We start from the raw sequence: 72,089 nt of genomic DNA, 5'->3' as shown, positions 1-72,089 counted from the left end.
TACACATTGCATGTTTAGATACTTCACAAAAAATTACACACATTTCGTGTGACTTTTTTTTTTTTTAACAAAGTAGGTTTGTCTTTCAAGTCATCTATCACATAAGATTTGTCTTTCAAGTCATTTATCACGTATTTTCTCACGCAAATCTATTTTGTCTTTTAAGTCATCTATTACAAATTTTTCACATAATTCTCTTTGTTCGTGTGCTTTAACTTTATGTCATTATGTGTGTAACGATGTTCAAAGTTACTTAGCACACATGACTCATGACTCGTTTTTAAAGAAATAAGTTATGTTCGATAATTGTTGTTAGCTAAATTAAAATAACCATTCTAAAAATAGCTAACCTAGAACATGTTTAGATGGGCCATGACCACCCGTCGTCAATGGTTGTCTCTACCATCTACCGACCACCACTGACATGATCGTTGTTGCCAATGCTATTATCATGTTCGTCACGACCGCCTCCATTGTTGTCAATGTGGCGACCGCCACACACCAGCTCCTTTGCCTATCATCGACACTATAATACTTTTTTTCTAAAACAACTCGTTTTAACGTAAAACCAACCTATTATTGTTCATTTTACGAGACTTACTAAATAGTATACAATTGGTATGAAGTCCAACTAAGTACTAAAGTTCCTAACAATTCTACATAGTATATAATGGTTAAGTGCACTAATAAATTTACATACTATAAATTAGCAACCTTACTATGCATCATCATATTTGCATGCTTTGAGGTTTTTTTTCAAAAAAGTTGTTTTTATTTACTTTTTAACCCAAAGCTTTTTCATCTTTTATAGTTTTAACCTCATAAAATTTGTTTTTTTTATTTTTAACCCAAAACTTTTCATTATTTGCAATTTTACCTCACAACTGTTTCACTTTCAACTTGAATTGGCCCCATCACCACGTGTCACTATAAATTTTGCGAGTTGACATGACGCAATGTGCGTGTGTAGTTCAACGTGTTTACATTTCACTTTACGTTTTCGTTCATTTTTTTGCAAGTTAACACAACGCAACGTGCATGTGTGGTTCAATGTTTTTATGTCTATTTTTTCCCATTTGACATGTTCGTCACAACGCACGGGTCCTACATCGACTTGGTTATTCTTTTCTATATTTTACGTTTCGGTTTAATTTTTTCGTATTAGCACGCCGCAACTTCAGTATTGATGGCCACTAGCGGTGCTATGACATTGGTGCTATTTGGCATGGTTCTACGCCTCCGCCGCGATGCGGGGGAGCTTAATTCTCGTTGATTCTAAGAACTATCATGTGTTTCTTATCATGTTTATACTTCTACCGTTCCCCTCAATATATATACACACACATGTATTGTGGGTTAGGATAAAATGAAAACTTATACGAGTTATGAGAACTTAGAGAACTCAGCCTTATAAAAGGTTTTTTTTCAAATTTTTTTTAGCAAAAATCCTAAAAAAAATCAACTTTTTCAAAAAAAAATTAATTTACGGGAGTCGTAAATGCTGTAAATGTGATGTCATACTTATGTCATCATCTTTTTACAGCTACTGTAAGAGGCCGAAAAACACTACTTCGATTTTTTTACGGCAACCTTTCTAAACATTTTAATTTAGGGGTGTGAAAAAAATGGGGGCGAAACTCGCACGGGAAGGCCGAGTTCTCTAAGTTCTCACAACTCAGAAGTGGTTTTCCCTTAATCTTGATCCCATGTATTGTTTTTCTAACAATTATAAAAACGATTATATGAAGACAATAGATAGTGAATAATTGTTTTTCAAATTTATTTGCAACTGTATATACACGTACACACACAAGATGATAAACACATATAAAGTCCACCTGAAAAGTAGGAAATATTAACCCGTAATCCAAAAATCTTAATCCTAAGTCTCCACGAACTCCTATCCTAGACCATGTCATCAGAAATGTGCAACTCTAGCAAATCTTGCCTAATCTGCTCCTCCCAAGTCAGTTGGGCCTTTCTATACTCCTCCTACCCTCCACACAAAGGGCATCCATTACTCTAACCGGTGCCGTCACCGGCCTCCTCTTCACGTGTCCAAACCATCTCAATCTCCCCTCTTTAATCTTACTCGATATACTAGCCACCCCTAGCCTTTTCCTAAAAAAACTCATTTCTCATACGCTCTAGCTTTGTGTGCCCACACATCCACTGTAACATCCTCATTTCTGCCACCTTCATCTTATGTGTCTGTATCTTTTTGATAACCTAACAATCTATTTCATATAACATAGCAGGTCTAACTAAAACCTTATAAAATTTTCCTTTTTTTGATTTGTTATGAAAGAATAAGTTGGTTAAAAATCTTATTCCTACACGTGTAAACATGTTACACACGAACCTGTGATGATTTTATAACGTGTGTACAAAATCAGAAATATAGATCATTATGTGAGTTCTTCACAAATTTCCTTTTTTGTTGTGAAAGAAGGAAAATATTCTTGAAAATGCGGGATTTGTTAAAATTAGGGTTGTAAACAAATTGAATAAGTAGGGACAAGGTCTTGTTCGTGTTTATTGCTAAGGAAATTATATATTTATGAACGGTTTATGAACATTTACCAAACGAGAGTTTTATTCGTGTTCGTTAATTAAGGAAATGAATATGTACACGAACGGTTCATAAGCACAAATAAAATTGGCGGAGGCTAGAGCTGGACAGAGGAGGGAGCAAGGTTAGAACTTGAAGCCCTAATCATGTAATGGAGGTCAATAGTATTCGTCGATGTGAATAATGAGAATGGAAGGTGAAGGGGTATGGTCCCAAAAAGCCACGCAGATCTTCTTCCAAGTCGCGCGCAGAACCATACTCCTAAGTCAGCAAGATCTTTAATCTTAACCTCGCGCGGGTTACTTCTCCAAAGACGGACCTCGCGCGAGGTCTGAACAAGAAACAACAGTTAAGATCAACACTTAACATTTTGATAAGAGCCTTCAGTACCTCTAACCCTGCGCAAGCTAGTTCCGTGCTCAGCAAGGGTTGCATAAGGGTTGTAGCGCAAGACCAAGTTTAGAAGGTACAAAAGATACAAGTGGCAGATAAAAGGAGCCAATCCACATCCTCCAGGCTCTACCTGTCACACCCCGATTTTACCACGTATTACCGGTGGGCCCGGTGGGGAGTACGTGACGTAGTTGACATCATCATAGTCAAACCACACAATTTAAATGCACAGCGGAAGCAAAAATATATTATAATCCGATATGAAGTAATATCCAAGTATTACAATACGGAAAGTAAAAGATCCACAGGCGGATCGCAAATAAAACAAAACATTGTTCAACAGACTTCAGGCATCTAAGCTTGCGAGACTTCTATATGATGCTAGGAGAAACCAGCCTATTACGCGTAGTACCTGCACTTAGTCTTTTTGGGAAAATACGTCAGTTTTCACTGGTAAATACAATTTAACTGACTCATTTTGAAAAGGTTTTTTTAAAAATTGATTTGAATGCCCGTGGCACAAAACATTTTATAACTTGGGATAATTATTTGCTTAATAATCTTGTAAAAGAATTACATGCTCGTTATGCGTTCAGTAGCCCGGGTCGTGCCGGGTTAAAGCTCAATAGACACACCACTTAATATAATTCGCCACGAGACTCCTCCCGTGCCGACGATTATACACAATAAAATGCACTACGGGTGTACGCCTACACCCGTGTGCTAAGGTCGTGGCCATTCATGGAATGATGCCAAGGATATCCGGGACATGGTCATTAAACCCCCAAAGGCGTTAAACAAACAAAACAGCATTTTTAAACGAGTTAATTTGACAGCACTTAACCATCAACTGGTTAAGGTCAATTCCCCGACCAAGCGGTATTTTATATACCGTACCCCAAGCCCGTATAGGGAAAATAAGTTAAACGTATTTACCTGAGCTAAATATAAATTTAATCCCAGCCGTATACCACCAAGCAAGTACAGATAGCTTTTACTGGGCTCCTAAATCTGGAACGAAGGTTTTTTTTTTAATCTATTAGATTTCTAACGGGTCTTTAATTTGGCCTAAGCCTAGACCGGTTAGTTCTTAAATGAAGATTACGGTTTAAACGCACGATAAGGCGAAGACCATTTTAGAATGTGGTTTTGACCCAACAAGCTTGCATACTTGTTTAATATGGGTAACTTAATCACATTCTGGATTTTGAGACTGAAATGATATGGTTTGACCCGTTTCGGCTAAAATGGGTAAACTAGTTACCTACGCCGATTCGAACGCATAAAGTGCGTAACGAGTAACCATAAGAGTCATATATAAGTTTCCTAAGTTAATATGCCTTAAACATGTTGTGATATCAGAATGATACCTTCCATTATGCCCCAAATGGTTTTAAACCCAATTTATGCCTCATAAGGGCATTTTGGTCATTTTAAAGGGTGTAAGAGGGTTTAAATAATAATCTGAGTTACAGGTCTGATTAAATCAGTAAATATACTTAATTTACTAAGTTATAATAGTAGGGTATTAAACCTATGTGAAAATTTATCAATATTAATCATTCTAGACACCGCAGGGGCGTTTTGGTAATTTCACATATGCTTAAAAGGTCAAAACTGGAATTCTGATCTTAAGATATTCTCCTACTGTTTAAAATATAAAATTTTACTGAATACATCAGCAGGTTTCAACCTCATATGCTTAAACAGGTTCTAGCACATACGTATGCGTTAAAAACGCTTAAAAAAGCTATTTGGAGCCATTTCCAGGTTTTATATAGAAAGCTGATATTTTTAAAATTCCAGAAGGCTCAAAATAATTTATTTAACATATTAGATCAGTAGAAAAAGGTTTGGGGTCAATCGGATTTATAAAACTCATTTTATAGCTTAAAAGGGCAAAACCGGCATTAGCCGAATTAAGCTTAGAACACTAAGTTATGCTCAGCCTAAAATTGAATAAAAATCTTTAAAAATCCCAAAATATTATTTTAATACAGTAGGTATAAAGTTTTATACAAAAATTTGGGTTTAGATAGGCTATATGCAATTTACGCTATTTAATTACTAAAGAAGCTTCTAATTACGCTATTGAGCATAACTCCTAATCTGGACCTCAAACTGATGTCAGATTTCATGGACAAGTTTATAGTTCAGTAGTGAAGGTTTCTATCCTCTCACATTTTCAAAAATATTGTTTTAAGGTCAAAAGGGCATAACGGTCAACAATTCGGCATATAACGGAAACTTGCAAATGAATAGGATAACTAAGGATTCAGGTTGTATAACCTCAGAGGGTTACACTAACCCATAACATGATCCTAAAGAAATCCTAAGGCATATCTAAATAAGTCTAATTCGGGTCAGAACTGAAAGTCAAAGCAAAAGTCAACTTTCACGACTTTCGGCTCCGAACCGGGCCTATACTTAGAATTGTCGGGTTGAATCATGCTTAGACATGTTCAACTAATATTTACCAAGTTATTAATGTGGCAAAACTGATTTTATGACTTCTAATTTAATAGTTATGCATTTTATTTAAAACTAACCCGTTTGACTTTAATTTGACCCGACAATTAAACTATGTAAACGTGGTAATTAGGAGGCGCCCTTTTGAGGGTTAATCACCTACCTAATTACGGTCACGTAGCCATGTTTGTTCCGAACCATGGCTCAACCGATTAAAAGTCAAAGCGTTTATCGAAACGTTTGACTTTTCGGCTATAACCGCTAGAAATTTAAACTAGGCACGAAAGGGTACTTACAAGAGGTCCTATGAACTGAAGGAGGTTCTCAAAAAGAGTTCAAGACCCTCAAAAATTAGAGATCATAGCAGATTTGAAGGAAATGGTGCAAATGAGAGCCAAATTCAATGGGTATATATAGGTTTTTGAGGACCGTTAGGATCGTTTCTTGATAAACGTGATCACATCTGGACCGTACACCTTTACCCCTTGTTTTAACAATCTATGGGCTGCCCAAGGACTGAAGAAAACCATTTGCAATTGATTAAAACAGCTGTAACAGCTGGTAACAGCTGGAAATCAAGTTTCTAAAATGGCAGTTTTGGTCCCTGCATGCTTCTAGCCCCTTTCTGATGCGTTTGAGGCCCGTTAAACCATTTTTAAGGCTATAAAATGATGCCTAAGCATAGGGAATATGAAACATGCTCAAAAATATGCCGGATGTCGGTTCGTTTGGTCGTACGGTCACATTGTTCGGCTAATTACGACGGAACACGGACGGACGCGAAAAACGATTCAAACGACGCGACGAATGGAATTTTATCATGGCGATCACTAAAATAAAATATTTTAGTGCTTACATAAATTTGTGGGTGTCCGGGGATATTCAGAATGCGAGATATGCGCAAAAGTGCAAACTTGTGCACTTTTGACACTTTTAGTCCCTGCATGACATAAAAGTTTATTTTTGCGCACCAAACACCTCTAATCCTATACCTGAACTATATAAAGGATAAATAGGGTATGTTTAACTTATGAACATATTCCGGAAGGTCTGTTACCATACGATTCGACCTCCTTTTGCAGTTTGACGCAATTAGTCCCTTAATTGCGCAAAGTAGCGCGAAATGCCGTTTAATGACATCTAAGCCTTCCATGGCCCATATTAATCATTCCCAAGAATATACTTAAATGTTACTATGTTCTCGTTCGCTTAAATGGTCACCGAATGGCGTAGATTCAAAAGTTGACGCTTTAGGCCCCTCTATTGCGCAACTTGCGCATTTCATCATTTATTAGCATTGAAGCCTCATTTAATCCATATTAGACATCCCTGATAGTATTATTAAATATCACGATGCTTCGGGTTCGCTAAAAGGCCATTCAGATGTATAATTAAACATATTGACGCTTTTAGTCCCGCTAACTTGCAAAGTTGCGCGTAACTTTACTTATAGGCATAAAAACCCTTGTTGGCCATTACTTGGCATTCCCGAGAGTATAATTAAATATCATGAAGCTCCCGGTTTGTTAAAAGGTCACTCAGAGGTAAGAATTAACATGTTGACTCTTTTAACCCTTCATTGCGCAAACTTTCAATTAATTACGCAAACGGCCACACTTTATCATCAAGTGGCACATTTGTGAACATCCCCATCGTGAGAGGTTATTTAGAAACTTATTTTAGGTATGCTAACACTTCCAGTCCTTTCAAAATCAAAGTTTTCGATTTTTCGAAAAATTAGTCCCTAAATTTCACTGTTCGACTTTATTAGGGTTTATTACACGTGTCAATACATCATTGGACGTGATTTTTACGAGGTGTTACACTACTTAATCATGCTCCACGATCGTCTGACATACAGGAGACAAAAAGTACCTAAGGACGCCTGCGTGGCACCAATCAAAGGGCAGAGACACCTGCCCCACGATCTCCACTTGCCTGCTGATGGCAGAAGGACAGCAAGGCCGGCAACAGCAACACGTGGCTCCAATCAAGGTGCGCCAGCGCCGAAGAACTTCTAGAAGCCACTAATGGCCGACACCGATGAGACAAAGAGCATATCCGCTATGTTGTCGTCCTCTGGCCCAAGGCCCATCGGCCCATATCCTCTTACACCTCTCCGGCTATAAATAGAGACCTCACTTCACAGGTTAAACATTCCATTCCCTCTACTCTCACTCTTAATACTTAATTGCCTTCCCCAAAGCAGTCGCTTATTCTCACGCCGGAGCCCGATTAAGAGGGAAACCCCCATATTCCCCTCTTAACGAGTAACGGTGTTCTGTTTTGCAGGATTAGTCGCTCAAGACGAAGCTCAGAGAGTCATTAGAAGATTAACCTCTATGACAGAAACATAAACCCAACTGATTAGTCCTATAATTAGTTCCGTGTTACTTCATTGGCGCCCACCGATTTTTCTACAATCACTTTCATCTTCTTTTTTCTGAGTTTTTCGTCGTTCTTTCTTCCTTCGATTATGGCTGGTCAAGGAATCATGCCTGAGTTTGGTTTCGGAGCAAACTCTAATGCAGTGTTGGGTGAGGGTAATCAAAACGTCCAACCCCAACACATTGAAGAGATTGGGGAAATCGAAGTAACCAACACTGGGTGACCGCGCGGGAGCATCACCCGCATCACTCAGACAGTGACCCCAGGAAACAATGGCGAGGGACCTTCAAACCCGGCTCCACCTCAGAACATTTCGGCGCTATTAGGGCTACCAGAGGGCGAAACTCCAGCCTCGTGGTACGCCAAAAATATTGCCACCATTAACGCGGCTTATCAATCTCTGATCGCACAGCAAGCAGTCTTAATGGCAGAACCATCTTTGGTTACTCCCCAGGGACAGAGTCACGGGGCGCGCCAAGTACCCCCACAACAAAACATCCAAGGCAGAGCTAATAGACCTCCCCCTACCAGACGGCTAAGCATGCATGACACGCGCGATACGCGGGGAGAGAAAGAAAGCTACTATGACTACCCATCACACCTTCAAAGAGGTCCAGTTCATAGCCGGCTCACGCCGCGCAACATGAACAATGAATGGGAAGATACTGACCCAAATGATCCAACTTGGGAGGACGATGAGGGTTCGTCAGTCTTCAATCGCTTGTAGAAAAACCATGAATACTATAAACCAAGACAGCACGTCGGGTACACTGAAGAAACGGAAAGAGACTTTCGCCTCACCTATCGACCAGCTGAAGCTGCAGAACATTCAAAGTTCATTCCAATAATTGCGCTGGCACCACTTTCAAGAGAGAAGTTACCCCCGACAGTTGGAAAGTTTAACGGATTGACTGATCCCGATGATCACGTCAGAACTTTCACAAGCGTAGGTTGCATGGGAGGATGGAATATGCCTATGTGGTGCCATCTGTTTATTCAAACTCTTACAGGGGCTGCTCGCGCCTGGTTCGACAGCCTTCCTCCGGGAAAGATCAAGTCATGGGTAGATTTCAAGACGCAATTCTTGAGCTACTTCAGTCAACAGAGACGTTACCAGCGTGACACAGCAGAGGTAGAAGACATCTGGCGCAGAGATAACGAGGGTTTGGAAGATTTCATCACTCGCTTTAACAAGGAGTGTTTGGAAATCGGTGGTGTAAGCGAACAACTCATGCGCTGCCATTTCAAGAAAGCCATTCGCTGTGATAGCCTCATCAGAACTATCACTGGGAAAGATGGAATGCCCAAAGAATGGGATAAACTCATGGAAGCCGCAAATAGTCGCGCAAACTGATGAGTCACTCGCCGGAAACAAGAATTATTATTCTGAAGACCGATTTTCCAAAGGAAATTCACGCGATCACAACAAACGCAACAAGTACAAAGGTAATGATTGGAAATCCGGAAGATCAAGGGGCCATGAAGAAAGGTCGCGCTATAGAGAAGATGCGCGCGACACAATTGATAGAATTGGCTATCGAAAAGCAGTCAGGGATGATAACCGAGAAAAGCACTGGACTCCGCTCATAAAAACACCCAAAGAGGTGTTGATGACGGAGAATCATGATTTCAAGGCTCCAAGGCCTATGACAAACAAGAAGGGGCAGGACCCCAACCTGTATTGCGACTTCCACAAAGATACAGGGCACCTGACAGATGATTGCTACAGTCTACGTCAAGAGATTGAGAAAGCGCTAAAAAGCGGGAAGCTAAGCCACGTGGTGAAAAACGTGCGAAAAGAAACTTGACAGATTCAACGCCATGATGAGGGAAATCACAAGAAAGTCCGACGCCTAGAAACCCATATGGTCAACGGACCAAGACACAACGCAAAAGAGAAAGGCAAGCGCCCTTACAAACCTTCATGGCAAGAGCAACAAGTCATTTTCCCGGTAGTGCGCGGCGGCCCTCGCGCCACTCGACCCGTCGTCATTACCGGTATTATCGGCCATTATGAAACGGAGTATGTCTTCATTAACCCAGGAAGTACAGCTGATATCATCTATGACAAAACGAGACTTGAGCCAGTTGATTATCCATTGTCTGGATTTTGCAACGAAATGGTTTTCCCGCTAGGCCAAATCAGCTTCCCCGTCACGCTCTCTGACGGGAAGCATTCAAGAACAACAAATGTAAACTTCATGGTGATGCCTATCAAATCGAGGCATGACGTGTTGATTGGGAGAGAAACCCAGGGCGAGCTAAACATGGTAACTTCCACTCCCCACTCAGCGATAGGGTTTCCAACCAAGACGGGAGTGGCGATCATCTATGCCAAAAAAGAGGTGATGTCAACGGAAGAGATGCGCCCAGCAAAAGCGGCGAAGGTTTCAAAAACCGAGCCAGAAAAATGGGTGTTAAACCGCAAGTACCCAGAGCAAACGGTAACGATAGGCCACGCCATTTCACCAGATATTAGAACGCATCTGAAGCAACTACTATTCAAGAATATGGATATCTTCGCCTGGACCCCGGCAGACATGACCGGTGTCCCGCGCGATATTACCGAGCATTGCTTAAACACCTACCCCTCTGTTGAGCCAAAGGTCCAAAGAAGGCGCAGCTTAGGGGCAGACAAAACCAAAGCAATGAATGAGCAAGTATGCGAACTACTCAAAGCTGGGATCTTGCGAGAAGTACGTTATCAAAGTTGGGTCGCGAACCCAGTAATGGTAGAAAAGTCTAGCGGAGGATGGCGAATGTGCGTTGTTTATACTGATCTCAACAAGGCATGTCCTAAAGATTGCTATTCTTTGCCTGAGATTGACAAAAAGATAGACTCCCTCGCGCCATACAGATGGAAATGCTTCCTGGATTGCTACAAGGGGTACCATCAGGTTCAAATGAAGCTTGAAGACGAAGACAAGACAGCTTTCAGGACCGATCTCAGGATCTTCTGTTATACAAAGATGCCATTCGGTCTCAAAAACGATGGCGCCACGTACCAGCGCCTGATGGACAAGACCTTCGCTGGGAATATTGGGAAGCATATTGAAGTTTACATCGACGACCTGGTAGTAAAAAGTCCTGAAGAGGACCAAATGTTGAAGGATATCGAGAAAACTTTCAACTCATTGAGAAGCGTGAACACGGAATTGAATCCAGCCAAATGTTCCTTTGGTATGGAGGAAGGGAAATTCTTGGGCTTCATAGTCACAAATGGCGGATTTAAAGTGAATCCAGAAAAGGTCCAAGCAATAGAGCGGACGCCATCACCAAGAACAATCAAAGAGATGCAAAGGTTAGCCGGCCACTTAGCCGCGCTTAACCGCTTCCTGTCAAATCATGCCGCGAAGTCATACCCTTTCATCAGCACTCATTGCAACTGTGTGAAGAAACAAGAGTTCAGGTGGACGCCTGAAGCAGAGAATGCTTTTCAACAAATGAAGGAGTGTTTGATCGAACTCCCAACCCTGACTGCACCGTTCGAAAAGGAACCGCTCATCTTGTACTTGTCATCTTCAGACAAGGCAGTGGGTTCGGTATTGCTCGTAGAAAGGAATGGAGTCCAGACTCCAATCTACTATGTCAGTAGAATGCTCACAGATCCAGAAACGAGATATTCAACGATGGAGAAACTGGTACTGGCGCTGCTACATGCCTCCAGACGGCTGCGTCGATACTTCACCGGTCACGTCATCACCGTACTCACCAATTTCCATATTGGGACGATATTACAGAAATCGGAGACATCCGGGCGATTAGCAAAATGGGCGATCGAACTGGAGGGCCACAACATCCTCGCGCCCAGCCATTAAGGGTCAAGTCCTTGCAGACTTTATCACAGAAGTCCCAGCGGAAAAGATCAAAGATTGCGAGATCGTCGAAACTCCCGTGAAAGATACATCTGATGGGTTATGGTTGCTATACACTGATGGAGCCTCAAACGAGGACGGCGCAGGAGCAGGATTGCGCCTGGTGAGCCCCGAAAAACATGAATTTACATACGCCATCAGGTTGGATTTTAAGAATACCAACAACGAAGCAGAGTACGAGGCATTTCTGGCAGGCTTACGTCTCGCCATAAAAATGGGAGCTAAAAATCTGCAAGTGCACGTTGATTCACTTTTGATCGCCAGTCAAGTCAACGGAATCTATGATGCAAAAGGCGACGTTATGGCCTTATATTTGGATCAGGCAAAAGAACTGCTTCAGAAATTCAAGTCACACACGGTAGTACACATCAATCGTTCCGAAAACAAACAGGCAGACGCCTTAAGCAAGCTTGCCTCAACTTCCTTTCAACATCTCGCAAAAGAAGTAAGGATCGAAGTACTCAAGAACCCATCAGTCCTGCTGCGCCAGGTAAATGTCATCGAAATAGGGCAACCATCATGGATGACCCCTATTATCCAGTATCTGCGGGAAGGGACACTCCCGGAGAACAAAGCAGAGGCAAGAAAGATTCAAAACAAGGCCCTGCATTATGAGATGAATGATGGTATTCTATACCGAAAGTCCTTCTTGGGGCCCTTATTGCGATGCGTGGACCGCCAAGACGCCAACTACTTAATCAGAGAAATCCATGAGGGGATCTGTGGCATCCATGCAGGACCACGCATGGTTGTCGCGAAAATTATGAACGCTAGACATTATTGGCCAGGGATGCATGTCGACGCCCTGAAGGAGCTGCGCAAATGCGACTCTTGTCAACGGCACTCTCCAAAGACCCTGCGCCCGAAAAATGATCTTATCCCAGTATCCACTGCTTGGCCTTTTCAGCAGTGGGGGATTGATATGGTGGGACCTTTCCCAGACGCGCCGGGAGCCGTGAAGTTTATAATTATGGCCGTCGATTATTTCACCAAGTGGGTGGAGGCCAAAGCCCTCGCTTCAACATCGCAATGATGGTGCGTAAGTTTATCTGGGAGCACATCATCTGCAGATTTGGTTTTCCACTCAAAATCGTCACAGACAACGGTACCAATTTCGCCTCCGAGGATCTTCAAAACTGGATGAAAGAAATGAAGATCGAGCATACCTTCTCATCCGTTGCGCATCCTCAAGGAAACGGTCAAGTGGAAAGCGTTAACAAAAGTATCGTCGAGGGGATAAAAGCCCGACTGGGCACAAAAAGAAGAGGCTGGGTAGATGAGCTCCCGAGCATCCTATGGGCTCATCGAACCATGCCGAAGACAAGCACCGGCGAAACTCCTTTCAGCCTAGTATACGGCTCGGAAGCAGTTATCCCGGCGGAAGTTGGACTCCCCTCGCCGCGTTTGACAGCAGTCAACACGGTTGATAACGAAGCAGAGCGCCATCTTGATTTGGATCTCCTGGAAGAAAGACACGATATTGCGCGTATCAAAGAAGCGAAATACAAGACACAACTGGAAAGGTACTACAACGCGAGAGTCCGCATTTGTACCTTCACTCCAGGAGAGTACGTTTTCCGAGATAACGAAGCTTCGATTGCCGAACGCCCAGGAAAACTAGCACCCAAATGGGAAGGCCCATACTTGGTTCACGAAGTGCTAGGAAAGGGGGCATACAAATTGCGAACATTGGACGGACACATCGTCCCACGCACATGGAATGTGCAACAATTGCGCAAGTGCTATATATAACTACTCTAGGCCATGCGCCATTTCTATCATATTGGCCACGCGCCTACTTAAATTCCTATGTTGGCTAAACTTATGTTATGCATCCGCAATGTATGATTGGCCTAAGCGCCTGTTTCCCAATTAATGAAAGCATACGACATGTTTTCTTTTTATCATATTGCTTCTCGAGTTACAAATGCATGTTCAACTTTTGATTAGCACGAAAACACTTCAGTGAATTACGAGCTCTTGAGTTTATGCCTACAAGGTCCTCCGCGAACATAGCGCGAGACCGAACAATTACATTCACGCAAGAGCTACACTTACATTTATTCGCGCTAACTTAACCAAAGTTTCTAACAACAGTGCAATAATTGTAACAAGACAGAATAAACATAAAACATCATATTAAAATAAGCGCAAACGCGCAACGGTTACATAAAACCTATCATTTGATCTAAGTGAAGCGCGACCGCGCAACACGCCATATTCGAAAAGCTAAACAAAAAATTACAAGGCACAAAGCCTTCAACACCATCTATTCAAAGACACCACCATCATCATCATCGCCATGCTTATCGCCTTCACCATCATCACCCGCAGTCTCTTCTTCATCAGACAATTCAACGGTCTCTGGTGGGTCAAGAATAGTCTTTAGCCGCTGACACCAATCATCATGTGTAACACCTCGTAAAATCGTACCCAATAAAATAAAGACACGTGTCATGAGACAAACATGTCAGGAACCCGGATCAAATAAAAAGATGTATGGTAGGATTTTAAAGAGGGCGTCATGTTATTAAAAATACCTCTGAACGACCCAAGGGCGACATGTTATTAAAACACCTCTGAGCGACCCAAATTTATAAATCCCAAGATCCTTAAATCGTTTGATAAACATCTTATATATTAACCGGTTGTTTTCTAAATAAATAAAATTCCATCCTTTATATGGAAATTGGGTTATTAGGAATGTTACTACTAAAATTCTGATTTAAATCCTAGTCTAATGGGAGTTGGAAGTAGTTAATGAAACTTGTTCAACTATTATGAGAATCTAAGACTTGTTCTTTGTAATTCCGTCAACTTTAAACTCTCACATGGATCCAAAAGCATGTATGTAACATCCCATAATTTATAAGGTTAGATACTTTAATATTTAAAAGTTTATGATTAGTTATGATTATTTTGTAAATAACTTAAAGGAAGTTTACTAAAATGTAGAGGGTTATTAATGAAACAATAAACCAACATGGAGGGTTAAGAATGTAAAATTTTATATTAAATCATTTAGTAAAATTAAAATCCCAGAATGTTCTGGGGGTGTTGGTCACGACCAGAGAAGGGAAAAAGGGGGAAACCCTAATTGCATGATTCAACCTCAAAATTCAGCAAGATTGTGAAGGATTAGAGCCATAAATCGCATGCTAGTGTCTAAATACTCTCTAATCCAAGTGTTTTGAACATAAGGTAAGATAAAATCTCACAATTTGATGTTTGTTGATGAACTAGGGTTTATACCAATTCGTGAATTAGTATGAAATTAGATTGTATGTGAGTTAGAATCATCATGTAGAAGGTATATTGTGCATGAATTCGATTTACTAAAGAGTTTGGGGGAAAAACCCACTTGTTCTAGCATGATAGTGAATAGATTGTTGATTAGTGAGTAATTCTTCAAATAAAATTGTATGAATGATAGAGTGTTGGTAGATTATATTGTGTAGAATGAATATTTGAACATGAGTGATTGATTATGTGAAAGGTGATGTATTCTAGTGAATTTATGCATAAGATACATGTACATAAGGCTTGATAAGTAGTACACACGTTAGGTGTTTGATGAAATGCCTCAATGATAATCTAAGTAGTCTAAATAAATCATTGTGAATGGATTTGTATGATGAAATTAAAGTATTGTCAATCGTTATATGAGTAGCATTGATACTTGAAAGTGTGATTAAGAATGTAAGAGCTATGATCTAAATAAGAACGAATTCATGTAGGATCGAAAGAAGAAGGAGCTAGTTCCGGATCACAAACAAAGGCACAAGATCGAGGTAAGTTCGTTACTTACATTTTAGTTATGAGTTTAATCAATCGCCTCCTTTGATTATTTGATATACAATTTAATGTGCTCGTTTCAAACAAGAATGTGAAAGTGAGAATCCGTAGCGAACCATAGTGATTGGCTCGGTTCGGGTTCGAATGGAAGGGAATTAAATGGAAGTTTTCTCCTTAATCCGTACTAAACGGGTTATTGGGGACTTATGAGAGATAGTATGCTTATTCAACTAGAATGATTTGAAATATAATAAGAATGATTGGTAAGATATCTTGTAAACCGTGAACATGTATTATAAGCGAATGAAAATGTTAAGTGCACTACGCTAATGTATATGTTTTATTGAATGGTTGTAGGTAAAGCACAAGTTTAATCGTCATTGCGTCACTCGGATATGAACACACCTTGATCACCCGTGATGCGCTTCCGCCTCTTTTGTAGTAATTTCAAATGTTAATAGTTTTGTAATGTCTAGTTGTGTTGAAGTCTTTAATCTTTAACTAGTCGTTTGCAAGTATTTAGTACTTAGAACTCAATGTTTGAAATGGTGGTTGAAAATGTTATGTTCTTTTGGTGTTTTAGGGAAAGTGTCGTAGTTTGAGTATTTTGATAAAGTATAAACAGGGAATTTGTCCAAGTTACGAATGGGTCATGCCCAAATTTTAAATTTTTGGGTGATTTAAATATGTGTCGTTTTTGTAACTTGCAAGTACCAAATTAGAGGGTGTTTCAAGTTGGTATCAGAGCCTAGGTTTGAGGGATTCGAACACAATGTAGTGCCCGAACTCAAACCGAAAGCTCAAAAGAATGGGTGTGTTCGCTCCGAGACGCAAATAGAGGTAAGAACTTTTAAGAAAGTTTTATAGTAATTAATGTTATAAGTTATAAGTGTTAGAATGAGTTTTGAATATAGCAATAGTAGTAAATGGTGCATTGGAATATTTAGGGGTTAGTAAAATTGAAACCGTGCACGAAAACGGTTCGGAATGGTCAAAATATGAAGTTTGGGGTAATTTTCGTTGGGCACTACCGTAGCTTACGGTGGCCACCGTAAGCTACGGTAGGTACTGGGCAAAAATAGTGCTGTCGTAAGACAGTAGGGGAGGACCGTAAAGCATAATTCAGCACCGTAAGCTACGGCGCTCACCGTAGCTTACGGTGACTATCAAAGTTGCTGAATTTTTTTATGTTGTTTGTTTGAGCACGGGGTTTGTTTTAATTAGTTCCTAAGGCCCCGTAATCCTTTACTAAGGTCATTATGCATCAAGAAGGTTGAAAGAAAATGTCTAATAAGAAAGAAGGTATGATTTAGGATGAAATGGTCTAGCAATACAACATTATCATCAAGAATGATAACGTGTAAAGTATGAATAGTAAATAGAATGAAATATGTGATAGAATGAATATGTATGAGTCAAGAGGGATGCATAAAAAGAGAATTCTAATATATAGAATGAATGTTTTATGTAGATGACGGACACAAGTAATGTAGATGATGCTGAAATAGCCCGTCAAGAGGCATTCAATAATAAGATGATAGAAGCGGCAGAAAAAGTGATGAATGCCAACCTTCCCAAGTTAGCTCAAGAAGTTGAGAGCCGAGTCTTGGGGGTTGTTGATGAGATGATGACTAGTAAGATTGAGGAGTTAAAAGAAATGCTTGAAGGGTCCAGGGCTAAAAGCAAGGAACGAAGGTGTACATATAAGGATTTTATGGCATGTAATCCCTTTTCATACAATGGGGAGGTGGATCCGGTGAAGTGTCAAAGATGGATAGCAAACATTGAAGCCGTATTTGTACGTAGTCGATGTGAGAAAGAAGATCAAGTAATGTTTGCTACGGGTCAACTTCAGCAACAGGCCAAAGATTGGTGGGATACCCAAAGTAAGGAGATAGGGGAAGTGAGACTCCAAACTTTAACATGGCAGGAATTCAAAGAGTTGTTCCTAAAATATCATTGCCCGCAATCGGCAATTGATAGAATACAAGATGAGTTCTTGCATCTTCGTCAACAGAATGAGTCCATTGATGAAATTACCAACATATTCTTCGATAAGTTAATGTTCTGTGATGATTTCGTCAAGTCAGAAAGGATGAAGATAAACCGGTATTATGGAATGTTGAAGGCCGAATATAGGGAGTTCATTACCCCTTCGAAGTGTGAAACTCTAAGTGAACTTATCAATTTAGCCCGGGATAGGGAGATAGAACTGAAGCGGCAAGTGGAAAGAGGTGAGAAAAGAGTTGCTGAAAAGCCGTTAACTACGAACCCATCTAAGAAGCCTAAACAGCATGACACAAGAACTAAAGGAGGATCTAAGGGTAGTATTCCCCCATGCAAAACTTGTGGAAAGATTCACACTGGAGAATGTCTAATGGGAAAGAAGGGGTGTTACAATTGTGGTCAGGAGGGACATCCTTACTTTAAGTGCCCTAGTCCCGTGAGGACGTGTTTCAACTGTTTCACTCCCGGTCATGTAAAAGCTGATTGTCCAAAGCTTAAACAACAAGGGCAGAAGGATGAAAAGAAGAATGAAAATCAGAAGGCTCGGGGAAGAATGTTTCAGATTACCACTGAGGAAGCCAAGGCCTCACCGAATGTCGTGTCAGGTATTTTCTTAATCAACCAAATACCCGTGAATGTGTTATTCGATTCTGGTGCTAGCAAATCTTTCGTGTCAGACGAACTTATGTGTTATCCCTCTTTTAGAAAGGAACGAATGTCTGTACCCTTAGAAGTAGAAGTAGCGGATAGTAAAAGTTATTTGTTATGTGAAATTTGTAAGAATTGTAAGATAACCATAGAAAACGAAGAATTTGAAATAGATCTCATTCCTATGACTTTGGGGGAATTCAAGGTGGTAGTAGGGATGGATTGGTTATCCCGCTATCACGCGGAAATTCGATGCGAGGCGAAAGTTATTCATGTATTCTCACCTAGTGGGGCTCGAATAAGCATTTGTGGGGAAAGAAAGTTAGAGACAAAACTGTGCACGATTGTCGAGGCGGTGAAGCACGCAAGGAATGAGGGTAAGGTTTACTTGGTTTATGTAGTGGATACAAGACAGAAGGTGCCTGAAATTGGAGAAGTAGAAGTGGTGAATGAATATGCGGATGTGTTTCCGGATGAATTACCAGGATTCCCACCTGAGCGAGAGGTGGAATTCCGAATCGAATTAAACCCGGGTGCCAAGCCAGTGGCTAAAGCTCCTTATAGATTAGCTCCCACTGAGATGCGAGAGCTAATGACACAGATACAGGAATTACTCGATAAGGGTTTCGTACGCCCGAGTGTGTCGCCTTGGGGAGCCCCGGTACTCTTTGTGAAAAAGAAAGACGGCACGATGCGCATGTGTATAGATTATCGAGATTTGAACAAGTTGACCGTGAAGAATAAATACCCTTTACCTCGAATAGATGATCTTTTTGACCAACTGCAAGGAGCAAGTTGGTTTTCAAAGATCGATTTGCGTTCGGGGTATCACCAACTTCGGGTACGGGAAGAAGATGTTGCGAAAACTGCGTTCAGGACCCGATACGGGCATTACGAGTTTTTAGTAATGCCATTCGGACTGACTAACGCCCCGGCCGCTTTCATGGATCTAATGAATAGAGTATGTCGGCCCATGTTAGATAAGTCTGTTATAGTGTTTATAGATGATATCCTTGTGTACTCTCGTAGTAGAGCCGAACATGCAAATCATTTGCGTGAAGTGTTAGAGATTCTTCGGAAAGAGAAGTTATATGCTAAATTTTCCAAATGTGCCTTCTGGCTTAGAGAGGTGCAATTTCTTGGCCACGTCATTAATAAAGATGGTGTCTTGGTAGACCCAACTAAAGTCGAGGCTGTTGTGAACTGGGTTCCTCCTAAGAACCCGAGTGAAGTGAGAAGTTTTCTGGGTTTGGCTGGGTATTACCGAAGGTTTATACAGGATTTTTCCAAAATATCGTTACCTTTAACCAGACTAACCAAAAAGAATGAGAAGTTTGTGTGGGGAGTTGAGCAAGAAAAGGCATTCCAAACCTTGAAGAGTAAGCTGTCTGACGCCCCAATTCTAACCCTACCCGAGGGTTCAGAAGATTTGGTAGTATACACTGATGCTTCACATCAGGGCTTGGGGGCTGTTTTAATGCAACGGGGTAAAGTGATAGCATATGCTTCAAGGCAGCTTAAACCACATGAAAGTAACTACCCAACACACGATTTAGAGTTGGCTGCAGTAGTATTTGCGTTGAAACTGTGGCGACATTATTTGTACGGAACTAAATGTACCATATATTCGGATCACAAAAGTCTCAAGTATTTCTTCGAACAAAAAGAATTGAATATGAGACAACGAAGGTGGTTAGAATTAATTAAGGATTATGATTGTGAAATCCTTTATCATCCGGGGAAAGCCAACGTTGTAGCAGATGCGTTAAGCCGAAGGAATACCCATCACCCATACAAGTTAAGTCAATGAAAATGACTGTCACCCCTAAACTTTTGGAGTTGATCAAGGAAGCATAAATAAAATCCTTAAATGGTGATCCAAAGAAGGAAAGAATGAAAGGCCTAATTGGAGAATTAAAGATGAATGCCGACGGCGTCATGACCAGGTATGACCGAATCTGGGTACCATGGTTATCCGAGGTGAAATCATTGTTGCTAGAGGAGGCTCACAAATCCCGCTATACGGTACACCCGGGGGCTACAAAAATGTATCAAGATTTAAAGAAAGGGTATTGGTGGCCTGGAATGAAACGAGACATTGTTAAGTACGTGGCTAAGTGCTTGACATGTTCCCAAGTGAAGGCGGAGCACCAAAAACCGTATGGTAAATTACAGTCATTAGAAATACCAGTTTGGAAGTGGGAAGATATAACCATGGACCTTATTACAAAGCTACCCAGAACGAAACGAGGTCACGATGCTATTTGGGTTATTGTCGACCGACTTACAAAGAGTGCTCACTTTCTACCAATACGAGAATCTATTTCATCCGAAAAATTGGCGGAAATTTATATGAATGAAATAATTGCTCGTCACGGAGTACCCGTGTCCATTGTGTCGGATCGTGACACAAGATTCACGTCTCGTTTTTGGCGAAAATTTCATGAAGATGTGGGCACAAACTTGCGACTAAGTACCGCGTACCATCCGCAGACGGATGGACAGTCGGAAAGAACTATACAAACGTTGCTTGATATGTTGAGGGCTTGTGTCATAGACCTTGGGGGTAATTGGGATAACCATTTACCGTTGGTGGAGTTCGCGTACAACAATAGTTATCAAAGTAGTATCAAAATGGCGCCATATGAAATGTTGTACGGTAGAAAGTGTAGAACACCTGTATGTTGGGGAGAAATCGGGCAACGGGAACTTGCGCCTAAAGATGTTGTGGCAATAACGAATGAAAAGATTGATCAAGTCCGGGCTCGTTTGAAGGCGGCGCAAGACAGGCAAAAATCCTATGCAGATAAAAGAAGGCGCCCTGTAGAATTTCAAGAAGGTGATCGTGTATTTTTAAAGGTTTCGCCGTGGAAGGGAATAATACGGTTCCGCAAACGAGGAAAGTTGGGCCCTCGATACATCGGACCGTTCAGAATAGTGGCCCGTATTGGTAAAGTGGCATATCGGCTAGAATTACCTCCAGCTCTGGATGGAATCCATAACACGTTTCACGTGTCTCAACTAAGAAAGTGCCTCGCGGATGATACAGCGCATGTGTCACTTGATGACATTGAATTGGATGATAAAATGAGTTATATTGAAAAGCCGGTAACTATCAAAGATTCCAAAATAAAGCATTTACGAAACAAGGCCATTCGACAAGTTTTAGTGCAATGGCAGCATCGGAAGGGATCGGATCTAACCTGGGAATCTGAAGATGAAATGCGAAAGCACTACCCGTCTCTTTTTGGTACGTATTAAGGTTTCGGGGACGAAACCTCTTTTAAGGGGGGTAGATTTGTAACATCCCATAATTTATAAGGTTAGATACTTTAATATTTAAAAGTTTATGATTAGTTATGATTATTTTGTAAATAACTTAAAGGAAGTTTACTAAAATGTAGAGGGGTATTAATGAAACAATAAACCAACATGGAGGGTTAAGAATGTAAAATTTTATATTAAATCATTTAGTAAAATTAAAATCCCAGAATGTTCTGGGGGTGTTGGTCGCGACCAGAGAAGGGAAAAAGGGGGAAACCCTAATTGCATGATTCAACCTCAAAATTCAGCAAGATTGTGAAGGATTAGAGCCATAAATCGCATGCTAGTGTCTAAATACTCTCTAATCCAAGTGTTTTGAACATAAGGTAAGATAAAATCTCACAATTTGATGTTTGTTGATGAACTAGGGTTTATACCAATTCGTGAATTAGTATGAAATTAGATTGTATGTGAGTTAGAATCATCATGTAGAAGGTATATTGTGCATGAATTCGATTTACTAAAGAGTTTGGGGGAAAAACCCACTTGTTCTAGCATGATAGTGAATAGATTGTTGATTAGTGAGTAAATCTTCAAATAAAATTGTATGAATGATAGAGTGTTGGTAGATTATATTGTGTAGAATGAATATTTGAACATGAGTGATTGATTATGTGAAAGGTGATGTATTCTAGTGAATTTATGCATAAGATACATGTACATAAGGCTTGATAAGTAGTACGCACGTTAGGTGTTTGATGAAATGCCTCAATGATAATCTAAGTAGTCTAAATAAATCATTGTGAATGGATTTGTATGATGAAATTAAAGTATTGTCAATTGTTATATGAGTAGCATTGATACTTGAAAGTGTGATTAAGAATGTAAGAGCTATGATCTAAATAAGAACGAATTCATGTAGGATCGAAAGAAGAAGGAGCTAGTTCCGGATCACAAACAAAGGCACAAGATCGAGGTAAGTTCGTTACTTACATTTTAGTTATGAGTTTAATCAATCGCCTCCTTTGATTATTTGATATACAATTTAATGTGCTCGTTTCAAACAAGAATGTGAAAGTGAGAATCCGTAGCGAACCATAGTGATTGGCTCGGTTCGGGTTCGAATGGAAGGGAATTAAATGGAAGTTTTCTCCTTAATCCGTACTAAACGGGTTATTGGGGACTTATGAGAGATAGTATGCTTATTCAACTAGAATGATTTGAAATATAATAAGAATGATTGGTAAGATATCTTGTAAACCGTGAACATGTATTATAAGCGAATGAAAATGTTAAGTGCACTACGCTAATGTATATGTTTTATTGAATGGTTGTAGGTAAAGCACAAGTTTAATCGTCGTTGCGTCACTCGGATATGAACACACCTTGATCACCCGTGATGCGCTTCCGCCTCTTTTGTAGTAATTTCAAATGTTAATAGTTTTGTAATGTCTAGTTGTGTTGAAGTCTTTAATCTTTAACTAGTCGTTTGCAAGTATTTAGTACTTAGAACTCAATGTTTGAAATGGTGGTTGAAAATGTTATGTTCTTTTGGTGTTTTAGGGAAAGTGTCGTAGTTTGAGTATTTTGATAAAGTATAAACAGGGAATTTGTCCAAGTTACGAATGGGTCATGCCCAAATTTTAAATTTTTGGGTGATTTAAATATGTGTCGTTTTTGTAACTTGCAAGTACCAAATTAGAGGGTGTTTCAAGTTGGTATCATAGCCTAGGTTTGAGGGATTCGAACACAATGTAGTGCCCGAACTCAAACCGAAAGCCCAAAAGAATGGGTGTGTTCGCTCCGAGACGCAAATAGAGGTAAGAACTTTTAAGAAAGTTTTATAGTAATTAATGTTATAAGTTATAAGTGTTAGAATGAGTTTTGAATATAGCAATAGTAGTAAATGGTGCATTGGAATATTTAGGGGTTAGTAAAATTGAAACCGTGCACGAAAACGGTTCGGAATGGTCAAAATATGAAGTTTGGGGTAATTTTCGTTGGGCACTACCGTAGCTTACGTTGGCCACCGTAAGCTACGGTAGGTACTGGGCAAAAATAGTGCTGCCGTAAGACAGTAGGGGAGGACCGTAAAGCATAATTCAGCACCGTAAGCTACGGCGCTCACCGTAGCTTACGGTGACTATCAAAGTTGCTGAATTTTTTTATGTTGTTTGTTTGAGCACGGGGTTTGTTTTAATTAGTTCCTAAGGCCCCGTAATCCTTTACTAAGGTCATTATGCATCAAGAAGGTTGAAAGAAAATGTCTAATAAGAAAGAAGGTATGATTTAGGATGAAATGGTCTAGCAATACAACATTATCATCAAGAATGATAACGTGTAAAGTATGAATAGTAAATAGAATGAAATATGTGATAGAATGAATATGTATGAGTCAAGAGGGATGCATAAAAAGAGAATTCTAATATATAGAATGAATGTTTTATGTAGATGACGGACACAAGTAATGTAGATGATGCTGAAATAGCCCGTCAAGAGGCATTCAATAATAAGATGATAGAAGCGGCAGAAAAAGTGATGAATGCCAACCTTCCCAAGTTAGCTCAAGAAGTTGAGAGCCGAGTCTTGGGGGTTGTTGATGAGATGATGACTAGTAAGATTGAGGAGTTAAAAGAAATGCTTGAAGGGTCCAGGGCTAAAAGCAAGGAACGAAGGTGTACATATAAGGATTTTATGGCATGTAATCCCTTTTCATACAATGGGGAGGTGGATCCGGTGAAGTGTCAAAGATGGATAGCAAACATTGAAGCCGTATTTGTACGTAGTCGATGTGAGAAAGAAGATCAAGTAATGTTTGCTACGGGTCAACTTCAGCAACAGGCCAAAGATTGGTGGGATACCCAAAGTAAGGAGATAGGGGAAGTGAGACTCCAAACTTTAACATGGCAGGAATTCAAAGAGTTGTTCCTAAAATATCATTGCCCGCAATCGGCAATTGATAGAATACAAGATGAGTTCTTGCATCTTCGTCAACAGAATGAGTCCATTGATGAAATTACCAACATATTCTTCGATAAGTTAAAGTTCTGTGATGATTTCGTCAAGTCAGAAAGGATGAAGATAAACCGGTATTATGGAATGTTGAAGGCCGAATATAGGGAGTTCATTACCCCTTCGAAGTGTGAAACTCTAAGTGAACTTATCAATTTAGCCCGGGATAGGGAGATAGAACTGAAGCGGCAAGTGGAAAGAGGTGAGAAAAGAGTTGCTGAAAAGCCGTCAACTACGAACCCATCTAAGAAGCCTAAACAGCATGACACAAGAACTAAAGGAGGATCTAAGGGTAGTATTCCCCCATGCAAAACTTGTGGAAAGCTTCACACTGGAGAATGTCTAATGGGAAAGAAGGGGTGTTACAATTGTGGTCAGGAGGGACATCCTTACTTTAAGTGCCCTAGTCCCGTGAGGACGTGTTTCAACTGTTTCACTCCCGGTCATGTAAAAGCTGATTGTCCAAAGCTTAAACAACAAGGGCAGAAGGATGAAAAGAAGAATGAAAATCAGAAGGCTCGGGGAAGAATGTTTCAGATTACCACTGAGGAAGCCAAGGCCTCACCGAATGTCGTGTCAGGTATTTTCTTAATCAACCAAATACCCGTGAATGTGTTATTCGATTCTGGTGCTAGCAAATCTTTCGTGTCAGACGAACTTATGTGTTATCCCTCTTTTAGAAAGGAACGAATGTCTGTACCCTTAGAAGTAGAAGTAGCGGATAGTAAAAGTTATTTGTTATGTGAAATTTGTAAGAATTGTAAGATAACCATAGAAAACGAAGAATTTGAAATAGATCTCATTCCTATGACTTTGGGGGAATTCAAGGTGGTAGTAGGGATGGATTGGTTATCCCGCTATCACGCGGAAATTCGATGCGAGGCGAAAGTTATTCATGTATTCTCACCTAGTGGGGCTCGAATAAGCATTTGTGGGGAAAGAAAGTTAGAGACAAAACTGTGCACGATTGTCGAGGCGGTGAAGCACGCAAGGAATGAGGGTAAGGTTTACTTGGTTTATGTAGTGGATACAAGACAGAAGGTGCCTGAAATTGGAGAAGTAGAAGTGGTGAATGAATATGCGGATGTGTTTCCGGATGAATTACCAGGATTGCCACCTGAGCGAGAGGTGGAATTCCGAATCGAATTAAACCCGGGTGCCAAGCCAGTGGCTAAAGCTCCTTATAGATTAGCTCCCACTGAGATGCGAGAGCTAATGACACAGATACAGGAATTACTCGATAAGGGTTTCGTACGCCCGAGTGTGTCGCCTTGGGGAGCCCCGGTACTCTTTGTGAAAAAGAAAGACGGCACGATGCGCATGTGTATAGATTATCGAGATTTGAACAAGTTGACCGTGAAGAATAAATACCCTTTACCTCGAATAGATGATCTTTTTGACCAACTGCAAGGAGCAAGTTGGTTTTCAAAGATCGATTTGCGTTCGGGGTATCACCAACTTCGGGTACGGGAAGAAGATGTTGCGAAAACTGCGTTCAGGACCCGATACGGGCATTACGAGTTTTTAGTAATGCCATTTGGACTGACTAACGCCCCGGCCGCTTTCATGGATCTAATGAATAGAGTATGTCGGCCCATGTTAGATAAGTCTGTTATAGTGTTTATAGATGATATCCTTGTGTACTCTCGTAGTAGAGCCGAACATGCAAATCATTTGCGTGAAGTGTTAGAGATTCTTCGGAAAGAGAAGTTATATGCTAAGTTTTCCAAATGTGCCTTCTGGCTTAGAGAGGTGCAATTTCTTGGCCACGTTATTACTAAAGATGGTGTCTTGGTAGACCCAACTAAAGTCGAGGCTGTTGTGAACTGGGTTCCTCCTAAGAACCCGAGTGAAGTGAGAAGTTTTCTGGGTTTGGCTGGGTATTACCGAAGGTTTATACAGGATTTTTCCAAAATATCGTTACCTTTAACCAGACTAACCAAAAAGAATGAGAAGTTTGTGTGGGGAGTTGAGCAAGAAAAGGCATTCCAAACCTTGAAGAGTAAGCTGTCTGACGCCCCAATTCTAACCCTACCCGAGGGTTCAGAAGATTTGGTAGTATACACTGATGCACATCAGGGCTTGGGGGCTGTTTTAATGCAACGGGGTAAAGTGATAGCATATGCTTCAAGGCAGCTTAAACCACATGAAAGTAACTACCCAAGACACGATTTAGAGTTGGCTGCAGTAGTATTTGCGTTGAAACTGTGGCGACATTATTTGTACGGAACTAAATGTACCATATATTCGGATCACAAAAGTCTCAAGTATTTCTTCGAACAAAAAGAATTGAATATGAGACAACGAAGGTGGTTAGAATTAATTAAGGATTATGATTGTGAAATCCTTTATCATCCGGGGAAAGCCAACGTTGTAGCAGATGCGTTAAGCCGGAAGGAATACCCATCACCCATACAAGTTAAGTCAATGAAAATGATTGTCACCCCTTTTAAACTTTTGGAGTTGATCAAGGAAGCACAAATAAAATCCTTAAATGGTGATCCAAAGAAGGAAAGAATGAAAGGCCTAATTGGAGAATTAAAGATGAATGCCGACGGCGTCATGACCAGGTATGACCGAATCTGGGTACCATGGTTATCCGAGGTGAAATCATTGTTGCTAGAGGAGGCTCACAAATCCCGCTATACGGTACACCCGGGGGCTACAAAAATGTATCAAGATTTAAAGAAAGGGTATTGGTGGCCTGGAATGAAACGAGACATTGTTAAGTACGTGGCTAAGTGCTTGACATGTTCCCAAGTGAAGGCGGAGCACCAAAAACCGTATGGTAAATTACAGTCATTAGAAATACCAGTTTGGAAGTGGGAAGATATAACCATGGACCTTATTACAAAGCTACCCAGAACGAAACGAGGTCACGATGCTATTTGGGTTATTGTCGACCGACTTACAAAGAGTGCTCACTTTCTACCAATACGAGAATCTATTTCATCCGAAAAATTGGCGGAAATTTATATGAATGAAATAATTGCTCGTCACGGAGTACCCGTGTCCATTGTGTCGGATCGTGACACAAGATTCACGTCTCGTTTTTGGCGAAAATTTCATGAAGATGTGGGCACAAACTTGCGACTAAGTACCGCGTACCATCCGCAGACGGATGGACAGTCGGAAAGAACTATACAAACGTTGCTTGATATGTTGAGGGCTTGTGTCATAGACCTTGGGGGTAATTGGGATAACCATTTACCGTTGGTGGAGTTCGCGTACAACAATAGTTATCAAAGTAGTATCAAAATGGCGCCATATGAAATGTTGTACGGTAGAAAGTGTAGAACACCTGTATGTTGGGGAGAAATCGGGCAACGGGAACTTGCGCCTAAAGATGTTGTGGCAATAACGAATGAAAAGATTGATCAAGTCCGGGCTCGTTTGAAGGCGGCGCAAGACAGGCAAAAATCCTATGCAGATAAAAGAAGGCGCCCTATAGAATTTCAAGAAGGTGATCGTGTATTTTTAAAGGTTTCGCCGTGGAAGGGAATAATACGGTTCCGCAAACGAGGAAAGTTGGGCCCTCGATACATCGGACCGTTCAGAATAGTGGCCCGTATTGGTAAAGTGGCATATCGGCTAGAATTACCTCCAGCTCTGGATGGAATCCATAACACGTTTCACGTGTCTCAACTAAGAAAGTGCCTCGCGGATGATACAGCGCATGTGTCACTTGATGACATTGAATTGGATGATAAAATGAGTTATATTGAAAAGCCGGTAGCTATCAAAGATTCCAAAATAAAGCATTTACGAAACAAGGCCATTCGACAAGTTTTAGTGCAATGGCAGCATCGGAAGGGATCGGATCTAACCTGGGAATCTGAAGATGAAATGTGAAAGCACTACCCGTCTCTTTTTGGTACGTATTAAGGTTTCGGGGACGAAACCTCTTTTAAGGGGGGTAGATTTGTAACATCCCATAATTTATAAGGTTAGATACTTTAATATTTAAAAGTTTATGATTAGTTATGATTATTTTGTAAATAACTTAAAAGAAGTTTACTAAAATGTAGAGGGGTATTAATGAAACAATAAACCAACATGGAGGGTTAAGAATGTAAAATTTTATATTAAATCATTTAGTAAAATTAAAATCCCAGAATGTTCTGGGGGTGTTGGTCGCGACCAGAGAAGGGAAAAAGGGGGAAACCCTAATTGCATGATTCAACCTCAAAATTCAGCAAGATTGTGAAGGATTAGAGCCATAAATCGCATGCTAGTGTCTAAATACTCTCTAATCCAAGTGTTTTGAACATAAGGTAAGATAAAATCTCACAATTTGATGTTTGTTGATGAACTAGGGTTTATACCAATTCGTGAATTAGTATGAAATTAGATTGTATGTGAGTTAGAATCATCATGTAGAAGGTATATTGTGCATGAATTCGATTTACTAAAGAGTTTGGGGGAAAAACCCACTTGTTCTAGCATGATAGTGAATAGATTGTTGATTAGTGAGTAAATCTTCAAATAAAATTGTATGAATGATAGAGTGTTGGTAGATTATATTGTGTAGAATGAATATTTGAACATGAGTGATTGATTATGTGAAAGGTGATGTATTCTAGTGAATTTATGCATAAGATACATGTACATAAGGCTTGATAAGTAGTACGCACGTTAGGTGTTTGATGAAATGCCTCAATGATAATCTAAGTAGTCTAAATAAATCATTGTGAATGGATTTGTATGATGAAATTAAAGTATTGTCAATTGTTATATGAGTAGCATTGATACTTGAAAGTGTGATTAAGAATGTAAGAGCTATGATCTAAATAAGAACGAATTCATGTAGGATCGAAAGAAGAAGGAGCTAGTTCCGGATCACAAACAAAGGCACAAGATCGAGGTAAGTTCGTTACTTACATTTTAGTTATGAGTTTAATCAATCGCCTCCTTTGATTATTTGATATACAATTTAATGTGCTCGTTTCAAACAAGAATGTGAAAGTGAGAATCCGTAGCGAACCATAGTGATTGGCTCGGTTCGGGTTCGAATGGAAGGGAATTAAATGGAAGTTTTCTCCTTAATCCGTACTAAACGGGTTATTGGGGACTTATGAGAGATAGTATGCTTATTCAACTAGAATGATTTGAAATATAATAAGAATGATTGGTAAGATATCTTGTAAACCGTGAACATGTATTATAAGCGAATGAAAATGTTAAGTGCACTACGCTAATGTATATGTTTTATTGAATGGTTGTAGGTAAAGCACAAGTTTAATCGTCGTTGCGTCACTCGGATATGAACACACCTTGATCACCCGTGATGCGCTTCCGCCTCTTTTGTAGTAATTTCAAATGTTAATAGTTTTGTAATGTCTAGTTGTGTTGAAGTCTTTAATCTTTAACTAGTCGTTTGCAAGTATTTAGTACTTAGAACTCAATGTTTGAAATGGTGGTTGAAAATGTTATGTTCTTTTGGTGTTTTAGGGAAAGTGTCGTAGTTTGAGTATTTTGATAAAGTATAAACAGGGAATTTGTCCAAGTTACGAATGGGTCATGCCCAAATTTTAAATTTTTGGGTGATTTAAATATGTGTCGTTTTTGTAACTTGCAAGTACCAAATTAGAGGGTGTTTCAATGTAAGGGACTTGCAAGCATGCAATGGTTGAGCTAAAGGACCCACAACTGAAAAGGATAGCATGTGAATTCGGACTTGTAAGTTGCATTTTCAAGATTTGGAAGTTTGTAAAATTTTTGGCTTCTGGCCATCGGTTACGGACCGTATGGCTTTAAGCTTACGGTCCGTAAGGTACACACCTGGGCGATTTCAGCAAAGGTCGGTTACGGACCGCAACCAATTCCGCATACGGTCCGCAAGAGAAGCATACGGACCGCAAGAGCTTAGGCTTACGGTCCGTAAGCCTGTCGCTGGCAGCAGAAAATGGACAGCTGCTTGTTCAGCCTGTTGCACCGCCTTATTGAGATGGTTTTCGAAACAAGGGACTTGCTAGGCAGTATTTAGCCACATAGGGACATCTGGGATGATCTTGTAACTATCCTAGACTACCTTGGCATGATCTTGAGCTCCTTTGTTCACTATAAAAGGACTTGAGTTGTGACCACTTTTCCTTGCTCATTCACATTACACTCAAGGCACTCTCTGGAGCTTCTCTGGACAGCAAACAAGTTCCTCTTAAGTCCCTAATCCTATTTAGGATCTTTGTAAGTAATCCTAACCATTCATAATTAAGTTTAGCTTAGTTAATTAGCTAAAAGTCAAACCGTCGTAATTAAGGTTTGACTTCGAGATTAGTCCATAATTACTCAGTCAAATCTCGAATTAAAAATACCTATAAGTAGGTAATTATGTGGGTAACAAACCCTTAAAAGGGTGTTTCCAGATTCCCACTCTAACCATGTTAATTGTCGAGTCAAAGTATATTTAAAAAGTCAACAGAATGCTTAAATCCAAATTAACTCATAATTAGCAATGTAGGATACATGCAACCTGTTTGATCATTAATATAACTTGGTAACTAATGTAAGAACATGTCCCAACATGTTCAACTCGACAATTTTCTGTTTAGACCCGCTTTGGAACCGAAAGTCGCATAGTTTGACTTTCGCTTTGACTTTCAGTTCTGACCCGTTTAATTCAAGTTTAGGATTGCCTTAGAGCTTCTTTTGAGCCCAGTAACATGTTAGTATAACCCTCTGTGATTATACGGCTTGGTTCACTAGTTGTCTAATTATTATGCAAGTTTCCGTTAAATGCCCTTATGTTGACCATTATGCCAAATATCCATAAAATATGATTTTTGAAAATATAAAAGGGTAGACATCTTAGTTACTGAATTATAAACTTGTACCTAAATTTTGACATCAGTTTGAGGTCTAGATTAGGAGTTATGCTCATTAGCGTAATTAGAAGCTTTCTTATTAATTAAATAGCATAATTAGCATATAGCCTATCTAAACCCAAATTTTTATACCAAACTTTATATCCACTGATATTTGGGATTATTAGAAATTTTTATTTATTTTTAGGCTGAGCATAACTTAGAGTTTTAAGCTTAATTCGGTTATTGCCGGTTATGCCCTTTTAGGCTATAAAATGAGTTTTATAAATCCTTTTGACCTCAAACCTTTTTCTACTGATTTATTATGTTAAATATATTATTTTGAGTCTTCTGGAATTATAAAAACATCATCTTTTCTTTCAAAACCCGTAAATGGCTCCAAATCGCCTTTTTAGGCATTTTTACGACATAGTATGTATCAAAACTAGTTTATATATATAAGAGTTGATACCTACTGAAGTATTTAGTAAAATTTTATATTATAAGAGTAAACTAAGGTTTCAAACTCAGATTTCCAGTTTTGACCTTTTAGGCTTATGTGAAATTACCAAAATGCCCTTTCGATGCATAGGATGGTTATAATTAATAAAATTCACATACATATGATATCCTACTGTTATAACATAGTAAACTAAGCATATTTACTGATTTATTCAGATATATAACTCAGATTGCTAGTTTAACTCTTTTATACCCTTTTAAATGACCAAAATGCCCTTATGAGGCGTAGTTTGATTTTATAATTATTTTGGGCATAATAGGACATATCTTACTGATATCACAACATATTTGGTGCATATAATCTCGGGAAATTTGTATATGATTTATATGGTTACCCGTTACGCACTTCCGCGTTCGGATCGGTTTATGTAACTAGTTTACACATATTAGCCGAAACGGGTCAGATAGTATCATCTTTGTCTCAAAATCCAGAATGTGTTTAATTTACCCATATTATACAAGTCTCCAAACTTGTTGGGTCTAAATCACATTCCTTCCCGGTTTTCTCCTTCCATGCGATTAAACCGTATTTACCCCTTGAAACTAACCGGTCTAAGCTTAGGCTATATTAAAGACCCGTTAGGATTCTAATAGGTTATTATAAACCTTCGTTCCAGAATAGGAGACCAGTAAAAGACACTTGCATTTGCTTATTGTGGTTTATACTTGCTCAAGTAAATACTTTTAACTTATTTTTCCTTATACGGGCTTGGGGTACGGTATATAAAATACCGCTTGGTCAGGCAATTGACCCTTACTCATTAGTAGTTGGGTATTATCAATGTGACCCGTTTAAAAATTGGTTTTGTTTGTTTTACGCCTTTGGGAGTTTAATGACCATGTCCCGGATATCCTTGGCATCATTCATGAAATGGCCACGACCTTGACACGCGGGTGTAGGCGTACACCCGACAATGTGTCCATATTATTAAGGTATAACAGTTGGTTTCCCGCCGCGGATTTATACTATGTGGTGTGTCTATTAATCTTAAACCCGGCACGAACCGGGCAACTAAACGCATAACAAACATGTAATTCTTTTACAAGTTTAAGTTGGATTAATTATCCCAAGTTATAAAAAGTTTTGTGCCGTATGCATTCTAATCAATTTTTAAAATGTTTTCAAAATGAGTCAGTTAAATTGTATTTACCAGTGTAAACTGACGTATTTTCCCCAAAAAGATTAAGTGCAGGTTCTACACGAAATAGGCTGGCCACTCCTTAGCATCGTTAGAGTCTCGCCAACTTGGATGCCATTATCTGTTGAACAGTTTTCTCCGTTTTATTTCAATCCGCCTGTGGATCTGTTTCAGCTATATGTGATACTTGGATATTACATTTTGTTTGGTTGAAATAAATCTATTTTATTGCTTCCGCTGTGCATTATAATTTGTGTTGTTTGACTATGATGATATCAATTACGTCACGATGCTCCCCCACCGGGCCCACACGTGACACGTGGAAATTAGGGGTGTGACAGGTTGGTATCAGAGCCAACGCTGAGTGAATTAAACACTAGCCTTTTGTGTTTAATCTCAGTGCACGAATTGCACATTCTTCGAGTTCCGAGTCTAGACATCAAACATAGAACAAACTCTGTTTTGTTTTTGTTATTCGGTCTTTTATTTTTATATATATTGGTCGTTATCTTAACCATGTTTGCAGGTAGAAAATGCCGCCAAGATTTTTGAGAGGTCGAGCCAAGGGCCCAGTTACGGGCCATGATCATGAAGCCGGGCCCTCACACCGGCGAACGCCTTCAATCACCATGAGTACTAGCCCGCAGGAGCCATGGAGGCTCTACGTTGAACCTGGGTGGCGGTCAGTCTCTCTCAGTTCCTCACCTTCGTATTTGCATTCTTTTGGGCCTCACTCGGAAAACGAGCCCAACAACCAACCACCTTCTTTTATACCTTTGCAAAGATCGAACTCACACCATTCCTTTGGCGACCCTTCACCTGTCTTCCAGAGCCGGTTCAACCCGGCTAATATCTTTCAAGAACCCGTGGGTTTTAACCCACTAGGACCGGAGGATCACTTCTCAGGGGATCACGCGGACGACATGGACGAAGACACGGATCCCGTGGAGCCTGCGTCCGGAACACCGAACCACCCCATCGAAATCTCCGATGGGTCATCTTTCCATGGATCACCTTATCGTGGTCCTGACAGCTACGAGGCGAGGTTTAGGCAGATTGACTGGTATTTCACGCCCTCTGAACACTCGTCCCCATACCACCAGCAGCAGCAGGATCCTTCCGAGGATCACCGATTTGTGGCAGTCACTCCGCCACCACCACCACTAGTGGAACAGCAACCGCCTCCGGAGCCACCGAGGCGGAGAAGGTCAAACGCACGGATGTCCGTGCGAGGAGGAGTCCGCATCAGCACTCCTCAGCCCTCGAGTGGCAGTCATTATCCGCCACTCCAGGAAGAAGAAGAACCACAGATGGGAGGTCCATCAAACCCCATCCCAGAGATCAACTCTGCGCCTATAGCGCCACCAGTGGGTTTTGACAACCCAATCCCTGCCTACGCCGGTTCAGCGGCGTATAACCCTTTTGAGCAGCCGGCGCATACCCATTACAACTATGCTGATGTAGACCCATACCAGGAGGCATGGGACTACAATGCTAGTCACCCAGAGGGACCTTATGGTGGTCTTTGGACCACTGGTTACCCAACTTATGGGTACCAGCGTCTGCCACCTCCTCAACCTCTGTACCAGCCGCCGCAGCCGCAGTTAATCTTGCCTGAGCGCCAGCAAGAGGTCCTTTAGAGATTGGACCGATGTGAATGGGAAATCTGAACAGAGCGCAGTAACACACGAGGCTTCTTCAAGGGATTATCAGACTTGATCAAAGGGAAGTCCAAAATAAGGGGTCATTGAAGACCTTTTGTTTTATTTATTTTAGTTGTAATCAAGTCCCTGCGTGGACTTTTTGCTTCAGTACTCAGCCCCTGCGTGGGCATGTCTTTTAGTTGACCCCTGCGTGGGTTTGTTTTGGTTTTTCCGCCCCTGCGTGGGAATTTATTTTCGTAGAAGTCCCGTTTAGGGCAAAAGATGTATTTGTTAGAACAATTTATGAGATGTTCTAGTTTAAATTTTCATTTTATTTATTTATTATTAATTATGTGCATAAAACATGAAATAAATGAAAATAATTAAAAGATCTGCCATCATATTAAAATGGTAAAATCTAAAAAGGGACAAGGACCTAGCCAAATGTTATCATAAAACAAGGCCAAGATGGTAGTTCCATAATTAGATTAAGATCCATATTAACATCTCAATTTAGGACTATTCTGCGTTAATTATTAAAGGAATCTTAGAGGTAAAACCTAGCCTTATGTTGTTGCAGACATGGCTAAGATGGTAGAACCCACATAATAGATTCCAATTATTGTTAACATCTATTAGTATGTTAACATTCTTGGCAAACTGTGAATCAGTAAAGTCACACAGACCATCCTTTAAAAAGGGTTAATTTAAATTTCCTTAATTATATAACCGCTTCTTAAGGGCGAAGTGCCTATGGGCAATAATTAAATGTCCTCTGAGACTAAGAACAGTGGTAGCTTATGACTCCCTGTAAATAACAGGTAACGAACTATGGTTCAAACCTTAATACCAGGACTCTGTAAATTTCTGGTTCATAATTAAATTAAAATTGTCCTTGTGACTAGGCCTTATGTGCTATTATTTCATAATTTAGGGTAATAATAAAGATCCTAAAATTTTAACAAATTAACCTAAAATGGCAATTTAAAACCATGGTTAATAGAATAAGAAATACTGTAAAAACCTCTAAATAAAACCTTGCCTATTTATTTATATGTAGCAATTGAAGCTACATGGCGGGGTCGGATGAAGTAAATAGCCATCCGGTGGAAAACCATGATAACGCCAGAATACAGTTGACTGGTGCGGAGCTGCAAGCACTAGTGGACAACGCCGTTGCAAAAGCTTTGGATAGACAGTACAGTGAGTCCTCTGGGACCCAAAGTAGAACTCTGTCTACACCTCATTCCAAGCCAAAGACCCATTCTGAGGCTCATAGTAAACCACCCTCTGTCCAGCCTAAGTCTAAGAAGGGTGAACTGTTGGTGCATTACGTCTATTGACTTCGTCTTGTATCATGTTATAGGATAGGATAGGTTAGAATAACCAGTGCACGAGGTTCGAGAAATGAGAAGTGGTTGAATAGCATGTTGGACCGCTTATATGGACATTGTCCATAAAAGCGACCCACACAACTTCTTGGACCGCTTTTGTGACATGTACGTATAAGTGGTTCCAGAATTCTATAAATAGGTGACTGGTTGATTCATTTGTAAAGGCTCGGAATTTGTAACGAAGTGCTGCCGAATTGCTTCCAGGTTGTAAACATTATCAGAATCAATAAAGTGAAGCATTATATTTAGTTTGAGCATCTAATTCACTGATTCCGCCTTTGAATTGGAAAACGACTCTTCTGATCGACTCATTCAGGGTCAACGACGATCCTACAAGTGGTATCAGAGCTAAGGAGGAAGAGTTTAGCTCAAACTTGATTCGTTTTCTGTCTTCTACACCTTCTTTTTCAATCTAGACAAGTTTCCACGGTTAAAATTGGACGAATTTTTCACAGGACGTGTATTATTGGACAATAATAAACCCTAGAAAGTTTCAGACTTAAATTCAATCTAAAAACAGGTCAAAACATGTTCGAAGTATGGATCGATCATATGACATCATCATGAACCGCCTTTAGGACACATCTTGGACCGCTTATCGTACAATTTTGGTCCTGGTTCGCTCAAAATTAGTGTCTGGATCGCTTTTTCGGACATTCTTGGACCGCTTATTCGTACACATTTGGTCCTGGTTCGCTTCAAAGACAACTCGGATCGCTCGAAATTACCTTTTAGGACCGCTTTTCTGAACATTATGAACCGCTTTTTCGGACAATATTACTATTAGGACCGCTCGTTTGTACATTGTTTGGACCGCTCATATAAACAATCTTGGACCGCTTATATAGACAATTTCTGGATCGCTCGAATGACAGTTTCTTAGATCGCTCATTTGACATATACTGAACCGCTCGAACGGACACATTCTGGTCCGCTCGAACAAGCAAAGTTGTGACTCGCTTTTCTGGACATTTTCTGGATCGCCTTTCTGGAAATACTCTGGACCGCTTTTGTGGTTCTGATAATTTTCAAAATCAAAAATTTTGCTAAGTATTGTTTAATCTTCCAGGTACGATCAAAATGGTAGCAGAAGTACAGCTGACACGAGAAGAAAGACACGCTCGAATGAGACTGGATGACGTGTACGATGCTTACAGAGAAGCCACATGGGCTGGAAGGTGGAGCAAAGATAAACAATGCTATGTTGATCCTGAAGGAAACCCAACTGTTGATCCAAAGACAGTTGATCTTGAAGCATTGGTTGCTGCTATTCCGACTGTGGATGTCTGGTGTAAAGGTCTTAGAGAGAATCCAAGATATAAGCAGCAAGTTGAAGAAGGAATTAGAAAAGTCATTTTTGCAAGTCTGGAGAAGAAAAAGAAGAAGACTGTCGAGGAAATTGTGATTGAAAGTGAGAAAATGGTGAATGAAGTGAAGAAAGTTGAAAAGAAAATCGAGGAAGGTGCTGAAGAAAAAGAGCTAGTGGATGAAGAAGTTCAGATACAGAAGACTGAGGATACAACAGTGCCAGTCATTGAGGTAATAAGTCAAACTGATACTTCTGTCAAAATTGATAATGAAGCTGAACAACAATGCAAGAAATGCATGAAAACATGCAGTGCTTGTATTGAGAAAGATGAAAAACTCAACAACAGGGACATTGAATTCACTAAAATAGAAAATATTTTCAAAGAAAAATGTCATGAGATGAGTGAAAATGAAAAGTTTTTGAAACAAGAAAATGAAAAATTGAAATTAAAATGTGATGATCTTGAAACAGAAAACATGAAATTAAAAGAAATGTGTTCAGCTGTTTGTAACGAGTGTGTTCCTAAAGACATCAAAATTCAAGAGTTGCAAAAAGAATATGATGTAATGAAATTATCATATGAAACTGTAAAAGAAGCGTATGAAACTTTAAAGAGTAAAGTCAAAAGTCTAGATGATAGATTGTGTGCTTGTCAAAGAAACACTAAATTTCTTGAAGCAAGATATGAAGATAAACAAAGGGTGGTAAACCAATATATTGATGATGTTGCTAAGCTTAAACAAGAATTGGCTGACAAAGAAAAATTGGTCAATAAATTGCAAAGTTATCATTCATCGTCATATATTCTGGAACGTATTTTCAACATCACACCCGATGAAAAAGCGTCTGAAAAGAACAAAAAGGGAAAAGGGTCTGAATTTCATCAAGTTCCACCACCGTTGGAGAATAATTATACATTCTATGATGGCGAAGAAGTGGAAAAAGTTATCAACATGGTTGATCAGTTACCCGACAACATCGATGTGACTTACACCAAATCTGATGATATCAGTGATTCAGAGGTGGTTGGTAAGGTTGTTGAAAGCATTTTTCAAGAAAACTCGGTTGAAACAAGTAAAACTGAATCACAAGATGAAGATGAAGGAAATCTTCATGATAGTTATCTGAAGAACATCAAATCTGAAGAAAATTTGAATGATGATTCAAAGGGATTGGTTTATACCATGATTGGATCAGACAAATTATTCTTGGATGTTGTCTTCCCGATTCAGAATGTGATCTCAGAAAAGGTTGATAAAGTTTTCAAAATGGTTGAAATTGAAAAATCTGAAATTTCAAAATTTGCTGCTAAAGGTCACAAAACTTTTTATAACAAACCGGGTGGCAACAAGAAGAACATGAAGGCTGGGTTGGGTTATAAAAAGGAACAAAATTGGAAGAAAAAAATGACACCAAATTATCAAGAAAAAATGAGTTTTGTTAAGGGAGATAGTTTAGCAAAAGAAAAAGAAAACAAAATGAAACAATCTAATGCTGAGCTTGAGGTACAAAAGAAAAGGCGACAACCACAGGTCAAAGATGTGTCAATGAAAACATGTTTCAAATGTGATCAATTAGGACATCTTGCTCGCAAGTGTCAGAATCTAAAACCTGTTGATGTTGTTCAAAAGAAGTTTGATGCTACAAAACACCAATCTGAGTATGTGAAATCAAGGTCAACCAAATTTGATTCGAAACAAACTTGGATGTATAACACAAACAAGTTTGCTTCAAATCAAAAATGGAAATCAAATCCGAACAAGTTTGTTTCAAGACAGACTTGGAGTTCTCACACATCCAAATTGAAAACAACACAGATGTGGAGACCTAAAAGTGTTGTTCAAAATCAAAAGGTTCAAAAAGGAACAAGTTTTTACAGACGAGGTACTCCAGAAGGTCAAGTGTGGGTGGTTAAGAAAAGTGTTGGGTTGATAAACAATGAAAATGTTGGGAAGGATCTAGAGAAACAACAACAAATTTGGAAACCCAAGATTGTTTTAAAAGAGAAAGATTCAACTTCTGGGGTGAAAAAGTTTGAAGAGTCAATTCCAGTTGATTATGATGCAAACTTTCTACCACTCAAGGCTGAAACTTTCAAAATTCAAATTGCAAGAGTCAAGGTTACCCCTAAGGCTGATCAAGCCTGGGTGGATACCATGTTTGATTAAACAAGTTGGAATAGCCGGAGCTTCCTCTAATGCGAAGCATGTATCGGCATCTATTTCTATTGATTGAAATTATTTGTATATTTGATAAAGTTTGAATGTGCAGGTACTCGAGGGTGGTGAAGACTGTCAAATCCAACAAGTGCCTGGCGTTAGCATATGAAGAAGATCCCTGGTTTGGTCAAACGGGGAAAGTATGTGTTTGATTGTGTGTAAATTTTTGAACAACTTGAGACTTGTTTGTGTGGTGTTTGATGGTTGGTTGCTTACTTGGTTGATTGGTTGATAGATTGTGATAGACTGTGATGGTTGTGATAGTTGTAGTTTAAATTTGTTTGATTTAGGTTTAAAGGACTATGCCGAAACCCTCACGGCGGAACAAACATGATTACTCACAAGTTGAAGAACGGTTTTCTAACGGTTAAAATCAATGGGTTGTAAATCATGGGGGTACGTTATCTTTTCTGCGAAACAGAGCATGAGATGCAGAAAATGGATGGCGAGACAAAGCTATCAGTATCGGTTTGTCAAATTTCTTTAATGGTTTTGCATTTTAGGGGGAGAAATATTGTCAGAAAATACAAAAACATTAGAAAAATTTGAAAAATACAAAAACATGATAAAATCAAAAATTTGAGTTTTGCGTAAAAAGAGGAAATGATAGTACATCAGTAGACAGTTGCAGTATGCTAAAGAAATGTAATGATTAAACAGCATTAAACAGTCTCACTGATGATATGTCGATAGGTTTTTATACATTTAGTAAGCTTTTTCGGGATATAAACCTAAATTCAAAACTTGCTTATTTCGTGGGGAACACTACTTGGATATATAGGTAACCCCTGAAATCTCGTTTGAAAGGTCTCGTATTCTGATATACTAGGTGTTTATACTCTATGATGTCTGGGGTATTATTCCGGGACTTCTGCTGAACGGTAGTTCTGACCTAGTCCCTGGCTAATACTTTCACTAAAATGCTTGAAATATAGCATAAAGCCCTCAGCTGATTAGACGATAAAATTGATAATCAGTTGTTGTAGCTAAAAGATTCTCTAAAGGGAACACATTGCAAAGTCGAAGCTGATATCTCTCTGCTGAACGGAAGTTCTGACCTGAGATCCCTCAGTTCTCGCATACCCTAATTTATGTACAGACATCATTGTAGTATTCTTACCTGTAAGACTGAATATTGGGATTCTGGATACGGGAGTATATTCAAGAGGTGGGACACATGAATGAGTTTAAGTCTTAAAGCATCTAAATAGTATCCTGAATCAGTTGAAATTTGTATGAAAATTTAAATGGACCAGTATATCGACAATCTAAGTGAATTGTTTAATTTTGAGTATGATTTAAAGCTTAACGGTACTTGTGACTTGTTATAAACTGATATGATTCTCTGATGCATACTCAAATCAAAAATATTGTTTGTAAATATGTTTGTATATATTTCTTTACAGCTTTATATTTTCGAAAAACACAAAAAGATTTTAATTTCTGCGTTATTTTCGATAAACCGATGTCTGAGTTGCTAAGTTTCAAAATCGAAGTATGCTGATTGTGTTTCTGAAAACAAAACGAGTTCATTAATTTGAAACTTGAAATTTTTTGTAAAATTGTCGAAAACAGGTTGTGAAAATCTTCAAGGTCATTAATTTGAACTTGAATGATAATCCAAGAGGGAATTGGATTCTTGTTTACTGCCATATCTGTTGAGTTCATTGATAGGGGGAGTAGGTTAGAGAATTTGATTACTGGTTTTAAAGTGTTGTTACTTATCATTTGTATGAGTGATTACAGGGAAGATCCAGATTACGATCCCGAAAGCTGAGTCTTAGGGGAAGTCTGAAGATGAGATTATTGTAAACAAAAGTGTGCAAAGAGCTAGGAATCGTTAGCTGAAAAGTAAGATGATGATCTCTAAAAGCATGGAAGCTTGACGAGAGGGGGAGCTTACTGATGATGAAGATGATCAATGAGAAAGATTGAAGATTGTTACAATCTGAACAAGTTGGCAAAGATGATAAAGACTGAAGAGGTGGCTAAACAGAGAATGTTCACTGAAGACTTCGTCAATATCCGAGGGGGAGTCTGTTGGTGCATTACGTCTATTGACTTCGTCTTGTATCATGTTATAGGATAGGATAGGTTAGAATAACCAGTGCACGAGGTTCGAGAAACGAGAAGTGGTTGAATAGCATGTTGGACCGCTTATATGGACATTGTCCATAAAAGCGACCCACACAACTTCTTGGACCGCTTTTGTGACATGTACGTATAAGTGGTTCCAGAATTCTATAAATAGGTGACTGGTTGATTCATTTGTAAAGGCTCGGAATTTGTAACGAAGTGCTGCCGAATTGCTTCCAGGTTGTAAACATTATCAGAATCAATAAAGTGAAGCATTATATTTAGTTTGAGCATCTAATTCACTGATTCCGCCTTTGAATTGGAAAACGACTCTTCTGATCGACTCATTCAGGGTCAACGACGATCCTACATGAACCTAAAAAGGATGATGACCGACACTCATCAAATGAGAACAGTGTTCACCCCCAAGAAGATAGTGTTCGATGATGCACGCCGCTCTAAAGGATGCACATACAAGTATTTTGTATCATGCAAGCCCCGAGATTTCACTGGGGAGAAGGGCGCTGTGGATTGCATGACCTGGCTGGATGAAATGGACACTGTTGTGGACATTAGTGGTTGTGCTGAAAGGGACATGGTAAAGTTTGCATCCCAGTCATTTAAGGGTGAAGCCCTAGCATGGTGGAGGTCATTAATCCAATCCTCTGGAAAAGTTGCCTTGTACAACATGTTTTGGGAGCAATTTGTTGCTCTTATCAAGGAAAACTACTGCCCTCGGCATGAGGTTGAAAAGATAGAATCTGATTTCCTATCGCTGGTCATGAAGAACCTGGATTGCCAGGCTTATCTCACAAGTTTCAACACCCTGTCAAGATTGGTTCCGTACCTTGTGACCCCGGAACCCAAAAGGATCGCACGTTTCATTGGGGGTTTGGCCCCAAAAATCAAAGCTAGCGTGAAGGCCTCTCGGCCCGCTACTTTCAGATCCATAGCTTATATATCTCTGTCTCTCACTCTGGATGCAGTGAGACAGAGATCATTGAGAAATGCTGACACAGAGAAGAGGAAACGTGAAGATGATAATTCACGTCGGTCAAGCAAGAAGCATAGGGGGAACCGTGTCCACAAGAAGGGGTCTGAGACCAAGAAAGGTGGGCAACAATCGGGTGATAGGCCCAATGTAACAACTATCATTAAAATTAGTAATTAGAATAATAATTAGTCAATAAGGAAACCTTAATTGAGACACCCAAGTAATTCCGCACTAACCCTAAAATTTCCGGAATAATCGGAATCAGGATCAGGGCCCCTAAAACTCAGGGGGGTTAAACCCTATTCGATAATTATCTTAAATTATGCGTTGTATATACTGAATTTCGAATGTTGTTGATTCACCAAGTCTATGCCACTGACTAGGCTAATCTACAAGCTAGGCCGCACCTTTACGGACCGTAAGGGTTAGTCCTTACGGACCGTAAGCCTACCAGCTTGCCTTACGGACCGTAAGGGTTAGGTCATACGGTCCGTAAGCAACATGAAATTTGGGCTATAAATAGCCGACCTTGGCATTCGACTGTTGGTGTTAAAACGTCGATTGAATTCGTTCTGTACATCGATGTTAGGCTGTTATATCAAGTGCTGCCGCGGAACAGGGTAATTACTCGATCGCTATTACGATTCAGTTTCCGAGATCAATATATCCAAAGAATGTTTAAGTGCCGCCCACATTGGGTCATACTTTGTCGTTTATCGTTAATTCGATGAATGAGTTTAAGTATTATACTTTGTCGTTTGTCGTTAATTCGATAAATGAGTTTAAGTATCGCACTTTGTCGTTCATTGTGAGAATTTGATCTCGTGAGATATCGTGACTGTTGTATTGATCACTAACCCTGTTTTGTGTGCATTATTATTGAAATTAGGTTAACAGGGCTAAAATCATATTCTGTCAGTACTAAATCTGCAATGTGAGTTATTCTCTTTTTATCAACTGTTTTACAATACTCCAAATTATTTCCAGAATTATAAATTACAGTGATTAAGTTTATGTAATCACCAAGTTACAGCCGGTATGTGGGGTATTGTGCACTTTACTTGATAATCGTCACCATTGGGGCAGCCATTGGGTGATATGACCATAATCACAGACACCATTGGACAGGTGGGCCAATGGGTCGAGTGGTAAAGTACTGTGGGTAGTTGGTTGATATCAGAAACATTGTAAAAAGATCTTAACACTGTGAATTATAACAGATGTGTCATTTTCAGCAACTAGAATAATTCACTCAGTATTTCCCCGCTGACAAAATCTTTTCCAAACATGTTTCAGGTGATCTGCTGTAATTCAGGAAAAATGCAGGGGAAGCATTTCAAGCTTAAAATAGTGGCTCAGTATAAAATAAAGAAATGTGTTTTATCCAGAAAATCTTACTATTGTAAATTATCAGGGTTTTATCCCGAATTGTGAAATAAAATAATCGGGAAAAGTTTTTAGCTTAAACGATCCTGTAAATAAAATTTCCGCTGCTAAACTCACAATAAACAAAGTACCGCAGGATTTCTGTCCCGCGGCTCCTGGAACGGGTCAAACCGGGCCGGGGGCCGTGACAGAAACAAGGTGGTATCAGAGCCACTAAGTTAAGCTAATTAAGTATTTAAAAGATACTTAATTTTTCCTGATTACTATTACGTGATTATGTGTTTATGTGCTTTTAAACTGATTATTTGTTAATTACAGTATGGGTAAGCAAAAGTTACAAGATATTTATCTTAAACTAGATAGGTCAGTCTACGAAGAAGGAAGTTCGTCTAAAACTAAATTTTCAAAGCTCCCTACAATTCCTGAAGAAGGAATATTTGTGCAAAAAGCGAATTATGAATATCCGCTTTCTCCTAGAAAAAGGAATATGATTATTAAGAAAAGTAAGGAGCAAATCAGAGAAAAGAAGATTAAAAAGGAAACCCAGGAGTTAATTAAGAAATCACCTTGGGAAGATAAACTCGATGAAAAATGGGCAAATTTGTATATGTTAGCCAGTGTGGCAGAACATGCAAATCTTTAGATGCCCTACATCTAGCAAACAGCACTTCCCAATAAGTAAATAAATAAAATTTAGTAAAATAAATCTGAATGTGTTTTCCTGTATTTTGTACAAATAGTGTGCAATAAAACTTCCACGTTTATTTGTTAAACTTTGTTCCAAAGTTTTAACTTAATATGTTTGTGCATTTTGCATATATGCTACACAGCATGAACGAGATATCTGAAGCTTTTCAGAACCTCAATCTTTACCCGGTGAATATAGAAGTTTCTCATGAATTTACTGGATATTTTGCTGATGTGGACCAACCTGTAAAATTTCCTACTCCACCATTGACCAAACCAAAAAGAAAGAAAAAGAAAAATTATGTGTGGGGAAGCCGTATACGTAGGAAAAAGCCAGTTACAAAACCTCCTAGAATTAACGACCCTTTAGGAAAATGAAAGGCAATTATAATCCAGGAAAACCCTAATCAGCAAGAAAGGGAAACTGAAGCCAATAAAGAGTTTAGGCAAATGGAGAAACAGTTTGAGGAATATTCTCAAGAAATAGAAACAGAAATAGGGCAAGATTCTAGACCAACTCAGGTAGAAATTGGGGAGAGTTCCAACCAAAACCAAAGGCTAATTTTTCAGGAGCAGATAGATATTCTATTGGCAAACTGTGATACTTTTCAGCCTGTCAATACGAATATTTTTACCTATCCTATTGAAAATCCACTTCCTATGAACTCTGGACCAGCAATCCCAGATCCAATAGTACACTTCCAACCTGTAGAAATGGAGGAATGGTGGACAAATGATTGGCAATTCCAAAATATTGTCAACGACCCTTATTCCTTTCTTCCACAATTCGATCCAGAACCCCTACCTAATCCACCAATGAGCAATGAGAATCTGGCTGAACTTCGCCATTTCGGTGAAGAATTGATGGATGCAGGGAATAGAATTAGGGAGATAGGGGGACAGATTGCCTGGAAGTGTGATGAAAGGGAACTTCGTTTTTAGGATATCAAGTAACGAGAGATAAGAAGATGATAAAACTATCGTTGTGTAATAGTAAAAGTAAATAGTGAAACCAGTTATAACATAACGAATAAAACGTTGTAAAATATCGGTGTGTATTGATGCATACTATACTGATATAAAATGGAATCGAGAAATCGATAAGTTTTGACTTTATGTGTTATGAATTGTCTGATTAATTGTATAAATTGCTAATTACTAATTACTCATAATAAATTATTATCAGATGGCAAATAATGATAACGAACCAGTAAATGAAGTTAATCAGTCAGAGCATCACCCAGAAGATCAATATATGACCAAACAAGATATTGAAAATATTGTTGCTCAAGGGATAGCCAACGCAATTCCAATATTCGTTGCTGCTATAAAAAGTCCAAACGAGCCGCAACATATCATTCCTAGTAGACATACTATTGAGGATAATTTCAGTAATAGTATAAACGGGGGCAATGATCATATTAATCATGATAATGAATCTCAGCACACGCCGCGCCCTAAGAAACGAAAGGTTGCAACACCTGGTTGCACTTTCAAAGAATTCCTTGCTTGTAAACCCGCTGAATTTGCAGGCAACGAAGGAGCAACTGCAACACTGCGATGGTTAGAGAAAACCGAAGCAGTGATTGCAATAAGTAAATGTGCTGAAGAAGATCAAGTCATGTATGCCTCAAATTTGTTTAAAGAAGGAGCACTAGAATGGTGGAACACAGTACTGCAAGCAAAAGGAAGACGAGTGGCTTATGCTATGACTTGGGAAGAATTTAAGAATCTTGTCGAAAGACAATTCTGTCCTGAGTATGAGAAGGAACAGATGGCAAATAAATTCCTAAATCATCGAATGACAGGGGTAGATTGTCGTGGTTATACTTCAACATTCTTCGAATATGCAAGAGTGGTACCCAATCTGGCTTCGCCAGAACCGGTACTCATTTCCCGATATATTTGGGGATTAATTAGCGAAATTCGCAATATCGTTAAGGCTGCGAGACCTCATACTATTGACGATGCAGTAGAATTAGCTAACACCCTAACCGACGAACTAATACGCACAAGAGATGAAGATAGGAAGAAAGAATTGGCTCAAAAGATTACCCAGGGATTTAGGGTGGGTAATAGTAGTAATTTCAAGAAGAAAGGAGCAAGACAATCTTCAACCCCGCCATTTTGCAGAAATTGCAGAAGGAAACATTTTGGAAAATGCAATGCAATTTGTAATTTCTGCAAATCTGTAGGCCATAGTGAAGAAAACTGTAAGAAGAAAACTGTAATCTGTTTTCACTGTGGGGAAACAGGACATTACAAAATCGAATGCCCCAAACTGAACAAAATCACCGATAACAAGGGCAAACCAGTTGAAGGAACTGTTAAGAAAAATGCCAAAGCTTTCCAGCTAACCACTCAAGAAGCAGAGCTCATTCCGGATGTGATAGCCGGTACGTTTTTAGTTCACAACGTTTATGCAAAAGTATTATTTGACTCTGGTGCAAACCAAAGTTTTATAAATACTTCATTCTGTCAAGCTCTTAAGTTACCATTGACTACCGTTAGGCAGATTTTTACAGTCGAAACTGCAGATGGGAATTCAGTAGAAATTAATCAGGTTTTGCCAAAAGTAGAAATAGAACTCTTAGGTCATAAATTTGTTGCAAACTTATTACCTATGAAACTAGACGAGTTTGATGTTGTCTTAGGAATGGATTGGTTAATAGCCAATCATGCTCAAATCATTTGTGATAAGAACTCTATAGAAATTCAAGCACCTACGAGAGAGGTAATTAAGATTGCAGGAGATAAACCTCGGAGGCCACTGAAGTTCATATCAGTAATGAAAGTTGCTAATTATGAACGGAAACAAGGAATAGTATATATGATTTCAGTAATCATTTGTACTAAAGGAAAAGAACTTAAGGAAATTCCTGTAGTCTCAGAATACCCAGATGTTTTTCCAGAAGATTTGCCTGGGTTACCACCAGATAGAGAGGTAGAATTTAGGATTCATCTAATTCCAGGAACTATACCGATAGCCAAGGCACCTTATCGATTAGCTCCTACCGAAATGCTAGAATTAAAGAAGTAATTAGATGAATTACTAAGCAAAGGATTTATACAACCTAGTTCATCCCCTTGGGGTGCACCAGTGTTGTTTGTGAAAAAGAAAGATGGATCAATGAGAATGTGTATTGATTATAGAGAATTGAATAAGGTTACAATTAAGAATCGATACCCATTACCTAGGATTGATGATCTCTTTGATCAATTACAAGGCGCTAAATATTTTTCTAAGATAGACTTGCGCTCCGGATATCATCAATTAAAGGTTCAAGAGGAAGACATACCTAAAACTGCTTTTAGAACTAGGTATGGTCATTATGAATTTACAGTCATGCCCTTTGGACTAACAAATGCCCCAGCTGCATTCATGGACATGATGAACAGGATTTGTAAACCATATTTGGATAAATTTGTGATCGTATTCATTGACGATATACTCATTTATTCCAAAAGTCAAGTCGAGCATTGTCAGCACTTGCATGCACTCTTAACTTTGTTAAGAAAAGAAAAGTTGTACGCTAAATTCTTGAAGTGTGAATTTTGGCTACAAGAAGTGCAATTCTTAGGACACATGGTGAATCACGAAGGTATTCACGTAGATCCTGCTAAGATAGAAGCAATTACCAACTGGAAGGTTCCGCAAACTGCAATGGAAATTAGAAGTTTTATAGGTTTAGCTGGTTATTATAGACGGTTTATTAAGGATTTTTCCAAGATAGCTGTACCATTAACTAAGCTAACCTGTAAAGCCACTAAGTTTGAATGGGGACTAAAACAAGAAGAAGCCTTTAGAATTTTAAAACAGAAATTAACCAATGCGCCAATCTTAGCTTTACCAGAAGGAACAGAAGATTTTGAAGTATATTGAGATGCTTCAAAACTAGGATACGGATGTGTGTTAATGCAACGCAAGAAGGTAATTGCGTATGCCTCCAGACAATTGAAAAAGCACGAAGAAAACTATACAACTCATGATTTAGAACTAGGAGCCATAGTTTTTGCCCTTAAAATTTGGAGACATTATCTGTATGGAAGTAAATTTACTATTTATACAGATCATAAAAGTTTAAGATATATATTTGGGCAAAAAGAGTTAAACATGAGGCAAAGAAGATGGATGGAGATTTTAAGTGATTACGACTGTGATATTCAATATCACGAAGGAAAGGCAAACGTAGTAGCAGATGCTTTAAGTCGTAAGTATCATGAAAAGCAAAGGCGAGTCCGTGCCCTTAGAATAAATCTACAAATAGATTTAATGGAACAAGTAAAGGAAATCCAGAAAACAGCAATCAAGGACGATGCCGAAGGAATGAAAGGTTACCTAAAAGAATTGGAACAAGGAAATGATGAAATTTGGAAATTCCACAAAAACAGAATTTGGGTACCTAAACAGGGAAATTTAAGATCAAAGATTTTAGAGGAAGCTCATAAATCTAGGTATACCATACACCCAGGAAACAATAAGATGTATCAAGATTTAAGAAAGAATTTCTGGTGGATAGGAATGAAAAAGGATATAGCCGAATATGTATCTAAGTGTTTAACCTGTTCACAAGTTAAAGCCGAACACCAGAAACCCTCAGGTTTACTACAACAGTTAGAAATGCCTGTATGGAAATGGGAACTTATAACAATGGACTTTGTTATTAAGTTACCCAAGACTCGAAAAGGTAATGATGCCATTTGGGTAATCGTGGATCGATTGACCAAATCAGCTCATTTTCTACCAATAAAGGAAACCTTTAGTGTGGAAAGGTTAGCCAAATTGTATGTAGATGAGATAGTATCCTTACATGGAGTCCCGCTCTCCATTGTATCGGATAGAGATAGTCGTTTCACTTCCCGTTTCTGGACAAGTTTCCAAGAATCAATGGGAACCCGACTTAATCTAAGTACTGCATATCATCCACAGACCGATGGACAAAGTGAAAGGACGATCCAAACTTTAGAAGACATGCTCCGAGCATGTGTAATTGATTTTGGGGGTAATTAGGATAACCATTTACCATTAATTGAATTCTCCTATAACAATAGTTATCATTCAAGTATTGAAGCCGCTCCATTCGAGGCACTATATGGACGCAAGTGCAGAACACCTGTATGTTGGGCAGAAATAAGAGAAAGTCAATTATCAGGTCCGGAAATTGTGCAAGAAACCACAGACAAGATAACTCGAATCAAGGAACGATTGAAAACAGCCAGAGATCGCCAAAAGAGCTATGCAGACAATCGTCGCAAACCACTTGAATTCCAAATAGGAGACAAAGTACTGCTGAAAGTATCTCCTTGGAAAGGAGTTGTAAGATTCGGTAAGAAAGGAAAACTGAGTCCCAGATATGTTGGACCATTTCCAGTGATTCAACGAATCGGACCAGTCGCTTATCGTTTACAATTACCAGAGACACTAGCTGGAGTACATGATGTATTTCATGTATCCAATCTTAAGAAATGTCTATCAGACGAATCTCTAGTAGTACCTCTTCAAGATATAGAGGTAAATGAAAAACTGAAATTCATAGAAAAACCTTTACAAATAGAAGACCGAAAGATCAAGTTTCTCAAACACAAGCGACTAGTACTGGTGAAAGTCAGATGGAATTCAAAGAGAGGACCGGAATATACTTGGGAACTGGAATCAGAAATGAAGCGCAAGTACCCTCATCTGTTTCAATGAATCTCGAGGACGAGATTTTTCCTAAGGTGGGGAGGATGTAACAACTATCATTAAAATTAGTAATTAGAATAATAATTAGTCAATAAGGAAACCTTAATTGAGACACCCAAGTAATTCCGCACTAACCCTAAAATTTCCGGAATAATCGGAATCAGGATCAGGGCCCCTAAAACTCAGGGGGGTTAAACCCTATTCGATAATTATCTTAAATTATGCGTTGTATATACTGAATTTCGAATGTTGTTGATTCACCAAGTCTATGCCACTGACTAGGCTAATCTACAAGCTAGGCCGCACCTTTACGGACCGTAAGGGTTAGTCCTTACGGACCGTAAGCCTACCAGCTTGCCTTACGGACCGTAAGGGTTAGGTCATACGGTCCGTAAGCAACATGAAATTTGGGCTATAAATAGCCGACCTTGGCATTCGATTGTTGGTGTTAAAACGTCGATCGAATTCGTTCTGTACATCGATGTTAGGCTGTTATATCACAAATTAAACACACACGATCATGAAGTGCTGCCGCGGAACAGGGTAATTACTCGATCGCTATTACGATTCAGTTTCCGAGATCAATATATCCAAAGAATGTTTAAGTGCCGCCCACATTGGGTCATACTTTGTCGTTTATCGTTAATTCGATGAATGAGTTTAAGTATTATACTTTGTCGTTTGTCGTTAATTCGATAAATGAGTTTAAGTATCGCACTTTGTCGTTCATTGTGAGAATTTGATCTCGTGAGATATCGTGACTGTTGTATTGATCACTAACCCTGTTTTGTGTGCATTATTATTGAAATTAGGTTAACAGGGCTAAAATCATATTCTGTCAGTACTAAATCTGCAATGTGAGTTATTCTCTTTTTATCAACTGTTTTACAATACTCCAAATTATTTCCAGAATTATAAATTACAGTGATTAAGTTTATGTAATCACCAAGTTACAGCCGGTATGTGGGGTATTGTGCACTTTACTTGATAATCGTCACCATTGGGGCAGCCATTGGGTGATATGACCATAATCACAAACACCATTGGACAGGTGGGCCAATGGGTCGAGTGGTAAAGTACTGTGGGTAGTTAGTTGATATCAGAAACATTGTAAAAAGATCTTAACACTGTGAATTATAACAGATGTGTCATTTTCAGCAACTAGAATAATTCACTCAGTATTTCCCCGCTGACAAAATCTTTTCCAAACATGTTTCAGGTGATCTGCTGTAATTCAGGAAAAATGCAGGGGAAGCATTTCAAGCTTAAGATAGTGGCTCAGTATAAAATAAAGAAATGTGTTTTATCCAGAAAATCTTACCATTGTAAATTATCAGGGTTTTATCCCGAATTGTGAAATAAAATAATCGGGAAAAGTTTTTAGCTTAAACGATCCTGTAAATAAAATTTCCGCTGCTAAACTCACAATAAACAAAGTACCGCAGGATTTCTGTCCCGCGGCTCCTGGAACGGGTCAAACCGGGCCGGGGGTCGTGACACCCAAGTGCAGGATTTGCAAGAAGCACCATTTTGGAAGGTGCAGGTATGAACAGAAATCCCAATCCCAGCCGAAGGCATGTGGGATTTGCAAGTCCTCTAAGCATAGGACCCTCGAGTGCAAAAAGTTGAAAGATGCAACTTGCTATAGTAGTAACGAAAAAGGGCATATCAAGACCAACTGCCCAAAACTGGCGAAGAAAGCTGAAGAAGGGAAGAAGACCAACGCCAGGGTCTTTCAAATGAATGTTCAGGAGGCCATCCAGAACGACAACGTCATAACCGGTACGTTTCTCATTAATGATGTTTTCGCAAGAGTATTGTTTGATTCTGGAGCAGATAAATCCTTTGTAGATAATAAGTTTTGTGAGTTGTTAAGATTACCTGTTAAAGCCTTAAGTGTAAATTATGAGGTAGAATTAGCTGATGGGACTATGGAAACAGTCTCGACTGTGTTAGATGGATGTGTCATATCCATTAGGAACCACTCTTTTCCTTTATCCCTGTTACCCTTTAAGCTAGCCGGATTCGACATAGTCCTAGGCATGGATTGGTTATCACGTAACCAAGCTCAGATAGTGTGCAATAAGAAACAAGTGGTGATCAAGACTTCGTCTGGTGAACCACTTACCATTCAGGGAGATACTCAACATGGATTGCCTAAGCAAGTGGCTATGCTAAAGGCATCCAGATGTTTGAAGAAGGGTTGTGTCATTTATATGGCACAGGTAACCATTGGTGAGGAAAGACCCAAGACAGAAGATATTCCAGTCATCTCTGACTACCCTGAAGTTTTCCCGGAAGAACTACCTGGTTTGCCACCAGATAGACAAGTGGAATTCAGAATCGACATCATTCCGGGAGCAGCTCCTATTGCAAGAGCACCATATAGATTGGCACCAACAGAAATGAAGGAATTGAGGACGCATCTAGATGATCTGCTAGCCAAAGGTTTTATTAGACCTAGTTCGTCTCCATGGGGAGCGCCAATCTTGTTCGTCAAGAAGAAAGATGGTTCGATGCGTTTGTGCATCGATTACCGTGAGCTTAATAAGGTCACTATAAAGAATAGGTATCCTCTGCCCAGGATCGACGATCTGTTCGATCAGCTTCAAGGAGCGAGCTACTTTTCCAAGATTGATCTAAGGTCAGGCTACCATCAATTGAAGGTCAAGGATGAAGATGTACACAAAACTGCGTTTAGGACTCGTTACGGTCATTATGAGTTCCTAGTGATGCCTTTTGGGCTCACTAACGCACCTGCCGCATTCATGGATCTCATGAATCGCGTCTGCAAGCCTTATTTAGAAAAATTCATCATCGTCTTTATCGACGACATTCTTATCTACTCGAAGAATCAAGCTGACCACGAGAAGCATCTCCGTTACATTCTGAAACTGCTACAACAAGAAAAGCTCTATGCCAAATTTTCTAAATGTGAGTTCTGGCTTCGAGAAGTTCAATTTCTTGGACATGTTGTGAGTGAGCATGGTATCCAAGTAGATCCCGCTAAGGTTGAAGCTGTCATGAATTGGCAGGAGCCAAAGACGCCTACAGAGATTCGCAGTTTCCTAGGATTGGCAGGATACTACAGACGCTTTATCGAGAATTTCTCAAGAATTGCAGCACCCCTGACTCTTCTAACTCGTAAGAATAGCAAGTTCAATTGGGGGCCTAAGCAGCAAGAATCCTTCGATATTTTGAAGCAGAAGTTGAGCAATGCTCCAGTGCTGACGTTACCTGAAGAAATTGAAGAGTTTGTAGTTTACTGTGATGCATCACACACCGGGATGCGTTGTGTGTTAATGCAAAAAGGCAAGGTCATTGCCTACGCTTCGAGACAGTTAAAAGTGCACGAAAAGAATTACACCACTCATGATTTGGAGTTGGGTGCCGTTGTATTCGCACTAAAACTATGGAGGCACTACTTGTATGGAACCAAGTGTGTGATCTATTCTGATCACAAGAGCCTTCAGCATCTGTTCAATCAGAAGGATTTGAACATGAGGCAGCGGCGCTGGATGGAAACTCTGAATGACTATGATTGTGAAATAAGATACCATCCAGGCAAGGCCAACGTAGTCGCAGATGCCTTAAGCAGAAAAGAAAGGGTGAAACCAATAAGAATCAATGCCAAGAGCATTAAGATCAAGAACGGTTTGAATGAAAGGTTGTTAGCTGCACAGAAGGAGGCTGTGTTGGAAGCTAACTATCCTAATGAAAAGCTGGGAGTAACTGAAGAGCAGTTATCCTATGGCAAAGACGGAATCCTGAGATTAAATGGAAGAATATGGGTTCCTGTTTATGGAGGACTTCGAGACGTTATCCTTCAGGAAGCCCACAGTTCCCGATATTCCGTTCATCCTAGAGCGGATAAGATGTACCAGGATGTGAAGGCAAATTATTGGTGGATAGGCTTGAAGAAGTCTATAGCTACCCATGTGGCTAAATGTCTGACATGTGCTCAAGTCAAGGCTGAGCATCAGAAGCCGTCAGGTTTGCTACAACAGCCTGAAAATCCCACTTGGAAATGGGAAATGGTGACGATGGATTTCATCACCAAGTTGCCTAAGACACAGAAGGGAAATGACACTATTTGGGTGATAGTTGATAGACTGACTAAATCAGCACATTTCTTACCCATTAAGGAAACTTACAGTTCAGACATGTTGGCCCAACTGTATGTTGATAAAATCGTATCCCTGCATGGGGTACCAGTGTCTATTATCTCTGATAGGGACACTAGATACACTTCACATTTTTGGAAAAGTTTTCAACAGTCTCTAGGCACGCAATTGAACTTTAGTACGGCATACCATCCTCAGACGGATGGGCAAAGCGAGTGTACCATTCAAACCCTGGAAGACATGTTGCGTGCATGTGTGATTGATTTAGGAGGTAGCTGGGATAGGCACCTACCTTTAGTCGAGTTCTCCTATAACAATAGCTATCATACCAGCATTCAGGCTGCGCCCTTTGAGGCACTATATGGTAGAAAATGCAGAACACCCATTTATTGGGCAGAAGTAGGAGACACTCAATTGTCAGGTCCCGTTCTAGTCTTTGAAACGACGGACAAGATTGTCCAAATTCGTGACCGCCTGAAAGCTGCCCGGGATAGGCAGAAGAGCTATGCTGATAAAAGGCGAAAACCCCTCAAGTTCGAGGTTGGTGATAAAGTTTTGCTCAAAGTATCACCCTGGAAGGGGGTGATGCGATTTGGTAAGAAAGGTAAGTTAAGCCCGAGGTATATAGGACCATTCGAGATCATCGAATGTGTTGGGTCAGTGGCTTATAAGTTAAAATTACCTGAAGAGCTCAGTGGTATTCACAATGTGTTCCACGTCTGCAATCTGAAGAAATGTCTAGCTGATGAATCACTAGTCATACCACACACGGATGTGCATATAGATGAGAGCTTGAAATTTGTGGAAAAACCTGTGTCGATTGAGGATAGACAGGTAAAGAAGCTTCGAAGGAAGTATGTGCCTATTGTCAAGGTCAAATGGGATAGCCGTAGAGGTCCCGGTTATACGTGGGAGTTAGAGTCCACAATGAAAGAAAAATACCCTCAATTATTTCAATAAATCTCGAGGTCGAGATTTCTTTTAAGGGGGTGAGGATGTAACACCTCGTAAAATCGTACCCAATAAAATAAAGACACGTGTCATGAGACAAACGTGTCAGGAACCCGGATCAAATAAAAAGATGTATGGTAGGATTTTAAAGAGGACGTCATGTTATTAAAAATACCTCTGAACGACCCAAGGGCGACATGTTATTAAAACACCTCTGAGCGACCCAAATTTATAAATCCCAAGATCCTTAAATCGTTTGATAAACATCTTATATATTAACCAGTTGTTTTCTAAATAAATAAAATTCCATCCTTTATATGGAAATTGGGTTATTAGGAATGTTACTACAAAATTCTGATTTAAATCCTAGTCTAATGGTAGTTGGAAGTAGTTAATTAAACTTGTTCAACTATTATGAGAATCCAAGACTTGTTCTTGGTAATTCCATCAACTTTAAACTCTCACATGGATCCAAAAGCATGTAAGGGACTTGCAAGCATGCAATGGCTAAGCTAAAGGACCCACAACTGAAAAGGATAGCATGTGAATTCGGACTTGTAAGTTGCATGGTCAAGATTTGGAAGTTTGTAAAATTTTTGGCTTCTGGCCATCGGTTACGGACCGTATGGCTTTAAGCTTACGGTCCGTAAGGTACACACCTGGGCGATTTCAGCAAAGGTCGGTTACGGACCGCAACCAAATTCAGCATACGGTCCGTATGTCCGTAAGCCTGTCGCTGGCAGCAGAAAATGGACAGCTGCTTGTTCAGCCTGTTGCACCGCCTTATTGAGATGGTTTTTGAAACAAGGGACTTGCTAGGCAGTATTTAGCCACATAGGGACATCTGGGATGATCTTGTAACTATCCTAGACTACCTTGGCATGATCTTGAGCTCCTTTGTTCACTATAAAAGGACTTGAGTTGTGACCACTTTTCCTTGCTCATTCACATTACACTCAAGGCACTCTCTGGAGCTTCTCTGGACAGCAAACAAGTTCCTCTAAAGTCCCTAATCCTATTTAGGATCTTTGTAAGTAATCCTAACCATTCATAATTAAGTTTAGATTAGTTAATTAGCTAAAAGTCAAACCGTCGTAATTAAGGTTTGACTTCGAGATTAGTCCATAATTACTCAGTCAAATCTCGAATTAAAAATACCTATAAGTAGGTAATTATGTGGGTAACAAACCCTTAAAAGGGTGTTTCCAGATTCCCACTCTAACCATGTTAATTGTCGAGTCAAAGTATATTTAAAAAGTCAACAGAATGCTTAAATCCAAATTAACTCATAATTAGCAATGTAGGATACATGCAACCTGTTTGATCATTAATATAACTTGGTAACTAATGTAAGAACATGTCCCAACATGTTCAACTCGACAATTTTCTGTTTAGACCCGCTTTGGAACCGAAAGTCGCATAGTTTGACTTTCGCTTTGACTTTCAGTTCTGACACGTTTTAGTCAAGTTTAGGATTGCCTTAGAGCTTCTTTTGAACCCCAGTAACATGTTAGTATAACCCTCTGTGATTATACGGCTTGGTTCACTAGTTGTCTAATTATTATGCAAGTTTCCGTTAAATGCCCTTATGTTGACCATTATGCCAAATATCCATAAAATATGATTTTTGAAAATATAAAAGGGTAGACATCTTAGTTACTGAATTATAAACTTGTACCTAAATTTTGACATCAGTTTGAGGTCTAGATTAGGAGTTATGCTCATTAGCGTAATTAGAAGCTTTCTTATTAATTAAATAGCATAATTAGCATATAGCCTATCTAAACCCAAATTTTTATACCAAACTTTATACCCACTGATATATAATAATATTTTGGGATTTTTAGAAATTTTTATTTATTTTTAGGCTGAGCATAACTTAGAGTTTTAAGCTTAATTCGGTTATTGTCGGTTATGCCCTTTTAGGCTATAAAATGAGTTTTATAAATCCTTTTGACCTCAAACCTTTTTCTACTGATTTATTATGTTAAATATATTATTTTGAGTCTTCTGGAATTATAAAAACATCAGCTTTTCTTTCAAAACCCGGAAATGGCTCCAAATCGTCTTTTTAGACATTTTTACGACATAGTATGTATCAAAACTAGTTTATATATATAAGAGTTGATACCTACTGAAATAAAACTAGTTTATATATATAAGAGTTGATATCTACTGAAATATTTAGTAAAATTTTATATTATAACAGTAAACTAAGGTTTCAAACTCAGATTTCTAGTTTTGACCTTTTAGGCTTATGTGAAATTACCAAAATGCCCTTTCGGTGCATAGGATGGTTATAATTAATAAAATTCACATACATATGATATCCTACTGTTAATAACATAGTAAACTAAGCATATTTACTGATTTATGCAGATATATAACTCAGATTGCTAGTTTAACTCTTTTATACCCTTTTAAATGACCAAAATGCCCTTATGAGGCGTAGTTTGATTTTAAAATTATTTGGGCATAATAGGACATATCTTAGTGATATCACAACATATTTGGTGCATATAATCTCAGGAAATTTGTATATGATTTATATGGTTACCCGTTACGCACTTCCGCGTTCGGATCGGTTTATGTAACTAGTTTACACATATTAGCCGAAACGGGTTAGAGCGTATCATCTTTGTCTCAAAATCCAGAATGTGTTTAATTTACCCATATTATACAAGTCTCCAAACTTGTTGGGTCTAAATCACATTCCTTCCCGGTTTTCGCCTTCCATACGATTAAACCGTATTTACCCCTTGAAACTAACCGGTCTAAGCTTAGGCTATATTAAAGACCCGTTATGATTCTAATAGGTTATTATAAACCTTCGTTCTAGAATAGGAGACCAGTAAAAGACACTTGCATTTGCTTATTGTGGTTTATACTTGCTCAGGTAAATACTTTTAACTTATTTTCCCTAATACGGGCTTGGGGTACGGTATATAAAATACCGCTTGGTCGGGCAATTGACCCTAACTCATTAGTAGTTGGGTATTATCAATGTGACCTGTTTAAAAATTGGTTTTGTTTGTTTTACGCCTTTGGGAGTTTAATGACCATGTCCCGGATATCCTTGGCATCATTCATGAAATGGCCACGACCTTGACACGCGGGTGTAGGCGTACACCCGACAATGTGTCCATATTATTAAGGTATAACCGTTGGTTTTCCGCCGCGGATTTATACTATGTGGTGTGTCTATTAATCTTAAACCCGGCCACGAACTGGGCGACTACACGCATAACAAACATGTAATTCTTTTTCAAGTTTAAATTGGATTAATTATCCCAAGTTATAAAAAGTTTTGTGCCGTATGCATTCTAATCAATTTTTAAAATGTTTTCAAAATGAGTCAGTTAAATTGTATTTACCAGTGTAAACTGACATATTTTCCCCAAAAAGATTAAGTGCATGTTCTACACGAAATAGGCTGGCCACTCCTTAGCATCGTTAGAGTCTCGCCAACTTGGATGCCATTATCTGTTGAACAGTTTTCTCCTTTTTATTTCGATCCGCCTGTGGATCTGTTTCAGCTATATGTGATACTTGGATATTACATTTTGTTTGGTTGAAATAAATCTATTTTATTGCTTCCGTTGTGCATTATAATTTGTGTTATTTGACTATGATGATGTCAATTATGTCACGATACTCCCCCACCGGGCCCACAAGTGACACATGGAAATTAGGGGTGTGACATAATGCTTCAGTAACCAAATCCATCACAGGTAAGGATAGATGGTCATAACCATGTTCAGCGCGGGTTAGTTCAGCCTCAGCTTGATCAGTCACTGAGCAGTGACTAGTATCGAACTCTTGTCCAAGCATCTCTGTAGCATGTTGCGCACACTCGAGATAACCTCCACGATGGCCAACGGCGCGTGAAGCATCAATTAGAACAGCAACAGCCTTGTCAAGCTCCCCAACATTCAAGATGGAGTTGGCCATCTACAATGAAGGCAATAAATAAGAGACTAGTTTCCAACAAATATAACCAAAGTCGAGAGAAGCCATACCAGAACTATTCCTCTGCCGCGAATCCACTCAGCCTCAGAGACCAAAGTATCAACAATGCCTTGAGCTTCGGAGTAATTGTTTTGCGCCACATTAAGAGTAGTCGTGTTAATGTCCCGCGCCTCCTTAGCTTTTTGTTTGGGTTCTTCAGCAGAGGCAGCCTTACTCTTCTCAGCTGCAAGGTCGATTTCCAAGGACTCGCTTTTGTCGACCTGATCTTGCAAGCGACGCTTCAGCTCAGCAATCTCCACGTCCTTGGCAATCAAATCCTTGGCTTTACCAGATAGTTGCGCCTTCACCTCGGCCATCTCAATCTACAAGGGCTGAAAGGATCAGCTATTTAAGCCAACAAGAACATAAAACTAAAAGGGTAAACGTTTTACAAACCTCAGTCTGCTCCTTAGCAGCTTGCGCAGCCTGCGCATCCTCGACCTTCGCGGTCAGATCAACAACCTTGCCTTCAAGCTCGACAATCTTGGATCGAGCAGCATAAGCACAATGGTTGTCCCTCTCACATATTTTCTTCCATTCCGCCTTCTCCTTCACCAGCAGCTCCTCGGCAGCTCGAAGCTTGCCTTTAAGGCTTTCACGACCCCATTCCTCCGACTTCCTGTCAGCTTCAAATTTTGCCTTCTCTTCGTCAAAGGCAGCTTTCGATTTTTCAAAGTCATCAACACGCCTTAATATCCGCTCGCGGCATCTCTCCCAATCCTCCCTCTCCCTAACCATAGTTCGCCACTCACGAATAATTTGATGGTTAGCAGCTCGAGTGTTGGCCTCGCCAACAACATAGGCGTGATATAACCCACTATGGGTTCGTGCCCTTTGGCGGTCAACCTCACCAGGAGGGATGGAATTCAGAAGCCAGTCGCGGCAAGGCGCGAACTCAAGAAAAGTATCCTTTTGCTTTAAACCCCAAGGCGGTTGTGGAGCGTCACCACGGCCCTCCTCTGTGTAAGACTTGTAATAAATATCCCCCAAAGTATCCCGGGGCCCTATCGGAGAATACGGCGGTGCGCCTTGTTTTCCCGAACCAGCAGAGCTTGATCCCTTCGTGCCAGAGGTTTTAACCGGTTGAACCCCCTTTTCAAGCTCAAGTTCCTTCCTTTTTTCATGATGAGGGCGATCAAGCCCCGCAGCATGCTCGGTCCCAGACTTTTGCGCGTCATGACCAGAAGGTTTATCAGAAGCTGTTTTCTTCTTCTCCTCCTCTGTTTTCTTTTTCCTCTCTTCCTCAGCCTTCTTCCTCTTCTCTTCCTCGGCCCTCTTCTTATGCGCTTCCTCAGCTTTGCGCTTGTCTTCATCAGCCTTGCGCTTGTCTTCCTCAGCTTTCTTCTCTTCCTCAGCCTTCTTCTTTTCTTCAGCTTGTTTCTTCTCCGCCTCAGCAGCTTTTGCCCTCTCCATCTCAGCAGCGTGTTTATCCTTTTTAGACTCTGCGCCAGCAGTCTGGAAAGGTTTAATAGTAACCTTAGGCCTTTTCTGCACCGGCTCTGAAGGCTCTACAAATACGACACCCTTTTCAGGCGTCTTCTTCTTGGCTTCTGCAAAAAGCTAATTGATTAAGAGGAAGCAAACAACAGAAAGGAGAAAATAAGGGAAAGCTTACCAGGAGAAAACTTATAAAGAGAGCGTAAGCTGCTCTACTTCCCGATCAAGGGAACCGCACCAGCCTTCGGCGCAGTAGACACACCAGCTGTGGTCTCACTCCTATTTCTTTTCCTGCTGATTAACTTCGCAGCAGGCCCCTCCTCCTCTTCTACTTCTTCTTCCTCCTCTTCATGCGCAACAGAGGAAGGAGTCGCACCAGCATCCGGGTTACGAGAACCCGCGCTCCCTGAGCTCTTTGAACCACCTGCTCCAGTTTTCTTCTTGCCTATACGCGATAAACCTTCAAATGAATCACTGATAATAACGTAATCCTCCAGGTTACTTGGACGAAGGCGGAGAGTACCTTTGTTAGCAGCAGGAGCGGTTGCGCGACTACTCCCAGCTCCCTTGCTGGTCACCTCAGGATCTAGGGTGATAACCATCTTCTTTTTCACAGGCTTTTTCTTCTTATCTTCAGGGTCAATCCCCAAGTCGCGCAACACACCTGCAAAGATTTTAGACCACGGGCTTAGCTCTCCATTTGACGATTCCACAGACTCTTCGCTGGAAAGATAGACAATCACTTTCCCAGCAGAAGTCACGGAGCGCAAGGGACGAGGGTTAGGTATATGCGCACCTTCAGTTGCGGTAGGCGGATCGACGAATGCATCAGCAACTGGGTACATGAAATTACCCTTAATCTGGTCATACCAGTACTCTTCTCCAGCCTGGAGCGGGCGCACGCCCATGGAACCACTAAAAGTGGAGAAGGCAGCTTGATACAAATGCGCCTCTACACGTCGAATTGTATAAATAAACACAAAGTTACGAAGCAGGAAATCAAGGAAACTAAGGAAATTACTAACCTCTATCGTCAATCATCAAAATGGGAACTTCCTCGCTATCAGGCAACCATTGATCACTCATGCGCGCATCAACGAGAACATTCTCTCTAAATACTCGGTTAGGGGTTGGAGTAAGCTGTTGATACCACTTCTCATGCTTGGGAATTGGAAGATCTTCTTTCAGTATCGGCTCAGACCAAGCGCGGAAGGTCATAGCAATCGGGATCACCTCTTCGCGAATATAGAAAAATTTCGGTTTCCAATCATGGAAACTCTTGGGAGGATTCAGCAGTATCTTCTCGCAGCTCCCCGACTTGCAAAGGAGAAGAAGCCCATATTCCTGATAAGCTGGTAAAAAGCACGAAACCTCTCCACAGTAGGTTCAACACCATGGGATCGACACAAGAACTCGAAGTGTCGAACCCTAACCATCCCAGGAGGGCTCATCTGGGAAATGTGAAATCCATAAAACTGCAAAATATGAGCCATAAAGTTTGTCGCCGGCAACCGGAAATTCCCCTGGTGGAAGAAATCTTCAAACAAAGTAATGTAACCCAGCGGCGCATCGGCGGCCGTCTGGTTTTGGCCAGGGTATCTAGCATCCCATTCCGGTGGAAACCGAAAACTCCGTACGATCTGTTCAAACAACCCTAGGTCCCACCGGAGAACGGGGACAGGGCCTTCTTCTCCGGGATTTTCTTCTTGACGTTCTTCAGCCATCGATATTCGTTGATATTTTGAATATCCAGAAAAAACTTGAAGATGTGAAAATAAAGCTTGAAGACCTGCTACGAACTGCTTGAAGATTTGAAGATTGAATGAAGACGAATAGAGAGAAAAAGGATAAGAACAATATTAGACGAGAGAGTTAGTCCAATCTCATCGGATATATATACCCATCGCATTTAATGCGATGGGTAAACGTGCCGAATTCACCGCACATGTGGCCAATGAGAAGATGCCACATAAGGCGTGAAACCCGGAGTGACGGTTACCATGCGCGCGTGGGCCTCACTCTCCTGACGGAAAGTGGAACCGTCAGAACCAACATGATGACAGCCGTGCCAGGGATCAACTCAAACGTCACCATCAGAGACGATCTCACCAAACCGTCAGAATTCAAATTTCAAGGAATTTCCCGCCCAAAGTTACTACAAACTTCATGTAGAAGCTATTTAAGGCCGCGCAGATACACCAATTAACTAAGAACCCTGCGCGCCCGCGCCCAACGGAATTTAACCACCTTGAGCCATATCTGGTAGTTGCGCCGTAGTAACCAACGAGCAATAACACGCGCGCTGCCTACCAAAATCAAACAAGCATTTTTTCACTAAGCACTTCTTTTTAAGTCCAGAGCTCCAACCACTCTCTACACGCATGGTGCAGCACTGGACTGGGGGGGACTTGAAGGGGTATGGTCCCAAAAAGTCGCGCAGATCTTCTTCCAAGTGGCGCACAGGACCATACTCCTAAGTCAGCAAGATCTTTAATCTTAACCTCGCGCGGGTTACTTCTCCAAAGACGGACCTCGCGCGAGGTCTGAACAAGAAACAACAGTTAAGATCAACACTTAACATTTTGATAAGAGCCTTCAGTACCTCTAACCCTGCGCAAGCTAGTTCCGTGCTCAGCAAGGGGCGCATAAGGGTTGTAGCGCAAGACCAAGTTTAGAAGGTACAAAAGGTACAAGTGGCAGATAAAAAGAGCCAATCCACATCCTCTAGGCTCTGCTCAATCATGCTCCACGATCGTCTGACATACAGGAGACAAAAAGTACCTAAGGACGCCTGCGTGGCACCAATCAAAGGGCAGAGACACCTGCCCCACGATCTCCACTTGCCTGCTGATGGCAGAAGGACAGTAAGGCCGGCAACAGTGACACGTGGCTCCAATCAAGGTGCGCCAGCGCCGAAGAACTTCTAGAAGCCACTAACGGCCGACACCGATGAGACAAAGAGCATATCCGCTATGTTGTCGTCCTCTGGCCCAAGGCCCATCGGCCCATATCCTCTTACACCCCTCTCCGGCTATAAATAGAGACCTCACTTCACAGGTTAAACATTCCATTCCCTCTACTCTCACTCTTAATACTTAATTGCCTTCCCCAAAGCAGTCGCTTATTCTCACGCCGGAGCCCGGTTAAGAGGGAAACCTCCATATTCCTCTCTTAACGAGTAACGGTGTTCTGTTTTGCAGGATTAGTCGCTCAAGACGAAGCTCAGAGAGTCATTAGAAGATTAACCTCTATGGCAGAAACATAAACCCAACTGATTAGTCCTATAATTAGTTCCGTGTTTCTTCAGAAGGGGAACATGGTTTCATATTTGTTAGGTGAATATAAAAAGTTTTGATAAAATAAATAAATATGCAAAGTTAGGTGAATATAAAAAGTTTTGATAAAATAAATAAATGTGCAAACATCTGTAATGAACAACATAAGAAACGAATACAAACAACCGTAAATGAACGAACATTCACGAATACATAGGGGGCGGATCTAACATATGGGGATGGGTAACACGCACTACCCCTCAACTTTCTTAACAAAGTACATTTTTAGTGCAAATTTTGTTTTCTTCTTCGTTTTATACATTAGCTACTCCTTAATAAAAAAATAGTCCGCACTATCTCTCAACTTTTCGATCCGCCAGTGCGAACACAGTAATGAATGTTCGTGAACACAATTGAAGGAACGAGACTTTTGTTCATGTTCGTTAATTTAACTAATCGGACGAAATTTCTTGCTCATGTTAATTTTTTTAAAAAAATACATATTTTGACGACTGTATATGTTAAAAAATTATTATACATTACTCTGTTAGCATAATACACATGTTCATTAAACTGTGCAATGCATACGTTTTTTTAAAACATAACTTTTTTTTTACTAATTATATAATTTTAAAACTTAATTTTTTATTATTATTCATATAACATTATAAATTTATAATTATAAACCCGTGTAATACCCGAATTGTAACCTAGTAAATTGATTTAAAAAAAATTGTTTGCAGAACAACTCGATTATGCTCAACTTCGATCCGTATGAAAAGGGGTCATGTTAATTTTGACATTTGACCCCCAATAGGAGTCATACTCTATTGTAAGACTAGTTTTGGTTTTTCTTAGTTTTTTTTAATTTAAAAAAATTGTAAGATTTTATGTAAAAACAAGCTAAACATTAAAAAAACAAGCCTTAGATTTCAATAAAATGTTAATCTGATATTCTGATTATTTAATATTGTTATAATCACTTTCAAAATCCATTTTTAAACACTCTCTAAACTCTATGATGGATTTATGAAGATGGTGTGTGCATTGTGATTTCTAATATAATGAAAAACAAAAACATAGATGGTTTTATAAGGAATACGTAAGGATTTTTAGGAGACACTCTCCTTGTGTGGGAGGATGAACACTTCATGAATGAGATTAAGTATCTTGATGATGACAATACTTTGTATTGGCGCGGTGCGTTTTGGTAAATAACATCAATTTTATTACGTGGACGCGCTTCATTAAAGATAAAAGGGTCTTTTGACTTCTCTACACAAAACGCCATCTCATGAAATAAAACGCCAAAAACAAAAATCACACACCATTCTAAGTAAAACGCCATTAGATATAAAACGCTAAACTTAATTATAGTAAAATCCCGCCTAAAAAACAGCCAAAAAAATCCTATATATACAACATCTCAGACCTAAACACACACAAAAACTCAAACGCCATATTTAATATATCTCATTCGCCTTAGAAACGCCAAAAAACCCAAACATCAAATATCTTCTAACCCAAAACGTTTTTTTGAGTAAAATCTTATTGACTTATCCTCAACTTCCATTCAATGTTTGTTGTCAATAAAGTTTAGCTGTATGGGGTGGACAACATTATCGGTTATCTTTCTTAACCGAGGATTAACAATGTTGTCCATCTCATACAGCAAAACATTATTGATTTTAACATGATCAAATTTTGAGCTTTAATGTTCTTTTATTTGTTGGCGTTCTTTTTATGGGTAAAACGCCAAAAAGATAACATTTTGACTGCAAGGGTGAAAACTCAATAACATTTTGCTGCATGAGATGGACAAATATTATAGAAAAAGAGGCTGATTTCAGACTTTGTGCTTCCACACGGCGACAAAAAAACTACTTCAAAAAACAAAAATAAAAAAAATCATACGAAAGTCGAAACAATCAGTGAAGATGCTTCAAAAGAAGAAAGAGACTGGTGACAGTGAAGATTTAGAAGATCAATATTTATTTTGTTTTATTTTCTTTTTCAGTTGATTGTTATATAGAAACAACGTCATATCTAATAAAAACGCCAAAAAGCCAAATCTCTTACGCCTTTGGCGTTTATCAAACCATCATAAATTTACTTTGGACAAGTATTATAAAAAACCAAAAAAAATAAATAATAAAATAAATAAAAAACAAACTTGAAAATGTAACTAGAAACAGTAACTACAAATCAGTAATACTGAAGATAGGGAAAATTTATTAAGTTAAAATCTAAAACGCCAAACTTGAAAGATGTGACGTGTTACAGACTTCAGAGATAAAGCTTCTCAAAAACAATAATTAAAAACAGTAACTAAAAAGTCAAATACTTTATTATAATAATGCACCGCCTAACTTAGGCGCCAAAAAGAGATCCTATAAAATGATACGTCTCAGGAACTTCCATTTAATCAAACAAAAAAAAAAAACAAACGCCAATACTACTAAATACCACTCACTGTAAAACGCCAAAAAAAAAAAAAAATCAAACACGGCTAATATGCTTTCTTGGATATTCAGAATTGTTATTCGTGAAGTTTCACTGAATGAATTGTTAGCGGAGACGAGTAACTCAGAAAGATTTTGCTGCATGAGATGGACAAAAATTCAAGAAAAATATATTGATGCCAGTCATATGGCATTTTGTATTTTGTATTTTTTGTTCTTGAAGAAGGCTTGGACGAGGAGAAGAGATCAATGATACTGAAGAGTTGGATGATTATAAAGATGAAGATCAACATGAAGAAAAAACGAAAAACACACCCACACGTCATAGATCTATGTCCCCAAACATCCACAAAAAAAGCCACTTCAACAGACGAGCAGGAAAAATAACCAAACCGATGGGTTTGTTAAGTTTTACATAAAACGCCATATTTTTTGTGACAATTCTTGTACTATTAAAGAACAGAGAGATTGATGACAGTGAAGATTGTGAAGAGAGAACCGATTAGGATTTTTAATTTATTTTCTTCGCTTGTATTTTTTTAATGGGGCTGAAATATAATCTAACAATTGTAAAACGCCAAGATACCACAAACGCCAAAATGTTTATAAAAATAATAGAACAACGGGCCATCTTTTTAAAACGCCTTGAAAAACGCCATTCAGATAGATTTCCTTACCACCCCGGGGTTCAGTGGCATACGATTTGAATAAACGCCATAAACGCCAAAATGTTAATACGATGAAACCATTAAACGCCATTAATTATGGAATTTGGTTAACGCCAAAAATCTTAATCCCCAAAAATTAAAACAACATTCGGAAAAGCGGAACTGGAAAAGCAGAAGATGAAAGGACAAAAAAGCCCCTTTGCCCTTCTCTATGCCGCGTGACACGTGTTTGGCCAGGATGCGTTCTCACCGTTCTCACACTTTTGAGTGTTTTCTCCTGATCCCGTTTATGTATATATATATATATATATATATATATATATATATATATATATATATATATAGGGCCAGGATTTAGAGAAAACGATGAAAAGTGTGAGAACGGTGAGAACGCTTATCGATCATCCGATCAAAACAATCTATGGACTAGATTGGCGCGGTGGCGTTTTCGTAAATAACACGAATTCTATTGAGTCGACGCGCTTCATTAAGGGTAAAAAGGTATTTACACTTCTATACCAAATGCCAACTAATGAATAAAACGCCATTACTAACCAAAACGCATCCTTATATAAACAAAACATTCACATACATAAGAACATGTTGGAAAAATAGGTGAAAATAGCATTTTTCACAAATATAGGAAAATGATTTTTTCCTATTTTGGACTAGAAATAAATATAATAAAATGAGCGGGTTTTATGTATTTATTTGTGGGTTTGTGTTCTATGTTGGAAGAGCTTCGCAACGAATTAAACCACGTCCAAAACCGAGCTAAGATGAATGAGATATCGATGCTCAAAGTTGGGTGTTTGGAACATTCAATGTTGAAACTAAAGGGAAAGTAGCACCTTGTCCCACATAGGAGGAGAGATGGAACTTAAATGGGTATTTAAGGTGGAACTCTCCATCCTTATTGTTTCATGGAAGCACACACTAGTGTCCTCGCGAAGGGTGCGGAGCACCCTAACTCGCACTCGCACTCGCACACGCTCGCGCGCGCGCGCGTGGCGTGGGCGATGAGGCGCAATGTGGCGCTTTGATGGCGCACTTTGCACTTCGCACGCTCGCATCGCCGCGAGCCGCCTTTGTATTTTTGACCGCGCTTCCAGCATTGAATGACAGGGCAGTTTCAGTCCAGCTTCGTAACTGACGAGTTAATAGGCTTTGACTGAGAATTAAATGACGTATTAAATTGCATTAAAGACGTTTAATGCAATTTAAACCTCTCATTTAATTCATTTTGACTGTTTCAACCTAGGAGCGGTATAAATATAGCTCCATACCCACTTCAGAAGCACACCAGCAACAACAGCTTATGCAAACTACATTCCTCCTACTTCTAATCATCTTCTCCTTGCAGCTTTCAAGGTAACCTTCGGGTTGTAGGCGAATTCCGGCAGTACTACTGCTCCGGCTGTTGTACCCTGGGAAACAAAACGAGTTCTCCTGGGATACTCGGAATTTGTTTTAAGGGAAGCGTGTGTTCACGTGCCTCAGCCACTCTGCTTCTACTCCTTTCTTGTATTTTGGTTTATTTTAGTTGTATTCGTACTAGTATTTTAGCTTTCCAATTTCTGTATTGTAATCTTATTAATAAAATTTGTTTTATTTTATTTATTTACGCGAACGGTTCCTACAATCTTAAAACAAATTTTTAAAACCGTTCGTGTAATCAAAACCATTCTGATTGTGATTCAAACTAGTTTTGTTTTCACTCAGTTTGTGTTTTAAAAACAGATTTTTTTTTTTTTGGTTTTCATCTTCAAAGGTGCGACTTTGGTTGAAAACCAGTTTGGTTACTTATATATTGTCCTAAAAATTGGTAATAAACTTTCTGATTTGGTCTTCAAAGTTGGACTTAGAAGCCAATCAGTAAGTTATAACTAATAAAATTTTCTGTTTTTTGGTCTTCAAAGTTGGACTTAGAAGCCTAAACAGTAAATTTGTGGTAAAAAATTAAAATTTAATTGTTTAATTCTGGTTTTGCGTAAATCAGAATAATTTTGACTAAACTTTTAAAATTTTAATTTTTTCAGAATGTCGACCTCAAACAACAATACGAATGTTGTAGTTGGAACCCCTGCCAACACTGTGGGAGCGTCCACAGTGGCAAATCATGCTGAAAGACCTGAGAAGTTCTCGGGTCTACACTTCAAGCGGTGGCAACAGAAGATGTTCTTCTACTTGACCACCATGAACCTTGCGAGGTTCTTGACGGAAACCGCTCCCCAACCTGCGGAAGGGGAGACCGACGCTCAGGCTCTGAGCGCGGTAGATGCATGGAAGCATTCGGATTTCATATGTCGAGGCTATGTACTCAACGGTCTCTCGGATGCACTGTATAATGTGTACTACAATATCAAGACTTCCAAAGAGTTGTGGGAGTCTTTGGAGAAAAAGTACAAAACGGAGGATGCGGGAACAAAGAAATTTGTTGTCGCCCGTTTCTTGGACTTCAAAATGGTTGATAACAAGCCGGTTATGAACCAAGTCCAAGAGTTGCAAATTATACTAAATGACATCCATGCCGAGGGAATGGTACTTAGCGAGACATTTCAAGTGGCAGCCATGATTGAGAAATTACCTCCTGCTTGGTTGGATTTTAAGAATTATCTTAAACACAAGCGGAAGGAAATGTCGGTGGAGGACCTTGTTCTTCGTCTTCGTATAGAAGAGGAGAATAGGATCGCCCTAAAAAACAGCCTTGTGCAGCCTAGTGCTAGTGCAAACGTGGTTGAGCATGGGCAATCCTCTAAAGGCACAAAGGGCAAGGGGAAAAAGGACAAAGGGAAAGGGAAAGCAAAGGCTAGCAACCTTGGACCGAAGAAAGGGGTTGTGAAAAAGAAACCTCAAACGTTCCAAGGGACTTGTTACAACTGTGACGAGCCGGGGCATCGGGCTAACCAATGCAAGAAACCAAAGCGTGAGCGTGCGCACATGGTGGATGAAGACGGAATGCCTTTGGTGGCAATGATTTCCGACAAAAGCGCAATGATGGATGAGGTCAATACGGTGACCAATACTCCAAAAGGTTGGTGGGTTGATACGGGTGCGACCCGTCACGTTTGTGCAGACAAAAGTCTCTTTACCACCTTCAAGGCGCTTTCTGGAGAAGAGAAGCTGTATATGGGAAATGCAGCCACCGCTGACATCATGGGTGAAGGAACGGTGATCTTGAAGTGGACTTCGGGGAAGGAGCTCACTCTAAGCAACGTGTTGTATGCCCCAGACTTGCGCAAGAATCTAGTCTCGGGATGGTTGCTTAACAAGTTTGGTTTTCGTTTAGTTTTTGAGAGCGATCAGTTTGTACTAACTAAACGAGGAACGTATGTAGGCAAGGGCTATGCCCAAAATGGAATGTTCAAATTGAATGTAATGGCTGTCAAGAACATGAATAAAATTGCTACTACTTCTACTTATATGCTTGAGTTTTCTGAATCGAATAAATGGCATGGTAGATTAGGTCACGTTAATTTTAATTCAATACGCCGTTTAATCAATTTAAATTGTATACCAACATTCCATATTGATTCACACTATAAATGTGAAACATGCGTTGAATCCAAACTTACAAGAACATCATCGAAATCGGTTGAACGAATAACCGAACCCCTTGATTTAATTCACACTGATATTTGTGATTTAAAAGCGGTACCCACAAGAGGTGGAAATAAGTACTTCATCACGTTTATTGACGATAGTACTAAATATTGCTATGTATATTTACTAAAAAGTAAAGATGAAGCAATAAGTAAATTTATCTTGTATAAAAATGAAGTTGAGAATCAACTTCAAAAGAAGATAAAAGCTTTGCGAAGCGATCGAGGAGGCGAATATGTTGCACCTTTTGCCGAGTTATGCGCAAAAAGTGGCATTGTACATGAGTGTACACCTCCTTACTCTCCACAATCAAATGGCGTGGCGGAACGAAAGAACCGCACTTTGAAAGAAATGATGAACGCCATGTTGATAAGTTCTGGGGTGAGCCACGAACTGTGGGGGGAAGCCATTCTCTCGGCTAATTATCTCTTGAACAGGATACCACTCAAAAAGAGAGACGAAACTCCATATGAGTTATGGAAAAGGAAGAAACCTTCATACAAATACTTGAAAGTGTGGGGGTGCCTAGCAAAGGTGACTGTACCACCTCCTAAGGCTCTTAGGATAGGACCCAAAACTGTTGATTGCATATTTATTGGGTATGCACATCAAAGTAGTGCACATCGCTTTCTTGTACATGAGTCCAAGAATCCTGATGTACACGTAAACACTATTATGGAGGTGAATTCTAACGTTGTGTCTTACTTTGAAAATGTGTTTCCTTTGAGAAGACAAACACATGCAACGTCATCAACACCTAATTTTGAAGTAGGTGAAAGTTCATCTACACCAGTTGATGAGGTGGTTCATGATAAGACACATGAACAACCTGAGGTTGAAGAAACCGATCGTAGGCGAAGTAAAAGGCCAAGGGTTGAAAAATCCTTCGGTCCAGACTTCGTTAGCTATATGGTGGAGGGCGAGCCCAATACATATCGCGAAGCGGTTTCCTCTTCAGAAGGACCTCAATGGAAAGAAGCAATAAGAAATGAAATAGATTCTATATTGCAAAATCATACTTGGGAGTTAGTAGATCTTCCACCTGGTTGCAAACCACTTGGATATCGTTGGATATTCAAAAGGAAGATGAAAACTGATGGAAGTATTGATAAGTACAAGGCTAGGTTGGTGATTAAAGGATTTAGACAAAAGGAAGGTCTAGATTACTTTGATACCTACTCGCCTGTGACGCGCATAACTTCGATTAGATTGGTTCTTGCTATAGCGGCTTTAAGAAATTTGGAAGTTCACCAAATGGACGTTAAAACCGCATTTCTAAATGG

The 72,089-nt window shown here is 39.6% G+C and overlaps 2 long non-coding RNA genes across 3 annotated transcripts; both read left to right on the top strand.

Annotated features, from left to right (window-relative positions):
* Positions 1 to 14,762: 14,762 nt before the first annotated feature.
* On the top strand, positions 14,763 to 23,076 carry LOC110935288. 2 transcript variants are annotated; one of them, XR_004890843.1, is made up of 4 exons: positions 14,763 to 14,898; positions 15,435 to 15,488; positions 22,334 to 22,387; positions 22,749 to 23,044. It is a non-coding gene; the product is annotated as an uncharacterized LOC110935288 (long non-coding RNA). The 2 variants fall into 2 exon arrangements; XR_002589014.2 differs by lacking the exons at positions 14,763 to 14,898; positions 15,435 to 15,488 and adding an exon at positions 21,637 to 21,797 and having other exon boundaries at positions 22,749 to 23,076.
* A 5,460-nt stretch (positions 23,077 to 28,536) lies between these two features.
* Positions 28,537 to 29,976, top strand: LOC110935289. The gene is made up of 3 exons (XR_002589015.2): positions 28,537 to 28,697; positions 29,234 to 29,287; positions 29,649 to 29,976. It is a non-coding gene; the product is annotated as an uncharacterized LOC110935289 (long non-coding RNA).
* Positions 29,977 to 72,089: the final 42,113 nt, after the last annotated feature.

Source organism: Helianthus annuus, chromosome 4, assembly GCF_002127325.2.
Source record: "Helianthus annuus cultivar XRQ/B chromosome 4, HanXRQr2.0-SUNRISE, whole genome shotgun sequence".
In the NCBI taxonomy this organism is placed as follows: domain Eukaryota; kingdom Viridiplantae; phylum Streptophyta; class Magnoliopsida; order Asterales; family Asteraceae; genus Helianthus; species Helianthus annuus.
This window is presented reverse-complemented; position numbering and strand designations above follow the sequence as displayed.